Here is a 72,089-nt window from a genome sequence, read left to right as displayed (position 1 = left end):
AGGCAGGAGAAAGGATAGGTGGGACTGGCAGGCAGAAAGAATTAATAGGAGGAGAAATCTGAAGGGTGGAGAAGGAGCAAGAAAGGGATGAGAGGAGGATGCTGGGGGCCAGCCACCCAGCCACCCAGCCACCCAGCCAGCCACAAAGTAAGACTGAAATTAAGATACACAGAAGTAAGAAAAGGAAAAAGCCCAGAGACAAACCGTAGACAGATTAATTTAAGAAAAGCTGGCTAGAAATAAGCCAAGCTAAGGCCTAGCATTTATATTTAAGAGTAAGCCTCCCTGTGTGATTAATTTAGGAGGTAGGCCCCCCAAAAGGGTAAAAGAGTATAAAAGAACAATCAACAGAAAAAGTCTACTACTCTTGCAGAGGACCTGAGTATGACTCCCAGTGCCAACCTCAGAATGTCACAGATACGCTTATCTCCAGCTCCAGAGAGTCCGACAGTTAAGAAGGCTTCTTTATTCACATGCACATATCCATACAGTCACACACATATGCACATAATTTAAAATAACAATTATAAATCAGAAAGGTAGATAAAACTACAAGAAATTCATGTTTACTATAGTAAACACTACTAGAATACTAAAGTTTTACTGATAACACATTTATTGCATAACTATAATATATTATATATGATTCTATGAATTTTCTATGTATCAGTGAATCAAAGCCTCCTGATCTCATGAAGCTTGAATTTATGTAAAAAAAGTAACATGTTAAGAAAAACATTAAAAAATTTAATTCAGCGGGTAGCTCAGAAGGTTAAGGAGTTCACCCTTAGTCACACAGGAGGAGGACTGCAGACAGACAGCAGTCTTAACCATCTTCCTCTTGGATGAACAAGTGAACCAAGGGGAAAGACACAGACAGCAGACAGCAAGCTGTGGGAGCTTTAGTGTAGGATGGGGGGGGGTGCAATTTTAACTTGGTTTGCCAGGCTACATGGACTTTCTAATGCTTTCCCAGAGAAGGGAGGATGTCAGCAAAGCTGAAGAAGATGAGGCCAACCAGAGAGTGATGTCAAAGAACAAGAAAGGGAGGGCAAAGGTCCAGATGCAGGAGAGTGCCTGTGGTCGCGGGGGGGGGGGGGGGGGACAGTGCAGGGCAGCCTGGACAGTGAGGGACAACAATTCTGAAGAACAGGGGTTGGGGGAAAGGGGACAGAGCTCAGGAATCATTTAGTGAGGACTGTTCTTTGTACAAGGAAATACAGAGTCATTGCTGGGGTGTGGAGGTGCCAGGACCTGGTGCCCTTTGATGACTGTGTGACTGCTAGGATGACAGGCAAGGACACCACAGTGCAGGGGTTCTCAAATGCGGAGTCACAACTTTTTTGGGGTCCATAAACCTTTTCACAAGGGTTGCATATTAGATACCCTGCACATCAGATCTTTACATTATGATCCATAACAGTAGCAAAATTACAGATATGAAGTAGCAACCAAATAATTTGGTGATTGGGATCACCACAACAAGAGGGACTGTATTAAAGGGTCACAGCATTAAAAAGGTTGAGAACCACTGCATCAGTGTCTGCTGCAGGAATTCAGTGTGGAAGAGATAACAGAGGGCAACATGATCAATGAACTTAGCACAGTTTGCTCTGCCTTCTGAACCCACCAAGGAGAGCTTTGCTTTCATTGATCACACTGTCTTTTGTTGAAAGGCAGAAGCCTGAACTAGGTATTCTGGGGAATGTCTGTGCTGAAGAGAATGCCTTTTCTGAGACTTTTTGTGTGCTGAGGCAGAGCCCTGGGGCCTCCTGGGCATGGCTTTCCTTCAAAGGGGCAACAGAGGCCCACACACAGGCAGAATCAGCTCAAGCAGCAAGAGCATAAAGACAAGGAGAGCCTGAAAGTCAAGGTCAAACAGTGGCAAAGACACCATCAATGATCCCAGGTCAGAGCTGCAAAGGTCAGGGTAAGGTTGGTTCAGGGGACCTTGCACCTGCAGGGCCGGTGACCTTTCCGTGTTGGCCACAGGAGTGTGGGGTCTTTTATCACTGTCACATGGGTGCCACTTATTAAGATCAATCCAACAAGAGTCTATTAAATGGATAATAGGGATTTATTTTTAAGATATAAATTGAGGAAATACACTCACGAATGAAGAGCCGAGTAAACAGCTGAAGTCGTCCTCTGTTCAGACCCGGAGCTAATCCACCTGGCAGTCCGATCATACCAGGAAGCAGGCAGCAAGGAGAAGGGGCTTGTGACCCTTCTCCCTTCCCTTTTAAGAGGTCATGTTCAATGGCCAAAAGCACCGCCTCCTTTGGGCCCTATAGCCCAAAGTCATGGGCAGAAAAAATACCACTATAGCCAATGTCAAGTTAGAGATGAGTAATGATTTTTATACTGTTACAACCAGTAATCAATTTTTTATGCTGTCTGATACATCTTTAAAACAAGCATGTTTCTCTTTGATATAGCTGGTGTTTGTATTTTTGGGATACTATAGAAGTATGAAGTATGAAGGATTGATAGAAAGATCCAAGATGAATTTTGTTTATATCCTCACAGATTAATAAGTCTTGTTGATTTTATTCAATTTTCTTTTAATCTTGAATTTTCAAGATAATATTGATTCTGTTACCTATAACCTGTTGTGAAATAGCTCCTTACAATGCTTAACAACTACATTTTTTAGTTTTTATTTTTTTAGAATAGGGTCTCACTGTGTAGCCCCAGCTTGGCTGGAATCCCTATCTGTATATACCAGACTGGCCTCGCTCTCACAGAGATCCTTTTGCCTCCGCATCCCAGGAGCTGTGACTAAAAGTGTGTGGCATCTTCATACCCATCTTGACTATACATTTAAACTTCAGGAAACTTTGCATATCTTATAAAGCAACATAACCAGTCCTTCTCTGAATGCTGTGTACATAATTTTGAGGGCAATGAAGATGGGATATTGAGTAGTTGTCTGACTTCAGCTGTGTGCACTTTCACTAATAAAAACTGTTGTTTCTTCACTCCAAAAACTGGCTTGCCATTTTTTTGTTTCAAGATCATCAGTTAATTTTGCCCAGACATCTCCAACTTACTATGTGTAGGCTCACAGGACATGGGTATATTTAGTTAAATTTTAAACTATGATTTAATAAGGCAGTAGATATCCTTCTCAGGGCTGGGGCTAGGGTCCATTTCTGAAGTCTAGTTCCTGAGAAGCTGCAGGACAGGAGGGAATAGATGGAAAAGGACATCAGTTCTGGTCCATCAATCTGCTGTTTCATTCAGAGAAGATGATGTCCTGACAGCACTTGGCTTCCCAATCATGACATTTGGGACTAGGAAACTGGCATGAGGGATGAGCAGAGACCTTAGAATCTAGTCTCCCCACTGGGAACCAATCACACCCTGTAGTTGTGGCTGCTAGAACTGTCTGCTGAGTGACAGCGCTGCAGGGAATCTCTGTGTCAGAGGGAACAGCTTTAGCCCATTCTCAGGACCATCCCTAGGAAAGAGTGATATTAGAGATGAAACCAAAGGCATGTGTAGCCAAGGGAATGTCTCCTGAAAGAAATCTACCATGTACAGAGGCCCCTGCACTGGGGGAAGCTGGAGTATTCAGAGGGGAAGCTGTGTCCCCAGGACTAAAGATTCAGTCTGTCTGCCATCATGGGAAGGAGGAGGGTGGGGAGGAGTGAGACTGGAGAGGTGGGCAGAGAGTCTCATGGGGCTGGATGACAAGGGACCCAGGAGCACATCTGTTTGGGAGGAGTCCCACTCTCTGAAAACATAGCACTTTAATATATTAAAGGTTTATACCTGCTACCTCATACAGCTTGTATTACAATATGAGAATTGGCTTCAGCAGCATGGTTCTAGGGTAGCTAGCTTGGTTTGGGTTTGGGGCAGTAGGCGAAGAGTAGATTATTTACACAGCATCTTATATTGGAGATTATAATAGGTTTCCAGAAGGGAAGGGAAGGAAAATGATAATCTACAGGCTGTGTGGTCATCTAAGCCTAAGAAGGAGCCTGAAGAAGAGACATGGGATAGGAAACTTGGCCCTATCTACTTTGTGTTCAGTAGGAGCTGAGACCAAACTTCTGACTTTGGGGTGATGATGGTATAGGGGTTATTATGGTCTACAATTTGGTATTGTATTCTAATTTTTCCATGTGTTTATGATTCCCTTTTATACATTCATGTCACTTTGCTTTTGTGATTAGCTGGAGAAGAGTGTAGAAGTTTGGGGAAATGTCAAGGGCTCATCAAGACCTGTAGTTTGCAATGTTGGCTGCTCAGCTGAGTCACTGGAGAGCTGAAAACTGCCCACTGACCCGGTAACTGGATCTCAGATGCCAGCTGTTGGTGTCCTGAGTGCTTCAATTTGTATGATTTATGTGTGCGGCTTGGAGAAAAACCCATTGACTTAGGGAGCCGAGGAGGGGAGAGGACTGAAGACAGGATGCTTTCAGGATGTCTCAGTTAAGTCCTGCAGAAGAACATGAAACGCACAAAATGAAACAATTCAATATCAACAATGGTTGAGAACAGTGCACACCCAAGTAACGGAAGGGCCATGAAGCCTGTGACAGCAGATCTGTCCCGTGTCTGACTTCTAGTAGGTGGTATTGGAAAAGTCTGAGTGCTCCCATGTTTTTGTGAGGCTTACCAAAAAGCTGAGGCACAGCTGTGAGCTGACTCTGTTCCTGGTCCTTCAAGGTCTCAAAGTCTCCCCCACAACAACTATTTAAAAAAAAGTACAAGAAAGAAATTTCCCATTGTGCTATGGGGAAATGATCGAAGGTTACCCCATTCTCCAATGCAGAATGCTGATATGGACTCTGTCTTCACCAGTTCCTGCACCTGCAGGAGCCTAAAAATACTTTGATGATGACCCAGGAATATTTTTTAGCAGATTTTGTGTTTTAGGACATTTTTATGCTCACAGCAAAACTAAGTGGAAAGTACAAAGATTTCCCACAAAACCACCTTCCACAATCAAAACACACACACACACACACACACACACACACACACACACACACACACACATCCTTTACTCATTGACAGAAAGAACAAACGTGAAAGATAAAGAAGAGAGTTGGGACAGGAAGGAGAGGAAAGAGAAGGAAGAGAGGAAAGAGGGGCCTTCTCTTCTTCATCGTTCTTTTTGGGGGGTTGAAAAGTTTACATTTTTATTTATGTGTATGTGGGCTATGTCTGTCTACCCAAGGAGGCCAGAAAAGAGGGGGATCCCATGGAACTGTGAATCACCTCACCTGGGTGCTGAGAATACAATCAGTGTCACCTGTGAGAACAGCAAATGCCCTTGACCACTGAGCTCTCTGTCCAGCCCTAGGCTTTTACTGTTTTGACATGGGTTCTTCCTATATAGTAGGCTAGCCTCTACCTTGTGATCCTCCTGCCTCAGAGTCTTCAGTCCCGGGATAACAGGTATGTATGACCATGCCCAGCACTGCTGACTTCATAGGTGAATACATTCATTTCATTGTCTGAGTGTACTAAAGCTCATTGATTTGTCTGCTGTTGAGAGACAGTTTGGGAGCTTCCAAGTTCTGGAAACTCAGCTAAGCTGCACTAAAGATTCAGGTGCAGGGTTTTTGCTTGTTTGTTTGTTTCTTCCTTTCTTTGTTGGGTTTTCAACTGATTTAGGTAAGCATCAAGGAGTGGAGGGACCTGCAGATTAGAAGGTCAACCAGAGGCTGCATCCTTGTGATCCTATGAAGGAGTTAATTACAATATGAAAAAACAAAATTTATTTCAAAGAAGGATATACATGGCTTCAGAAGTCCACCAGGAAATGGAAAGGTTCTCTAAAAGGGGGGAGAAAAAGGGCATGTGATGTAGAGAAGTATGGAAACCGTGGGTCTCAGCTGTGCAGTTTCCTGGTAAGGAGAGGAAGTAGAAACTGCTTCCAAAGCAAAGCCAGAGGAGAGATGGGCTGTCCTTCCACAGGACAAGCCCCCAGAAGCCTCAAACACAGCTGTGGGTGTTGACTTGGACTGATTCCTCTGGCAGATGGCTCAGTGTAGAGAAAAATCCCATTTTTCCCACCTTGTGACTCAGAGTTCCTCAGCCAGGAGCCATCTTGAAACACAGGCCTCAGTTTAGCCTTCCAGTCTACAGTGAGGGGAGGCCCAGAGATACAGCTGTGGAAAGCATGAGGACCAGGCAGGCACTGACTGGTACAGACATCAGGAGGCTGGGTTCAGGCTGGAAAGGAAGGGATAAGAGAGAGCTTTGCCTCAGAGTCCTGACAGACCTCATCAACTATCAGTAAGACTGGAGTTTGGTACCACTGAGGCTGAGTCAGTGGGTGGAGCAGATTCTGGGGACATCTATTGTTCATTGTTGTAAAGACTGGGGTTTTGGAATTTATGGGATATACATGATACCCACTCTGAGTGTCTCTTCTGCCCTCTGAGACTCCTGCTTTTTAAAATAGAAACTTGACATTTATTTTGTGCTGCCCCTGTTCTCCCCAACATTTATTAAACCTTCACTTGATTTTTATTTTTATTTGCCATGCAAGAAAGGGTTTAGATTTTTAAGTAAGATCGAGCATAATCATAAATTTTAATATTTTTGGTTATGAAATGTTTCTTGGCTATAATACTGGAAGTATAAACAACTGAAATAATAGTTATATTGAACTTTATCAAAATGTAAAACTATAGGATGCTATCAAGTATGTGGAGAGGGTGTTACTGTTAACCTGGCCAGGAACCCATGGCTGGGGAGGTCCTAGGTCTTCAGGGAGAATCTACAACTATTCTCCCAAAGGAACTTAGTGTGAAGACATCATCTGAACATGTTTTCTTTAACCATAGATTAGTACAGCTCTCCCCTCATCACAGAAACTCTTTTTGTCGGTGCATGGTGGCTTATACAGAGACTCACACCTGGTTAAAGTGCGGAAAATAAGTGACTGTGCAGCTCAGCCCTCAACTGGACATCTTTATCACACCCATTCTCCCCAAGGCTCAGAACATCGTGGAAGATGGGGTGGGAAGATTGTAAGACCCAGAGGTTGGGGCAGACTGCTGCAAGACAGTGTCCTCTAAATGTGATGGAGCTGTTGCACTTGTGAGGCACAGCAACTGTAGTTTCCTGACAAGACTTGCATGAGATCAAGCCAGAATGGCCAGGGAGAGATGCCTGAAGCCCATACACAATAAAGGAGATTGGCATCATTTGAGGGATCCTTAAGGAGGAAAGGTCAATTTTCTTCAGTGGTGTAGCACCTGGTAGGTTGTCTATTCTCCAGTGGATGGTGCTGTAGGCATGTGCAAATTGACAACAGTAATTAATCTCTGAGTTAATAAAAACATACATGAAGCTGAGTGTGGTGACACACACCTTTAATCCCAGTATTAAGCAGGCAGGGGCAGGCAAGCAGATCTCTAAATTTGAGGCTAGCCTGGTCTTCAGAGCAAATTCCAGGACCACCAGGGCTACACAAAGAAACCCTGTTTGAAAAAACAAACCAAACCAAAAACAAACAAACAAACAAACCCCAACAAAGCTAGATGTTGAGATGAGTTTCAGAGGAGTTGGGGGAAGGGAAGCAAATGGGATCTCAATACATTGTATTCAAATATGAAATCACCAGAGAATAAATTAAAAATAAACAAAATATTTGAAATATAGGAAATAGTAAGTGGAAAAAGAAACAAAAATGAATGTTTGAATAAAGAAATAAGTAAGTAAAATAGAAAGAGCCCACACATATGAACACATATGAATAATAATGGTAGCCTCCCCCTGCAGAGAAACGCTAGTGGACACTTGAGATGCAGGGTCACACTTGGTGGTACATACAAGCCCTGTAATACTGTAGGAACCAGTTTTATATCCCATATGGCATATACAGCATGATGATGCTGAGCAATGGAGAGACTCACATCAATAGGAAAATACAAAACAGAATGACTTTTCATTGCCCTATTCAGTGCAGTATACAAGCAAAAACTTATGAATTATTGATTTACGGACTAGTTCATTTAACGTTTTCAAATTGTGTTTGACTTTATGGAACTGAAGCCATGGAAAGGAAGCCTGTGTATATATGCAATGACTACTATGTCGTTTAAGAGTGTATCTTTTATTTTAAAAAGTATAACATGATCCCATACCCATACCTTGAATTATTTCTCTTGTCTTATTCTTGTAGTTTCATGACTGACATTGAGCTCTTGGATCCATTTTCAGGCTATTCATTTGTTTGGCTGCTTGTTTTTTGAGTATAGTATGAGGAGCAGAGTGTTTAACCTTTGTTCTTCTGGCAGGTGTCTTAGTACTCAGCTGTAACCACAGCACTGGAGAGGTAGAGGCACCATCTTCAGCTGCATAGAGAGTTTGAGGCCAGACTGATCTGTATATGGATACCCCATTTCCCCTCTTCTATTTATTGAAGGTGCTGGCCTTCCTCAATATATGATTTTTGGTGCCTTTATCAACTATCAGTTGGCTGTAGATTTATGAAATAATTTCTGGAATCTCTATTACATTCAGTTTGTACTAGGTTTTTATGCTAATACTGCCTAGTCTTGGTAACTGTAATATGACTGAAATCAGGGATGGTGATGTGTCCAGCTTTGGTATGTTCAGGATATTTTGTGCTTGTATTTGTATTTTTTTTTTGGGGCGGGGGTTCGAGACAGGGTTTCTCTGTGTAGCTTTGCGCCTTTCCTGGGACTCACTTGGTAGTCCAGGCTGGCCTCGAACTCATAGAGATCCGCCTGCCTCTGCCTCCCGAGTGCTGGGATTAAAGGCATGTGCCACCACCACCCGGCTTGTATTTGTATTTTTAAAAATATTTTTATTTTATAATTAATTTAATTTTACATATCAGGCACAGATTCCCCTGTCCTCCCTCCTCCCACCCCCAGCCTTCCCTCCCAATCCACCCCCCATTCCTACCTCCTCCAGGGCAAGGTCTCTCCTGGGTGGTCAGCCCAGCCTGGCAGATTCAGTTGAGTCAGGTCCAGTCCCCTCCTCCCTACACCAAGACTGAGCAAAGTGTCTCAGCATAGGCCCTAGGTTCCAAAAAGTTTATGCACCAAGGACAGGTCCCAGTTCCACTGCCTGGGGGGCTTCTAAACAGTTCAAGCTAATCAACTGTCTCACTTATCCAGAGGGCCTGGTCCAGTTCCATGGGGGCTCCTCAGCTATTGGTTCACAGTTCATGTGTTTCCACTAGTTTGGCTATTTGTCCCTGTGCTTTTTCTAATTATGGTCTCAATATCTCTTGCTCATATAACCCCTCCTCTCTCTCTCCGATTGGATTCCTTGAGTTCCACCTGGATCTTGGCCGTGGATCTCTGCATCCGCTGCTTCCATCAGCCACTGGATGTGAGTTCTATCATGACAGTTAGGGTGTTCAGCCATTCTGATCACCAGAGTAGGTCAGCTCAGGCACTATCTTGACTGTTGCCAGTAGTCTATAGTGGAGGTATCTTTGTGGATTTCTGGGGACCTCTCTATCATGTATTTGTCTTTTAATTTTGTCTGTTTTGCTTTTGTAGAGGAGTACATTAGAATTCCATCAAATTTGTAAAGCACTTTGATAGTATGACCATTTTGATGACAAGAATTATGAGGGATACAGGCTGCAATACAGCTGTGAGGGGCTTCAAGATCCATTGATCAACTAACAGATATCATCCTGAGTCCTTTCTCCACACCCTCTCTCCCCCTCACCTTTCACAAATCAACAGAGGGACATCAGAGCTAAACTAGAGTGTCAATCAAATGGAGTTGACATCCAACAGCACTTTCTTCTATCACCTAATGGGACAGCATGAATTAAGTCACAAAACAAGTTTCCATGTGAACAGAAAATTGAATTTCCAGAATGTGTGTCCTTTGCCCATTGTACAACAAAATTAAACTTACAAATTGTACAAATACATAAAAAGCTAAGAAACAGGCTGTTGAATGGATGTTAACTCATTGAAAAACACTGAAAGGAAAATTTAAGGTATCAGCTCACACATTTTTATTCATTTCTTCCAAGAAGCTTTGCAATCATTTACTTCTTACTTTTTAAAATTATGATTAGTGTGAAACCTTTGTCAAAAGATTCCAGTATTTGATTTCTATCTATCAGTAGTTATTACATATTTTCCACAATTTGAATTGTGACTCTCCTGAGTTTTGTTAAGTGATTGGTTTTTGGTAAAATCCTGAAAAAGTGGATACAAGATTCTCAGATTCTGAATTAACTTATTTTTTCCCATCACTCAGCATGTCTAGAGTGGTGTAGAGGATGCAGAGTTGAAGTACAGGCTGGAATTGTTGCAAGGTTGTTATCACAGCATGTCATTCTGCCATTTTTCAGACAGCAAGATTAAGTTTAGTTTTCCCATCAGTACAAGGACCATTTTGAGTAGCATTACTACCTAATACTCCCTGTCTTTGTCCAAGGGTGACATCCTATATGCAAGGGTGGAGGATGAGCCCTCTGCCCCCTGCCTTCTTGCATGAGTGCAGAAGTAGCTCCTTGCTCCCTCCAACTTCATGCAAGGGTGTAGGAAGACCTCCCTGCCCTTCTGACTTCATGCATGGGGTGTAGAAAGAGCTCCCTACCCCTCAGCCTTTATTGATAGGTATAGTATCAGCTCTCTGCTCCTCTGCCATCAAGGATGGGTGTGGATCATCTCTCTATCCCTCTGCCTTTATGCATGGGTATGTGCTGTGGGATGTCCTGTATGCTGTAAATATATGTTGCTATGATTGACTGATGAATAAAATGCTGCTTGGCCAGTAGCCAGGCAGGAAGGATAGGGTAGGTGGGACAAGGAGGAGAAGAATACTGGGAGGTAGAAGGCTGATGCAGAGAGATGCTGCCAGCCGCTATGAGGAGAAGCATGATGTAAGATACTGGCAAGCCATGAGTCGCATGGCAGGGTATAGATTTACAGAAATGGGTTAATTTAAGATGTAAGAACCAATAGCAAGCAGCTTGCCATGGCCATACGGTTTATAAATAATATAAGCGTCTGTGTGTTTATTTGAGTCTGAGTGGATGCCGGCCTGGGTTAGACTGGAGATAGATCCAGCCACAAATAGTACCCAACAGGTTGGCAAGAGTTTCCACCTAAAACCTGAGAGAGACAATTCTGGAAAGAGCTAAAACAGCTTCCCAGTTGTCTCTCTCAAGTTAGCCATAGCCTGCATGCTTGAACTACTATATGGTGGGTTTGTGGCATGCGCGCTTGACTTGCAGTATGGCGGTAATGAGGTGTCTCCAAGCCATACATTATACTGCTGCTGTGTGGTGGATTTAGCCTTTGCTGATACATTAAAAAAAAAAAAAAGATTTCTGGGCTACATGCTGCTTGGATAGAAGCATAGATCCACTATGGCTCCCAGCACTGGCGGTAAATTATCTCCACCATGTTGAAAAGCTAAATTGGGCAGAGCTAACAGCCAAGACTTCTGCTTCAGTACTAACCACTGCAATTTAGAGCAATAGTTACACAATAAGACAGATTCAGATGAAATAAGACTTTAAATGGTTTACATTATATGTAAAAAATGTATGTAGGCTTGAAAGACCAAAGAATGAATATAAACAATAATATAAACAAATAGTTTTAAAAAATACAGTTTTTAAAGAGACAGTAAAGGTAATATAAAAAATAAGCCACATAAAGATGGATATTGCACATAAAATCTGGATTATGTTGTTTTTGGAAATTTTAACTACAGAAAGACATTTGACTGTAAAAACTATTGTGTTAAGCCAATATGTATATTTTAAAGATACCTTGACTTCAAAATTTGGATCTAAAGCTATGTTGCTTTGGAAAGGAGGCTTTGTTTTTGTTTCCACAGAAAGCAAGAGGCTATGGATTTGTTCCAGATTAAGATACATCAGGTTTGACCAGCCAAGACCACCTGAAAGGTCTCCGATGACACCATGGCCCATATGATCCCACATCCAGAACAGTTTCAAGGCAACTGGCCCAGAGAATATAGCCTCATGGACTACTCCATAATCCTAAAATTTTCTTTATGTCCCCATAAGAGTACAGCACTCTCCTCCAGCTGGAAGTAGTAAAAGAAGCTACGCCCAAATTCCCAAATACACCAAGCTGGCTTTGGAGATGGAATTGGCTCACTCCTTCTCTAAACCCAAACATATTCCTAAAAGAAAAGGTTGAGAGATTCTTGTGTCCCATATCAGAAGAGCCCTCTGGTGTGGGACAGAGAAAAAAAAACAATATTTTTATTTAAAAACAGATTGATTATAAATATGATATCTTTCTAAAGAAAAAAAGGACAGTATAGATAATAATAGGACAAAAGAATAGATTATTGAACCTACTTTTTAAAAGCAACTTATTTAAAATGTTTTACATTGGTATAGATTTTAGTTTATTGATACAAATTAGAATTGGTTTTGTTCTACTTTATATATATTTCTACTCTTGTTTAAGGTATTATGTTTATGTAACTCAATTAGATCATAATGGATAATTATAATTAGTCTTCTATGATAATCAAACTTATAGTCATGTTGTTTTCTAGGTATACATAGATATAATTCATTTAGGTAGGTACTCTTCAAACACTTCAAAGACCTACAGAATATGGCATTTAAAATGATTTAAAAATTTAGACTTTCTGGACAGTGAGACATATCTGCTCCTGGCAGCACCAATTTACTTCAGAGAGGAGGATGGACATTGAAGACACTCCATATGAAGTTTATCTTCACCTTGACAAAAATATCCATTTGGGCAAGAAACTGTTCTTGCCTGGACTGCTTGATTGACTGGACATGCAGGACCCATAGGAAGGTAACCACTGAACTTTGCTTGGTGAAATGGTCCTTCAGGTTCCTGATTTCCAGAGGAAACTGCCAGATATTCTACAGGACACAGAAAGAAGTGACTGAGAGACTCTAGGCCTGTGTGATGAAGACAGATGCCGCAAATTTACAGAAGAACTTTGGATGACTGTCCAAGATGCCAGCTGTCTCTGTCTACTCTCGCAAGACTCCCAAAAGTTTCTTGCGTCCTTCTCCCATTTCTCAGGTAATAGTATATCCTTCTGGGGTCTTTGATGTAGTTGAAGACTAGATAGTTATAATTCCCTTAGTTATGATAAAAGATAAGTTAGATATAAAACCTTAGAATCGTAAATATAGGATAGATAGGATATCTTCTTTAATTCTGCCAAATACAAATAGACTACATATTATAAATAGACTAGATATTGTAACTGTAATTCTTACTTGATAATTGTTTTGTTATATATAATTTTACTATGTTAAAGTTAAAATCTTCCTTTTTGAAAAAACAGAAAACGGGAAGTGCTGTGGGGTGTCCTGTATGCTGTAAATATATGTTGCTATGATTGATTGATAAATAGGATGCTGATTGGTCAGCAGCCAGGCAGGAAGGATAGGGTAGGTGGGACAAGCAGGAGAAGAATACTGGGAGGTGGAAGGCTGAGGCAGAGAGATGCTGCCAGCCGCTATGAGGAGAAGCATGATGTAAGATACTGGTAAGCCATGAGTCACATGGCAAGGTATATAGATTTATAGAAATGGGTTAATTTAAAATATAAGAACCAATAGCAAGCAGCCTGCCATGGCCATACAGTTTATAAATAATATAGGTGTCTGTGTGTTTATTTGAGTCTTAGTGGATGCCACCCAGGGTTGGACTGAAGACCACACCAGCCACAGGTGTAGGATCATCTCTGTATCCCTCTGCCTTCATGCAAGGGTATGGATCATCGCTCTACCCATCTGCCTTCATGCACGGGTGTGGATCAGCTCTCTGCCTGGACTTGAAGGCACCGGGGAATAAGGATAGAAGCAAAGCAAGTTCCATTGGCATCTTGTCCAACCACCTCTATCTTGTACGTATAAGTGAAGTCTCAGCAGCATTGGGAGCTGCTGACACGGGGAGGAACTGGGTACACGGATTGTCATGTCTTCAGTGCTGTTTTATGCCCACTTGGCCCTTTCAAATACCACTAGTCCTGCCCCCTCTTTCCTCCTTCTCTTTGAAGACAGAGGCTAAGGAACCCTCTAAAACCCACTGAAAGGGAGCTGGTGATGTAAATTAGGGCTGACTAGCCTCCCTGGCCAGTGTTTTGTTAACATTGTGAGACTGCTGGTTGCCATACTCGTACCAATGAATATTTGAACTGTGATGGTTTGAGGGAGAATGGCCCCCATAGACTCATACATTTGAATCCTTGGTCACCAGTTAGTGGAACTGTTTGAAAAGGATTAAGAGGTATGATGCTCTGGGAGGAGGTATGTCACTAGGGCAGGCTTGGAGGTTTTGAAAACTTATGCTGTTCTCAATTAGCTCTCTCTGCCTCCTGGTTGTAGCTCAGATGTGAGCTCTCAGCTACTGTTCTGTGTTCCATTGCCCTGCCCTCCTGACTGCTGCCATGCCCCCAACCATGACATTCTAACCCTCTGAAACTGTTAGCCCCAAATAAACTTTGTTCTGTGAGTTGCCTTGGTCATGATGTCTCTTCACGGTATTAGAAAACTAAGACAGACACTCGTTTGCTTGTACTTGGTAGAAAATGGATGGTCAGCCCCACCATGTCTTCATTAGAAGACTAATGTCCACCATGTGCTTCTGCTGGGCACTGTGTGAGTCTTTGGCTAACTGACACACAAGGTTTGCTTACCTGGAGAAGTGAGTTTATATTAAAGCAAGTTTATCTTAAAACATTCTTTGTCTTTCTTACCTCTTGCTTAGAAATCAGTTCTAGATGCATGCTGTGAGACTACCCCCTTTTCCAAGAGCTATAAAAAGAGATCCCCTCATTTCTGCCTTTTGGACTCTGCTCTGTTTTTCTATGATGTCAATAACTCTCCTAATATACTTTTTATCCCCAGCAGGCCATCTTAGCAGCCCCCTTAATTCCATATCCTAGAACATTCAGTCACTGATTGTCTAATAAGTGGATGTATTATGTGAAATTTTGACAGCCAGGGATGGTGTCAATAGATTGGAACTGGGATCTGTGAACTGTAGCCCCTTCTCCTCAGCGGAAATGAAGGAAGGAGAGAAGAACAACGGTTGTTCATTACTTTATGGTAATGCTGACAGAGTAATGGTGGAGGGTAGTTGAGAAAACCATCCATGAGACACTATCAGTGATGGTGGTACACACTCCCATGGCTCTTAGGTTCTTGCACACATTCAGATTATGCTTGTTACAGAGTGCTTGGTAGCTCATGTTTGTATTCCTAACACTTAGGATGCTGAGGCCGGAGGATGGCTGCAACTTTGAGGCCAGCTTGGCTTACAAGTGAGTTTCAGGCCAGCTATGCTATGTACAGAGTAAAATCAAAAGCTCCAAACATGAATACTAACAAAAAGAGTGCCCAGTCATGCAGTCAGAGATCGTCAAAGACAGTTCTCCCTCTTGTTAGAAAGACTAGAGGCTGGAGAGATGATTGAGCAGTTGAGACCAATGGCTGCTCCCACAGAGGTCCTGAGTTCAATTCCCAGCAACTACATGGTGGCTCACAACCATCTATACTGGGATCAGATTCCTTCTTCTGGTGTGCAGACATACATGCAGACAGAGTGCTCATATACATAAAATGCATAAATAAACAAATCTTTTGAATTAGGAATAGCACATGAAGCTAGGTGGGTAGTAGTAGCACACATCTTTAATTCTAGTACTTAGGATGCAGAGGCAGGTGAATCTCTGTGAGTTGAAGGCAGGCTTAGTCTTAGACAGAGTTCTAGGACAGCCAGAGCTACACAGAGAAACCCTATCTCACCCGCACCCCTGCCAAAATAAAATAAAATAAAATAAAACAAAACAAACCAGAAAAAAAAAATCCAACCAAACAAACAAACAAACAAAGAAAAGAAAAGTAGCACAGGAATGTCTCAGGGTGACAAGCAGGGAGGCTTGCTGCTCCACCCCACACAGACATTCAGGAAGCCCCCAGCATGCTGATTTTCCACCCATGACAGACACACTCAGCAGTCACCCTAGACACAGTCCAGACTATGTCATGTGACCACCCCTCCCCCAGCTGTGGTAAGGAATATCAGAAGCCAGCTGTGCAACAGATGGGAAAGGAGGCCCTCACTTCTGGCACCTTGCCACTTCTCAGGGTTCCTTCTTATGTGGCCACCACACCTTTACCACTTCTCATTTCTAAAGTACTTCCTCCTCCAGCCTTGTTCATTATCCCACAGCAGAGTCAAACTATAACCTTCTGTGTAGATGCTGTCTGAGTTAGGGGAGGGCCACCCTGATGTATCCTAGCACACATCATCAGGCACATTATTCACAACTCCAACATTCAGTTAATCCAAAATGTCCTTGTCATGTGAAGGGTAAATCTGAAAGATTCCTGACTATTTCATATCTGATGGTTGTGTTGCCAGGCTTTTCTGGCAGGATTTCAGGCTAAAAACTGGAGGAAAATTTTTTTTTCCTTTCTCTGCTTTTCAACTACATATTTAGCAGAAGGGAGTATAAAAGTAATTTAGAAGATATATAATACCTTCTGCATTGCAAATATACTGCAAGCCTGGAATGTGATGTCATATTTACCATAGCTAAAAAAAATTAAAGGGAATAATTATGCCGATGCTTCGCAATGACAAGAGGTATTGTTAAATATAACAGGTATTTTCATAGGAAATTTCCCCTTATAAGTATTAAGAAATGAGTAGTGTGTGCACATGCTCAAAACTTTAATTTCATTTATGTATTTGCTTATTTAATATTTTTGACACAGAATCCCGTATAGTCCAGACTGGCTTTAAATTTATCACTGAGGATGACCTTGAACTTTTGGTCTCCTTGCCTCCACCTCCAGAATCCTGGGATTACAGATGTGTGCCACTATGCCTAGTTTATGCAGTGCTGGGGGTTAAATTCATGGTTGAGGGAGGTGGCTCAGAGGTGAAGAGCAATAACTGTTCTTGGAGAGAACCTGGGTTTGATCTTTAGAAACCACAGGGTGATTCACAGCCCTCTCTAACTCCATTCCCAGAGGATCTGATGCCCTCTTCTGGACTCCTCTGGTACTGCAAGTACATAGTTCAGTTACATGCCTGTGGGTAAAACACTCATACACATAAAATAAGTAATTCTTTTATAAAAAAAAAAAAAAAAAAAATCCAGGGCTTGATGCATGGTAGATAACTACTCTGTCACTAAGCTAGATCTCAAGTCCCAGAATTTTGTGTGAATTTAATAGTACAGAATGCAGTTTTTCCTGTCTGAGTTTTCCATCTGACATGGTGTTTTTGAAAATATAATTATTTTGATTGATATATAGTATGCACATGTATTGACATATGTGTACATGTATGAGGAATTGTGTGTACCAGCATCTTGTTCTCTTTTATTGGTACATTATGTATTATTGAGTAGACATTTGAGTCATTTTCATTTTGGAACTAGTTAGAATAATGTTGCTATGGTCATTAAAAGCTAAGTCCTGAGTGGCATGTTTTCATTTCTCTCAACGAAATACCAAACAGTGAAACTGCTTAGCATTGTGCTCAACTATGGGATGGTATTTTGTCAAAAACTCTGTGCCAGATGAAGACAGCTATTTCTATTTTATGGGTAAACTGAAGCACAAGAAAAATGTGATGACTTACTCAGACTTTTCTACTAATAAACTTTGACATGCTGAGACTGGGATGTAGATCTCCAATGCTCACTTCCCTTTTGGTTTATTGTGTTTTTCTCCTTAAAAACTTTTGTTTCATTCAAGAATATAAGTTAGGGGGGCTCAGTGGTCAAAAGCACTGACTGCTCTTCCAGAGGACCCAGGTTCAATTCCCAGCACTCATATAGTGGGTCACAATTGTTTGTAACTCCAGTTCCAGGGGACCTGACTTCCTAACACAGATATACATACAGGCAAAACACCAATGCATATGAAATAAAAATAAATGAATAATCTTTAAAAAGAATGTATGTAAGTTATTGTGTAGGGTTAGTTAAGCTAAGGTCTTGGTATGTTTCCCAGCATGGTCAACAATGTTCAAGTTATCTTCCTGTGTCAGCTTCTTGACAGGTGGTATTGCAGGTACATGCTGTCAAACTTGGAAAACCTTACTTGGAATATCTACTTAGACCTGTGTCTGTGCATACATGGTCTTTTTACATACATTGATTAAGATTATATGTAATGATATTTGTTCCACCCATGACCTTGGGCTATAGGGCCCAAAGGAGGCGGTGCTTCTGGTCGTTATACATGACCTCTTAAAAGGGAAGGGAGAGGGGTCATGAACCCCTTCTCCCTGCTTCTTCTTCCTGGTGTAATGGAACAGCCAGGTGGATTTGATCCTTGTCAGATGACAGTGTGACTTAAGCTGTCTGCTCAATTCTGTATTTGTAAGTGTATTTCCTCAATTTACCCTAATAAATTCCCCTAACACTCCTTAAGCAGACTCCCATGGATTTATCACATTATCTGGCGCCCAACCCTGTGGATCTGAGGCCCATGTGCCCCTATTGGGGCTACTCTTGGGGCCAAACCCTAATGCCCTCCGGCAGCTGCTGGTGAGCTTCTCCACCCTGCAGAGCCCTCATGTAGCCCAAACCTCCCAGGAACTACTTGACCCCTGCTCAGGTGACCACCTGCATACAGTGGCTGTGAGGGGCGTCTGTAAGCCAGGCGGCTCACGTGGCTGCAGTTCTTGTCACCACTAACAGAAGCACACGGATTCTGCGGTAGATAGAACACCATGTCAGAGAAAAAGGTGCCTGCTCTGGGCATCTTTCTAGTTCTGTGGTTGTAGCAGTCACATTCCTGCCTGGTTAGAGACTACAAGAGGACTGTTCCTTTACTTTTAAAATGGTTCGGTGTAGCTGCTTCCAATTCCAGGACACCCTGGGATGCTGCCCTTGAGCATGTGCCCTCCCTGGAGCCCAGCTCCCATGCCACCACTGCTGCTGCCATCCCATCCCCTGCACAGTCACCTCCATTGTTCAGTGTATTACCTCATTTGTTGTGATCCTGGCAACTCCTCCGCCCGGTATTCACGCATAGGGTGCTGAGGCCCACTTAGGTTTCCTAGTGAGATCTGAGCTTGTTCTACCCAGCAGAGCTGCATTAGAGGATTGCTTGACCATGTAAGTGGTTACCAAGTATTTGCAAAGTTATACACTTGGCTGTGCTAGGGGAGGTCTTTGGCTCCACCCCTTGGCATTCCTATAAAAAGCCCTTTAAAAGAGATAGAAGAGGCCAATGGAGAAGGATCCAGGCCCTTCCAAGATATCCATCATTTCTATCTGTCTCTATCCCTTCTATATTTCTATCTAAATATTTTCTACTTCTCCCTCCTCAAGAGCACCCTGGAGGAAGAGTGGGAGGAGTCTCCACCGATGGTACCATGAACAGGGACCAGGGACTTGGTGAAAGGGGGGTAGAGGACCCTGTAGGAAGCAGCTGGACATGTCCAGTTTTGTAATATAATGAAGACAAGGGTGTTCTATTTTCAAGTAAGGTAATGTGGCTGAAAGATCAGATGTCACTTTGGTTGCCAATTGTCACTGTTTATCACGACACAGGTGTGTGGGTTCACGTGGATCCATGGGAGAAGAATCAGAGGCACCTTAAGAATAAATTTAGCCTTTAATGGCTACAAGGGGGTCCAGCCTGAAGGACTGAAGCACTTTCCCTTGGCCTAGGGCATTTTTATTTTCTCCCTATTTATAGTTTAGTCAGTTAATTTCCATATGCTCAAAACAACCTGAAAGAAGTTCCAAAGATACAATGCCAACTACAAATTCCTTGATTTCTCAGGTACCATGGTTCTCTGGTTTTCCTGAACCAAGTTTTGCATGGGTTTCGTATCCTTAGCAGACTCTCAGATAAGAGTCACATAGGGCAGCTAGAGAAACAAAAGGTATTGGTTAAACAAAGGATGGACTAGGGCTAGGTGCTATTCTCTGGAGCCAGGCCAGGTGCAGCTCAACAGAAATGCAGCCATAGCTGGACATGTCTGGTTTTGTAGTATAATGAAGACGGGGGTATTCTATTTTCAGGTAAGGTACAGTGGCTGAAAGATGACCAAGTGAAAAAAGAAGCTGCAGCAAATATATTTCTCTCTGTCTAGGTTTATTTCTTTCTTTCTCTCTCTCTTCTCTGCCTCTCTCTCTCTCTCTCTCTCTCTCTCTCTCTCTCTCTCTCTTTCTCTCTATCTCTATCTCTATCTCTTAATGTCCATCTATAAAAATTAGAAAAAAAATTAGGTCAAAAAGAAAAAATTACAAAGTAGAATATAGGAATATAGTTTAGGAAGAAATTTAGAATAAGAGTAGAATGTAGGGAGGGGGTGGGAGGGGAGAGAATAGGGGAACCTGTGGCTGATATGTAGAACTGAATGGTATTGTAAAATAAAATTTAAAAAAAAGAGTAGAATGTAGAAATATAATTTAAGAAAAAACTTAGGATAAGATAAGCAACAAGACAGAGAAACTATGTCCTTGATTTTCCAAATATGGTGCTATGGATGCACAATCCTGGGGAAACATCAGACAAAAATCTATCAAAGATGAGAAAAAATGGGCAGAAAAAAGATTCTTGTGGAAGATTTTGGCTATGGGCAGCCTAAATCTAAGTCCTGAGTAGCAGAGGAAAGAATTTTCTCTGAGGTGAATACAAGTGAAATAAAACTTTTCACTCCACTGATGCTGTCACTGTATAAAAACATCAAGCCCACAGAATTAGTCTCTGTTTGGCCATGAAGTCTAAAAGTTTAGAGAACAGAAGTTTTGGGGAAAAAATGAATAATCTTTCCCTCAAAAACTGAAAGTTTTCTTGAAAAATCTTAGTAATATCTCTCTCTCTAAAAAAAACTAAAAGCTTTTCAGTCCTTTTCTTTCTCACATTTTTTTTTCTCTTTCTGTAGGGGCAAAAAATTAAATTCACCTGGAAGAAACATCTATCAAAATGGGAGAATTGCTTGTAACTGCCCTAGGATAGAGAAAACCCCATGCAGCATTGCTAATTCTTATTGTTAGTGTTGTATCTCCATTTCTATCCAGCAATTGGAAAGCAATTAACATAGAGCCAGGGAGCAAACATATCTGAGTTTGAATGCATTCCAGGGGTAGCAGGGTTCCTGCAGGTGTCAAGCAGCTTCCTGGAGCATGAAACTGAGGTAGAGACATGCAGGACCCAGAGGAAACTGCTAGCAGAAAAAGCAGGGTAAATTTGGCTATAAAAACAAAGCTGGCAGTAGCAGCAACAGTTGCCTGCTCAACTGTAAGCCCTGAGTCAGCAGGTGGGGCTACAGCACCCATGGCTGTGGAAAAACCTCTCTGAAAAGCCCTCTTTTCTATCAGGAAAAGACCTTTCTGAAAAAGCTTTTAGTTCAAGTGCTTTCATTTTCTTTCACTGACCCACAAAGGCAGGGGTTTTTGCTGCTGGGACCAAAGCACCTGTCTGAATGCACGCAGGCAGACAGACTTGGCTGCTCTGGGAATAGTGTCAGGTGAAGGAAATATACCTATCAATGCCACCTCAAGGAGACAGAAATCTCCTGTGGTAAAATAACAAAATCTTGACTCAAAAACCTCCTGTGGTAAAAGCAAAAGCATGAATACAAACTGTGTAAACAAAAACAGGAGGACAGTGTACCAGGAGAGCAGTATAGGAAGTGTAGTATGTCCTAACCACAGAATGATATAGCGAAAGGCAGTATGGGAAATGTAGTTTTTCAGCTCAAAATGGCAATACTACCCAAAAACTCTCTTACAGAACTTAAGTCTTACCTCCTGAGTACTAGAAACAGGTGAACAGCTTCCCTCTCAGTAGATAATTAAAGTCCTAATACAGTTTGTCAACAAGCTACTTTAAAATGTTTTAGAAAACAGGGGAAAGTGATCCTTACAGTGGAAAATTGCTTCAGGTGTTAAAAAAAAAAAAAAAAAAAAAAAAAAAAAAAAAAAAAAAAAAAAAAAAAAAAAAACAAACAAAAAAACTTACGGGATTGAGTTGTGCTTAAGATAGAAGAGGGAAACATTGACAGCATTAAAAAAACTCTCACAGTAATCTTAAAAAGCAGCTTTAAAGAATTAAAGGGGGGGATTGTACCCTTAGGAAAATTATCCCCTTAGTCACCAAATGAAGCTTGCTAGCTACGCACAGGAGTCTCATATCAAAGTTGACCATGAACTCCGAACTTAAAAATAAAGCAATGTTGAGTTCACTTACAATTTTTACTATGGTAACTTATAATTTGTGTACTTTCTATCTTGTTGATAGGAAATAAGTTAGTTCTGTTATCAGTCTTTCTAGTGTAAGTTAGTTCTGTTAAGAGATTCTTTTTTTTTTTTTTTTTTTTTTTTTTTGTTGTTGTTGTTGTTGTTTTTCGAGACAGGGTTTCTCTTGTGTAGCTTTGCGCCTTTCCTGGAACTCACTTGGTAGCCCAGGCTGGCCTCGAACTCACAGAGATCCGCCTCCCGAGTGCTGGAATTAAAGGCGTGCGCCACCACCGCCCGGCTAAGAGATTCTTTTTAGATATCCCTAAAATAGCTCTATAGTTTCTTCTTGAATATAAATTTGGTAAATAGTTCTTCTAAGGAATCTCTTCTGGATATGTGCTAAAGTCTGTAAAATAGACCTATAGCGTTTCCCTTTGAATATAAAGTCTGTAAAATAGTTCTACAGAGTTTCAATTTGAATATAAGTTTGTAAAAAATATAAATAAATATATGTTGAATGTGGGTTTGTGAAGGATGTAAATGTTGAATGTAGGTCTGTGTAAAGTGTCAATGTTGAATATAAGTCTATAAAACATATAAATGTTAATGTAAGTTCATACTAGAACTTCTTAAATTTCTCCATCAATTTGTCTATCTGTTTAGACAAATTAGGTAACATTAATTGTTAAAGGAATGTGTTTCATCTTCAGATATATTTGAACACTTTTCATGATAGCCCAAAATACAATTAACAAAGGTTTCATAATTAGGAGAGTTTTTCTGTCTTCTTCCTACAAGTTTCAACTCCTTCTGTCTCTGTTTTGAAAGGGGTAGGCCTCCCATAAAGGGATAAGCTTCCTACAATCCAGTTAGTTTGTGTCTTATAATTAGGGTGGGTTTTGTTTACTTGAGTATTTAAATATTTAATTTAAAAATTTATTTAATTTAAGTAGTTAAATATTTCTCACCCCTCCCTCCTCAAGAGTACCCTGGGGGAAAAGTGGGATGGGTCCACCTTAGTAGCAGTTGCCTGGGTTAGTGTTTGATTCACAGAGCTTATTCAGGGAGCTGAGTCAGCTTACACCAGAGTTGCCTTGAACGCTATAACTGCGACACCTGCTGGATGAATATCACTACTACACTAAAAACCATCACGAGAACTGGGACTTCTGGAACACCTAAGACTGTTAGGACCAGCTAGCTCTCAAGGAGTTCATCTGAGTTAAAATTACTCAATAATTTTACACCTTAAACTGATTAATAAATAAACAAATTAATAAACTTTTTCTTTACAAATTTTGAATATTTCTCAAAAATGGCAGACAATATCACCACCCAGGAATTTTAAAACTTTTTTGTTTGTACTATAAATGAAATTTTACATGACATGTAAGAATTTCCTGGGATGTATACAATGTTTGTCATAATAACAATTAGCATAGTGATCCATCTCATATCATTGAAAAATTGGCTTGATAATGGCAGCAAAAATGAGACACTAATGGAACTAATAAAGGCTTTACAAAGTGGTAATGAGGACTTAAATAGAAGGCTTCTTTCTATGGAATCTGCTATTTACCACAAGAACTTTAGTCTGTTATTAATTACTTAATAAACATACTGCTACATGTCTATCAGGCATCTATAGGAAGACTGAAGTGTGGCAGTATTGTGTTCCCCAAAATATTGTGCACCCTAATAAACTTATCTGGGGTCAGGGCACAGAATAGCCACTAGATACAGAGGCTAGAAAATGGTGGCACTCACACCTTTAATCCTAGCATTCCAGAGATAGAAATCCCTCTGGATCTCTGTGAGTTCAAGGCCACATTGGAAACAACCAGGCAAGGTGACACACGCCTTTAATCCCAGGGAGTGAAGGCTGAAAGCAGAAAGATATATAAGACGTGAGGACCAGAAACTAGAAGCATTTGGCTGGTTAAGTTTTTAGGCTTTGAGCAGCACAATACAGCTGAGACTCATTCTGGATGAGGACTGAGAGGCTTCCAGTCTGAGAAAACAGGATCAGCTGAGGAACTGGCAAGGTGAGATAGCTGTGGCTTGTTCTGCTTCTCTGATCTTCCAGCATTCACCCCAATAACTGGCCTCAGGTTTGATTTTATTAATAGGACTCTTTAAGATTCATGCTACACTGAAGAACAGAGCAAGCATCACAATCTCACAGCCCTGCAGCCACCAGATAAGAATCAGGAAGGAGTCAGGAGAGTGTAGGGGTGCATGGCCCCATCTAGTGGCCTCATCCCTCTAGAACCCAGGCTGATCTTGACAAATCTTTTAGAAAAGCTACAAATCCAGGCTATCATTGAAAAAGGCCTGGTTTGATGTGTAGTTCCCTCAAATTTAAGAAAAAAAAATAATAAATTACAAAACAACATTGTATACCAAAGAAACTCTGTCTCAAAAAAACCAAAAGGAAAAGAAAAAGAAAAATCATTATAATGTAAAAAACAATCATTTTTAAAGGAGACAAGGAAACCCCTTTTGGCAAACCCAGAATGCAACTTCCTACTATCTGACCTCCCCAAGAAATCCTCAGACACATATTCATTTCCTAGAGCAGCAGTGAAATGTGGACTGAGATCCAACATCCTATTCTCCTATGGACTGGGTGTCTCTAACTGGAGTCAGGGCTTACTCAAACTGAAGTAGAAATTAATACCTCTAGAAACTCTGCTTTCTCAACAACCAAACTGGCAATGAATATACCAATATACCAACACAACAGCCTTTATTAACACTAGCAAAGCCAAATAATTCTTGTGACAAACTGATGCACTATGAAAAATTGCTTTGTGGTAGTCAGAAGTTTTCTCCAGTCCCACCCAGCCCTGAGATCCCACAGATGCTTATAAAATAATCTCTCACAGACTTAATATTATTTACAAACTGTCTGGTCTATGGCAGGCCTCTTGCTAGATAGCTCTTATATTTTAAACTAACCCATTTCTATTAATCTATGTTTTGCCACATATTCCATGAATTACTGATCTGTTGGCTTATTGTTCCTAGGGCAGCAGGCTGGTGTCTCTCTGCCTCTGCCTTTCTTCTTCCTGTCCTTCTCTCAGATTTTCTTGCCATAGGTGACAGTAGCTTCTTTATTAACTAATTAGAGCAACACATATTCACAGCATATAGAAAGACATCCCCCAGAATTTCCCCTTTCTATCTAATCAAAATGGAAGGTTTTAGCTTTAACATAGTAAAATTACATATAATAAAACAGTTATCAAGCAAGAATTACAGTTACAATATCTAGTCTATTTGTATTTGGCAAAGTTAATGAAAATATTCTGTCATTTATACTATACTTGTGAATCTAAAGTTTCATATCTAGTTTATCTTTTATCATAACCAAGGACAATTATAACTATCTAATCTTCAACTACATCAAAGATCCCAGAAGGATATAATATTACCTAAGTAAACAGGAAAAGCATTGTACGCAAATTCCAAAAATCTAAAATGACAGAGGCAGCTGTCTGTCTGGATAGCCACGCAAAGTTCCTCTGCAACGTTGGGGCATCCATCATCAGACTATAGGCCTAGAGTCTCTCAGTTGCTTCTTCCTGTGTCCTGTAGAATATCTGGCAGTCTCCTCTGCGAAGCAGGAACCTGAAGGACCATCTTATCTTGTTTTGGCAGGATTTAGTGGTCATTTTTCCATGGATCCTGCATGTCCAGTCAATACAACATTTTGTCAAACAGTCCAGGTAAGAGTAGTTTCTTGCCCAAATAGCCAGTTCTACCAAGGAGAAAATAAACTCTATATGGAGTGTCTTCAATGCCCATCTTCCTCTTTGAAGTAAATTGGTACTGCTAGGAGAAGACGTGTCTAATTATCCAGGAAAGTCTAACTTTTTAAAACATTTTAAATGCCATATTCTATAGGTCTTGGAAGTGTTTGAAGATTACCCATCTATCTGAAATGTATCTCTGCATATCTAGAAAACCTAATTAACATTACTGTAAGGTTGATTATCATAAATGATTCATTATTAATCTGTATTTCTTAATTGTACATTATAATTTCAATGAGCTGTACACATATAATACCTGGAACAAGAGTAGAAATATACATAGATTATAACAAAATTAACATTAAATTTGTATCAATAAACTAATATCCATAGCAATGTAAAACATTTTGAACAAGTTGTTGCTTTTTAAAAGTAGATTCAACAATCTATCCTTTTTTCCTATCAAAACTATATCACTTTGTCTCTCTGAAATAAATTTATATGTAAATATGATCTGGAGACAATTATATGTTTAGAACTCTGAATGAAACCAGTGATAGTCCTAAACCCGGTCACTCCTGGAACAGGACTTCTCTCAGGCAGAGAGCCTGGGTCCTGCTCCCCCTTTCCTCTTCATGTCTGCATTGTCTCCTTCCAGCACCTAATTCAGAGTCCAGTGGGTGAGGACAGGACACTGAGCACCAAGTCATACTGCAGTGAAAATGATTTCAATCACTTGGTCCACTAATTTCTTCCCCTGATGTCTGCCTGGTCCATTCCCATCATGGCAACCTCTCCTGACATAAAACACCCATCCTTATCCTAAGATCAACCACATAATAATGAATCATATTTCCAGAGCTATAAGAAAGCATAACCAACTCTAATAGTGACATTAGAGTGCCTTCTATTTATCTATTAGAGAAATTAAAACCTGTATGTGCCCTTGGGGATGGGAGGGAAAGTGACATTAAATTACAATAAAATAGATAAAAGATAATCATAAAATACTTCTAAATTCAGTATGCCCCTCCCACCTGTGCTCACTCACTTTTTTTTTAATATTTTCAATCCTGTTCCTTTCTTAATGATTTTAATAACCAAGGCCAGAGTCTATTTCCTACACTACTGATGATTATGTTGACTAAAGGAAACACAGAATTAAAAAATGTTCATGTTTGAGAGAATGCACTGCAGTATGTGGAGAGATTGAGGCAGTGTGAACATTAGAATTAAGATGATGTTAACAGTGAGTTTGAGTATAAACAGCTGAGGGTCACCCTCTCCACCACTGCTGGATGAACCGAAAATAGCCCTGGAGCTGTAAAGGGTGTTTGCACTGTCCAATCTGGTCGCTGTCTTTCCAGTCTCAGGAAGAAGCCCCTCAGAGGGCCACTGGGATTCAATCTGTATGGTAAAGACTGTCTTCAATAATGTAGACATTGTCTTCAGCTCTGGACTTCACATTCGCTGTGTTTTGAAAAGCTCCCATCTTAGAGACACGGAATGCTACCAAGCTGCAGAGGGAGAGATGTTGAAGAAAGAACAAGAGGTCACCTTTCAGGTCTCAGCAGAATTTTCATTTATGATGTGAGCTCAGGACTCCAGGAGCCCCATTCACAAAAAATGTAACAGTGATCAGCACCACAGAGGGCCCTCCTATGAAGTCATAGAAAAGTTTGTTTAATAGGCATCAGAGAAACTAAACATTCTTTTTTTAAAAAATAGCAACTCACATTGGAGTCCTTCAACATGCTAATGTAATAAAACACAAAAGTGGAAGACCTAGGGAGCCAGATATCTAGGTACATAATCAGGATGTACATTTGAGAACGGGGCTAGGAACCTGATAACTCATGTGTTTACTTGCACTGTGACACCTTAGAAAGGGTTAGGAGAGCCTGTGACCTGAGTGAGATCCCTGGAGCCCTTGGAAAGGCAGAAGGAAAGAGCCAGCTCCACAGTGCTGTTCTCTGACCTCCACAGGTGCCATGGAACCTGCAACACACACACACACACACACACACACACACACACAAATACACATCATGCACACAATAACACAAAATTTTCTTTATTGAAAAAGAAAGGGTCTTGAAACCTGCACAGCATCTTCATCCTCTAACGTTAAACATGGAGCAGAAAAACATTCAAACAACACAGCAGTGTCTTTGCACTGAAGCCGGTGGTCTGTGGCACAGTTTCAAAGATTACTGTATGACACACATTTACAGATGTCACATTAACACAAACATCAGGTACTGGACTAAAAGGAATTTAAGGAGAGCACTGCAGGTGTTCACAGCTGGCCCACCCCAACAGCTGTGGGAGGGGCAGAAATTGCAGAGCTCATCATGTGTCCCTGTCAGTCAGGGTAGGCACAGTGGACTGACATTTGAGCTTCTAGAACTCACGAAGGGGCAAACCAGAGAAGAAAACATGAACTCATGGGTGATGTTTTGATATAGTGGAGTTTTATCATTTGTACATAGCAGCCATTTCTACTACTGAAATGCAGAACCAAAAGGAGCATCTCCAGTCAACCACATAAGGAACATGCCTGTGCTGAGAATTACACAGAACAAGAGAGATCCAGCTCCACTGTGCCTGGGACAGTCACACATGTAGGGAAACAGTGGAGGGTCAGAACACTCCTGAGTCAGTGTGATATAACTGACAGAGAAAGTCATGAGAGAATGTCCAGAGTATGTCATGTAGTGGTTAGTTTGGTTTTGTGGCTTTCTTTATTGCATTTATTTATTTATTTACTATTTATACTTTATTCATTCATTCATTCATTCATTTGTTCGTTCATTATTCATTTGGTTTTTGTCAGGGTCTCACTATGTTTCCCTGGCTATCCTGTAAAATACTACATAAACCAGACTGACTTGGCCTCATAGAGACCCACCTGCCTCTACCTACTGAGTTGGAAATAAAGGCCTTATTCACTTATTTTTAGACCCACTGTTGCTAGAAGTCTGGGGTGGACATTAACTTACAGTACTCTTGCCTTAGCTTACTGAGTGTTGAGATAACAGGGGTGTGCCACCTCACCCAACTTCTCCCCCTCTTCTTTATGTGTTGTGTCCTCCAATATTTTCTTTTCTATTAAGTGATTAAAAAGTAACATTGGGGGCTGAAGAGATGACTCAGCAGTTAAGCATGGTCCTTGCACAAACAGGAGAACCAGAGTTCAGATGCAGGCCCCCAGGTGACAGGAAGAACATCGCCTGCATCCCTGTAACCCAGCACTGAGGGAGACAGACGCAGGAGGATGATCTCTGGTACTTCCTGGCCTTTGCAAAGCAAACAATGTGAACTGTAGGTCCAAGGGAGACTCTGCCTGAGAGGATAAAGTGGGGACAGAGAAGGACACTCCCTGTCCTCCTCTGGCCTCCAGGCAGGTGTACTTGAACACATTCATGCCTGTCCTCTCCATGTTCCTGTCCCTGTTTCTGCCTCCACCTCTGCCTATTCCTACCCTTATCTTTCTCCCTCACATACAAAGATAAAAAGGTTAAATTTAACATTTTTTTAAATGCCTTTCCAATGCAGGAACAAAAATTATGGACTAAAATGATGCTGTGTTCTTCCAACTCTTGGGAATAGTTCTTTTCCATTTCCAGAAACAGTCTGTTTGCTTTACATTATTTCACTTACCAGTTAGATCTCCAAGCAAGGACTCCCGGAGTCAAGGCCAAGGTATGACCTCATATTTATGGACTTGTCTGTTTTTCACTTGTAGGATGAGAGTAATAGTAGTTCCTACCTTATAGACTTATTACTGTGAAGGGAAGGTGTGAGGGACACTTAATAAGAACTAACTGTGTCAGGCATTTCTAATGACCTGACACTGGTCAAGACCCAGTATATGGCTGGGCTCTTGTGCTTAACACAGACACAGGTAAGTCTATGGAGGCAGCCTGAAGGACATGGAAGTAGACTGAAGACATAGTTCTGTGGACAGCCAATATTTAGTCAATTGAGGAAAATTAGATGGCTGTAGAGGAGGGCAGATAACACTGGAGAGAATAAAAGAGCTTCCAAGTGCAGTAACAGGACAAGGGCAGTAAAGAGCCTGCGAGGCAGACACCAGTGCAGTGAGTGGAGGGGACTGGTGTGGAGTGTGGAGACACTGGCCACACCACAGTCCAGTTACTCTCCCGGCTGCCTCAGAAATGATCTTCCTCTAAATCCTCTGCTCCCTTGGGACTTCCTCAAACAGCCACCTAACCCTGTCATCCCCAACATGTTTGCCTAAAAGCACCTAAAAGGACTTTTCTACTAGCTTATGTGCCTTGTGATACACTTCATCAGTTTTTAATAGAATAGGAACTCAGTGAAAGAAAACACTGAGGAAACAAGAGTGGATCAAATCAACTCCTTCATTACCAGATCCAGAGAGCAAAACTAGTAATTCAGTATCTACCTATAAGAGGTAAGGATCAAGGGCCTTCTGTTCCTGTCCTACCGTAAATGCAGGAAGTACGGAATGCAGAATATTTCTCTGAGAAATGAGGGCAACAAGAAAGGGACTTGTTTTTATTTGGGATCCAACATACAGCATGGATGCCAAGCAAATTGTGGAACACACTGTAATCCCATAACGAAAAGAGTCTGAGGCAGGAGAAATGTGAGTTCCAGTCTGGTCTTGGCTACATAGCAAGTTCAAGGCCAGTCTGGACCACGTAATAAGATTTGCCTCAAATCAACCAACCAATCTATGAATCAAATAGTAAAGAATGATTTAGTAGTAAAAGAGAACATAGAGAGACATTCTCAAGACTGTTAGTACAAAAAGAATCAACACAATCCATGTCAACTTACCTTAGAGACCCCGACTTCTTTTTCATAAGGATGTACCCTAAATTGGAATGGGTAGAGGTGGGATAAATTGAAAGGATAATTGAACATTTCATCAGAAACACTCTTGATATTTTACCCTAATTAAGGATATTACTTCTGTTTTTGATTGAACCATGCCCTGGTAACTTTGGGTAATTCCTTCCTGTACACCACAGGAAGGAGATTCTTTCCATTCGTTGTCTGGGATATTCATCCACATGGCCTAATTTGATAGAATGAGATTGGTAAATTATTGTTCACGGAAACAAACAAAAAGTCTCGATTCTTTCTAATGAGCTGCTAGAGAACAAGCCTGTAAGGGAAGGATAAACAACTTTGGACTAAGGAAGGGAACACATTTGTGGATTTTTACTCAATTTCTATGCAATTCTCCCTTTCAGACATGATCTAATATGTAGCTCAGGCTAGCCACAGACTTGTAAATGCTGGTATTATAAACACATGACACTAGATCCACCTTAAATAATGCTTTAGGATGAGCAGCTTTAAATAATGAAGGGAAACATCTGAAATCTGACCGGCATATTCTTATTCCCCACTTCCTGTGAAACGGGTCAGTGATGGGATCATGCATGGTGTTTTGAAAAGTCCATGGCTGAAGTTCTTACACAGGGAATGGACTACACAGAGAGAAACACTGTGTACACATGAACAACTCATGGAAAGGGCCATGTAGGCCTGGGTGCCACCTTCAAATAGTCTGTTCAGTATTAGTCAGGGGGCTTCCTACCAATGTCTCATTTGCCTCTTCTACTATGTTCCAGAACATTCAACAGTATCATCATGGGAAACAAGCGAGATCCCATGGGTGGGAAAGGAGAGAACACATCATAGTCTTACAGTGGTCTAAAAATTCTCAAACCTATCCAAAATCTCTTGTGTCATATTATGTAATTTATTTTATGGAAAATATAATGTTTCCCTTTCCATGGCAACAACTGAAAGACAGAGGACAGAGTTGGGAACAGGAGTGCAGGCAAGCACTGCAGCCTATCCCCATGAGCCCAGCCCTTGGATGCTGGGGCCAGGAGGATCTGGAGTGGAAGATCATCCTCAGCTACCTCGTAAGGTCAGTACCAGTGTGAACCACATGAGGCCAAGTTTTACAGAATAGGAATCTTTGGAGACATAGCGACAATGGTTCAAGATCACTGAACAGAGCACTCACCAGGTACCAGAAATCACCTGCAGAGTTTTGTGGGTCCTAACACATTTCTTGGGGAGTAGATGTTTACCAAGTGTGTCTTGGATCTAGGGATATGGAAGCCATGTGAACTCAAAACTCCTATGACATGTGTATTTGCTAAAGACAGTCAGAGAACCCTGGCTCTCCTTCCCTGGGGACAGTTGTGAAATTACTTACTGGTGACAGCCAGGGTGCTCACAAGCAGCAGCAGAAGCAGGGCAGCCACGGAGATGCCTACATAGAAGCCAGTATTCGTGTTCTTCTGCCGCTCCTGTGAAAGGATCGATTCCTAAGGAACCAACAAATAAAACAATAGTAGCTATAAATAAACATCAGTAAACACAGGGGCAGCAAGGAAGAAGAACAGAAAACATGTGCTTGACCTTAACCTAGACTCTAATTCCTAGAGCTTCATCTCTCCTGGCCTGTGGCTAGTCTGGAATATGCAGGAAGTCCCAAGGATCTGAGGTGGTAATGGGCAGTGTAACTCCAAGACAGTGTGAATTCAGTGTCTTTGATGGTGATGGAAACATATTCTATGGTGCTTGAGGTGATTACGTAGGTGGATACCTCAGTCAAAATTTTAACCTCATAATTAATGTAGGTTCATACATCATGTATGTGATTACATCTGCTTTAATAGTCAGTAGGGTATCCCCTAAATTCCAGAAATCATCTTATGATATTAAAAGAGAAAAACAGAGTAGCCCATCTCTAAGTTCACTTGCCCTCAGTGTGCTCAGCTCCTGGTCTGGTCTTCCATCACAGACCCTACTTGTCATGTAAATGGAAATCAAGACTCCATGTCTTTGTAAACATGTAATACCAAATGGTCAGCGTGGAAACACATACATACAAATAACGTACAGACTGCACAGGTTATATTAACAATTTTAGGATATATATGTATTAAATATAAATATATGCAATATATAATACATATCATACACAGTTGATATGTATATATTAACAATTATACATCACAAATTAATATATTGCATATTATAATTATAATATTCATATGATATGTATTGATATATTTATATATATTAACAAATGAACAGAGAACATAAATTAGAAAGAAAACAAGGAGGGAGTATGTAGAAGGGCTTGAAAGGAGTTGAGAAAAAAGGAAACAATACAATTATATCTAATAACTTTCTAAAAATAGTAGGAGGACTCTTTTCCTGGATGCAACCTGATAAACACCATGTGATCAGACAGAAATGCAGAATCTCCCCTAGATCCCTGGTGCAGGTGATCAGGGATCACCACATACTGAATAAGCAGGAGACAGGCTGGGCAGCAGGTGAGGCTAATAGTTTAGTACTCATCTAACAACCCTAAACAGAGCCTATGTGATGGGTTTAACTGCAGGGAAAGGGAGGATCAGAGACCGGGTCTTTGTCCCTGTATGAGCCTCGTCTCTGGAGTCACAATCCTGGCTCCTCTGCCCTGTCAGGGAGACCATGGACAAGTTAGTTAAGCTCTGTCCTCAAACAGTGTGTTCGGTAGGTTCTTGGGAAAGTCTAGGAAAAAAGTCATGCAAAAGTGAGAATGTTTAGGACATTGATACCTTATGTGGAGTTATGTGTGGAAAAAAAATATCACCAGTGGCCACTACATCGAATTGTCAGTGGATAGAAAAACAGTATTAGGGAACCCTAAATGAACATCTTGAATTCAAACATCCTTTGTAAGTAACAAACTCTTAATTTTTTTGTTTTTATATATTTACTAATTTATTTATCTACAGCTTTTGAGACAAAGTTTCACTATGTAGCCCAAGTTGCCTAATGGTCCAGGCTGGCCTCAAACTTCTGATATTTGTATTAACTTCCTGAGTCCTAAGAATAAGGAATATTCCACTATATCTGACTACTTTTCTTTTCTTTTTCTTTTTTAATGTAAATATCTGTGAACTAATTTTACAGACAAAAATCTTTAAATACAGATTATTTCCCAGAAGATATACAAGTGAACATGGCTAATAAATTGGGGAGGAATATACTTACAGTGTAATTGTCACAAAAGTCGTCTGAGGATGTCACAGTGTAATTCCAATCTACTCAACAAGAGGAAAAATAAATTAAAATTAGGAATTTATATATTTTTCTACATCTGTAAATATTACCCCCAAGGCCAAGGTGTCTTATAATATGTGAGGGTTAGGATTGAATATGGCAGAGACACCCTGAACAGCATGTTTTGAACATCATATATTTGAAGTACATTTGAAATGTCTATTTTATAACAAGGAATCTATTGTTTTCATTGTTTCTCTGTGTCTATGTATGAAACACAGAACCCTATATCAGACATACACAAGGTTTGTAACATCCTGACAAGGAGCCCCTTCACTGCATTTTACAGATGGAGCAACAGACATCACATGCCTCCATATTTCTACTTTTATCAAATGACAGACATCTTTGCTGGCAATGTACACACAGTGCCACACAATGATTGGGAACATTACAGGTCTATGGGAGTCCCCAACTACTGCTAAAACTGGCCTGCCCAGTAGAATAATGTTAGATGACTCACAGCCTTCTTCATTTTCACATTACTTTGCTTACATTTCACTCAATATGAAAACTCTTCCAAGGAGCCAAAGACAATGACTAGGTTTAAGCAACATCTACAGTCTAGGCTCTGTTTGTGACTTAGACCCTTAAGTAAGATTTCCAGAAATAATGATGTGGAACCTGGCACTTAGAGCCCTTCTCTCCCTTTCCTGAATGCAAAAAAATATTGTTCAGAAATCTAGATCACAATATTGTTTGTGGAAGGAAATTATCCAAATATGTTTGCTGTAAACTACATCTTGGAGCATTGTTTCAAAACTTACAGCAGCAGGGGATGGGGTACTTCTTAGCAATCTCCAGAGATCCAACTTGAGAGCCACCATACCATGTGTATACTCAAGGTAAAGAAACCTAAGTGCTCCGCATAGAGAAGTCCATACACATGCCTCATTGTGCCCTATTCCTTTGCTAGGCATCCCTCTTTATAATGACCTGGTGCTTAGGACCTAAATTAAATATCTTCAACACTCCATGCCATTGAGTGTCCCTGATACTCTTTTCTTCTGAGAAGTCAGCTTAGTTTGGCCTGAATGAAGGTGTTTGTGGGGAAAGGACCAATTGAGGATGCTGTGTGTGTAGAATGGAGCTGTGTCTCTGTCCCTGACACCACTTACAATGTCAGATCTGTATTGTTGCAGAGGGTGCCTGTTCTTCACCAGCTTCAAGATCTGCACCTTCCAAGGGGATAAGGGAGGAAGAACTTAGTTACCTGCAAGAGTGTAGGATGGAGTTTCTGTCACCTCAGCTGTTGTCTGATGTGGATAAACCGTAGTGGGTTCTGGAATGAGAACAATGCAAGAACTGTTTCAGCTTTGGAGTTTGGCCCCCACCAAGGAAATAGAATCAAAACTTACTGTCACCTCCCCCAGTGCCTCCCTCAGCCTCCTAAGCAGGAATGGCTCCTTCCTACTCATTTCTGTATCAGCTGACTACTCTGGAAAATATATCCAAAGATTGGCACCGCCTGAGCAAGTGACCTGTGTCCTAATATTCTGGACAGCTTTATCAGGATTCAGAATTGTCTCACACTTGCCATTCTAGACACCTGAACTCCTCTAATACATAGATGACAACACAGGAAAATAGGACACTAAGTTAAGATTCCGGTTTATTAAGACAAGGATCATTTCACCTTCTAGGAAAGGGACCTGGAAGTTTCTCACTACCCTCTTCACTGTAGGTCTTATTCAAGCCCCAGATTATCCACACTTCTTTCCATGGAGATGAGCTCACTGAACAACATGGAATAGACAGACCATTTATCACTGAGTTCGTCTCAAGGTAGCAGGATCACCCTGGGGATGACTCCTATTCTGCAGCCTGCCTTGTGCTGTGGAACTTCTCTCTCTCTCTCTCTCTCTCTCTCTCTCTCTCTCTCTCTCTCTCTCTCTCTCTCTCTCTCATATATTTGGTTGATTGATTGGTTGGTTGAGTGACAGACAGACTGAGACAGGGTCTCCTGTCCTCCATCCATTCCTGTACAGGAGTGACTTCCTGTGTTTTCTGACTCATCTTCCATTGCTCACCAAAGGCTTCCACATGGAACACTCTAGTGCAGCCTGTGTTTCCCTTTTCTTCTGGAGTCCCTACGTTGTTCTCACTCACAGTTCACTTCACCTGCAGAGATGAGCACTTGCCTCTCTGGGATCCTCTAAATGCTTCCCTGTTCAGAACAAGGGAGGATCTTGGAGTAAGTTGGTTGTGGCCAGACTGGAATACCTGAACTTGGGCTTCTCATGGCTCCTCAGAGTCTTTCTGGATCCCCTACCTCACTACAACCTGACCCTTACATTTGAATAACACCCTCCTGTTCTGCACTACTGTCCTGTTTTATCCTAACACTGAAACATGTAAGAGGATGTGACTGTCCTTCTGAACTAATGATAGGACAACCCAAATGTCATATGGTCACACATTACCCAATTCAGTTCTTCATAAAAGGCATCATGAGCTTAACTTGATTCCTGGGTCACTTTCTCCCTTTTATTACAACCTCACATCCTATATTCCATGAATAGTATCTGGGACAACCAGGATGAGCACCCGAGGTGGATGTGAGGATATGTGTTCTTTTTACAGTAGCCACTGTGTTTGCCTTCTCCCTGGACAGGACAGTCAACCCTCAACTGCAATTCTTTAGGAACTAACAATAGAAATATAAGATTATATATATAATATTAAATATTAAATATAATATTAATTTATATATATAAATATTAAATATATATATATATTAAACACCTCCCAAGAGGTCATCTGGGCTCATGATCCAATGCTTTTCTTCTAAATCTCAGTTTCTAGTGAAGTGAAAAAACCTATCTATGTTCTTCAAACTCAGCCCATGAGCCCATCCCCTGACACAGACAAAAACTAAGTATTGAAAAGTTCTGTCAATCCTGAGAGATCTCACAGTTCACTAGTGTGTGCAGCTGCCTGGAACAAAGTGGTTGTTCTCACAAATCCTGTGCTCCACATGTCTAGATATAACCCAGAGCTCTCTGCACACTTGGCATGTAGCCCAGTCCTTCAGGGTCCCCCTGCTTGAAAGCACTGGGTGGCCAGTCATAGGACAGGGATATAAATATCACCCATCATATTATCCTAAGAACAACAACAGAAAGCTGTGTGGCTTCTTCTGCTTGTCAGCATCCAGCCCTCCCTCAGGGGATGGACAGTTGATAGGATGCTTAAAGAGCCCCTCTGACAGCTATCTTTTCACTCCAAGATGTAGAAAGTTTGAACCCAAACTTGCCTTCAGAATGACATGCTTCTCCCCATCTGTAAGTTCAGTTCCTATGTATTAATATTAACTTTACTTGTAGGCAATTAGAAGTATGAACATGGCCTCATTCAAAAGCATTTCCTAAAGCCTTTGAATTCGATGTGTGTTTTTTTCATGCCTACAAAGGACTTACATTGACTTTTCATCTACACTAATAAATTGAAAGATCTTTAAAGTAAAATTTACAAGTCATCCATTGACTCTTTAAAGAGGTGGTATTAGGATGCCTTTCCAGTGAGGATGTGGAAACTGTACAAACCCTCCAAACATCCATGCTCATGGCAGAGGTCTGACCCTGGAGTCAGAAGAACCAGCTTCCAACCCAAGTGAACAGGGACAGAGTCTGAGCCACTTTCTGTCTCTGTAACTTCCACCGTGAGCTTTCTGACTCTGTAAGTTCCTGTCACTATAAAATAGGGACAGGTCACAGCTATATAGAACAGAAGTGTCTGAGAATTAAACTCTGCATCAGGAAGCATGTATCATGCTACCTGGTGCTCAGGAAATGCTAAATGTTACCCTTCCTGAACTGTGGTCTCAGCTGCATGGCCCAATTTCAAAATGGATGTAAGTGGTCAAGAGTCGTCCCACCCTGACCCTAGTTCTCAGTCATTTTTTAGTTTTTCATCAGATAGTCAGGTCCAGCTGGACCAGATTTCTACCATCCTCATCATCTGTCCTAGATCAGTGATCCACCTAAGTCTCGCTAGTAGTGAATCCCCTGGGAATCTGATATAGAGAGGTGAGTATCTTCCATGTTCAAGCTCTTGCACAGCAGAAGGTGAATGTAACTTATGAATGGGAAGTTACAGACTTTGTGAAGCTGTTGTTGGCCCAGCTAACAACTCTTCACCTATATTATGCTTCTGACTTGACTCAGTGTCTATGTCCTACTGACTCTCATGAGAAGGACTCTGGGTCCTGAACCACATTGGGTTGTACCTGGTGTGTGAGTTTGTGTGTGTGCTGGTGTTGTAGAAGTAGAGGTGGAGATTCTGGGTAATGTTGGTACATGGGTGGGTCTTGCTGAAATAGTCGTGGGACTTCCTGTAGTTGTGGGTCTTGCTGTAGTTGTGGGTCTTGTTGTAGTTGTGGGTCTTGTTGTAGTTGTGGGTCTTGCTGTAGTTGTGGGTCTTGCTGTAGTTGTGGGTCTTCTTGTAGTTGTGGGTCTCCGTGTAGTTGTAGGTCTTGTTGGAGGACTTGTGGGAATTTCTGGATTTGAAAATCAAGATGAAACAAGGATCAGTCAACAAGAAGAGACAATAACTTTTGCTATGACACCAGTGAGAAGCTGAACCCTGAGAGGCTCCTCTCCTGAACTTCTGTTCTTTGTCACTGACTAGCTGCACTGACAACATGGAGCTGAGCATAAAGTCCTTGTTCCTAAGGACACACTGTATAAATGACAGGTGTCAGATGTGGTGATATTGTATTCTCCAATATATTATGCACCCTAATAAATTTATTTGGTGTCAGAGAACAGAACCGCCATAATATTAAACATAGAGGTTAGGCAGTGGTAACACATACCTTTAATCCTAGCATTCCAGAGGCAGAGATCCATCTGGATCTCTGTGAGTTCAAAGCCACACTGGAAACAGTGAGGCGTGGTAACAAGAGCCTTTAATCCCAAGAAGTGATAGCAGGAAGCAGAAAGGTATTTAAGGCGTGGGGACAGGAACTAGAGCTGGTTAAGCTTTCAGGCTTTGAGAAGCAGTTCAGCTGTGATTCATTTTGGATGAGGACACAGAAGCTTCAAATCTGAGGAAACTGGATCAGCTGAGGAATTGGTGAGGTCAGGAAGCTGTGGCTTGTTCTGCTTCTCTGATCTTCCAGCATTCACCCCAATAACTGGCCTTGGGTTTGTTTTTATTAATAAGACTCTTTAAGGTTCATGCTACAGTAAGATCCTCAGATCTCTAAGCATCTCTGTGAGACTGAGAGGAAGCTGGGACTGCTCTCAGTGGTGACTGACTTCCCCACAGCTTCCATGCCCAGCATGGTCATTTCAGTCAGTCCTGAGAGGACACAACATACAACTCTGCATCTTAGCATACAGACCCCTCACAAGCTGCAACATAAATGGGATTTGCACATTGGAATAGAGAGTGGACATTGTCTATAGTTCCTTCCAACTGAAGAGAGACAAGGTCAATAGCCCTTATCCAAAAATGTTTGGTTTCAGAATTTAAATCTTTCTTAACGATTTGGAATATTTGCATATAGAAAATAACTTATGGGTCGGGCTCAGGTATAAACATAGATTGATGTAGCACTCATTTGCCTGCCCTTTACATATACAGCTTTAAAGAAAGTTTATAAACTTTTGATAATTATGCACATGATAATTTCATGGAGTTGGATTTTCCAAGTGTATTATCAAGTCTGTGCTCAAAGGGCCCAGATTTTTAATCACTGAAGACTAGGTATTTTTGGATTAGTCAGGTTCAACCTGCAATTCACAAATTAACAACATCCAAAGTGCTGTAAGCATCCAAGCAGCTGCTGATGGTCTCAGTGTAAGGATTATGTCTTTATTACGTCACCAGCCTGCAACAGCGTCCCAGCCTAAAGAGCAGAGGTGCCCTTCCACAGGTCTCTCTCTTTCCCCGTTTTCCCTCTGTCCTCTGCATGCCCCCGCCCCCCAATAAAGCTCTAAAAGGTTACCATGGCTCGTGATTCTTCCCCCACCACAACATCCAGCGCTCTCTTCTGTTGGCATGGCCGCCATAGGCGGCAGCCAGCCATGAGCGCTGCTTAACCAACATCTGGTGCTGTCCAGACTCCGGATAGACCACCAAGGAACTGCTTTAACCGCTGCAGCTTGCCGCCTCCTCCCCCCCTCCAGCAAGACCGTGAGACCATGAGACCATGAGCACACGCCCCTCGCCTTTGCTGGACCCCCACACCACTACCGCTGTCGCTACCACTGTCTGTTTCTAACCTGGTCTGGTTAGTTTGCTGATCCAGTCTAATGTGCAGCCAAAGGCCTAAGCACAGTACACCCCCTCCCTGGAGAGCATAAATCTCTGAGGTGGAGAAAAGCAAGCATGTGAACAATCTAGTCAGGTCATTGTGAGAACAAAGCCAGGAAAGAATCACCAGCTCAGGAGCTTTGCTTCTCTTGCCCTTGGGCATTTTTTTCTCCCAGGTAGATGGGAAAGTCAAAGGAGCTGATGAGGGTCCCAGAGCAGCTGAAGTGGAAGCTCCATGTGTTTAAACCATGAGAAGATGTGGACTTGGTTGTTAAAGGAGGAAACAGAGTTGCTGGCTCACTTACACACTCATTGAGTACTCAAACAGTGACTTTGTAAGCACTGACCTGCTAATGAATTTCTAAGCTTTATAAAACCTTCAATTAATAAACTGAAATTAGTAATTTTATGCTATGATGCCATACATAGGCCCCTCCTGGTGCTGAGAATCTTACCCCAGGCTTTTAGGCTGGAATGTGTGCTAGACAAGTGCATTTCCCAAGATGTGACCACGGTCCTCACTTGGTTATTGTGTGTTTTCATTCAAGGGACATAACCAAAGGCCTTAGGCATGCTAGACAAATTTCTAGACATCCCCTCAGGCCTTTTTTAAAGAGAGATCTCTCTCTTGCGATCTCTCTCCTCCACTTCCCCACCCCCTCTCTCTGTGTAAAGTTTATTCTCATGTAAGTGGGTACCTTTGGAGGTGAATATCATTCAACTTCATCCAGGTAAAGAATACAATTTCACAACTGTGATAGTCACTAGGAACCTTATCATCTCTTCCCCAAAGCTGTCCCTATACATCTTTCTTTGCACACTGTATGACCAACCAGCTTCTTCTGGCTTCCCTAAGTTGCCTCCAAGGCATAGATTTGCAAGGCCACTCCTTGCCCCCATTACCTCATTCTAACAAGGTGTGGTTGCACATGTCCATACTCTCAACACTGGGGAAGCCAAGGCATGGGCAAGAAGTTTCAGGTCAGCCTGATTTACAAAGCAAGGCCCAGTCTCAAAATCAAGAAATCAGTCAATCAATAAACAGAGATCCAGAAAAAATGGTTCAGTGGGTAGAGGTCCTTGACTTGCAAGCCTGGTCAGCAGACTTACACCCCTAGAACTCACACAAGGTTATAACAACACTACCAACCATATGAGTTTGTCTTTTGGCAAATTCATAAATACCCACCACATACACATCATTCATACACAGCCACACAATAATAAATGCAGTTTTAAAAATCAAATTAAACATAAAAATAAATGAAAGGATGAATGAATAACAAAGTCTATAAGTTGGGAGCCTAAAGAATAATGTTCTTAATTGAAAAATATAGAGACAGGTTGTTTCTATTATAGCTATTATTGATTTCTATTTACCCTTAAGTAAAAAGAGATTAGGAACAGCATCAGAAGCCACGAAGTCCTGATGAACCTACTCTTCTAGTCAATGCAAGAAAATCAGGATATCTACCTCAAGAAGGAAAGTGTAAAACCTAGTGCTGGTGGAACACTTCTTTAATCCCAGCACTCTGGAGGCGGAGACTGGTGGATCTCTGTGAGTTCAAGGTCTAAGAGCAAGTTCCAAGATAGCCAGAACTACATAGAGAAACCCTGTCTTGAAAAAACAAAAACGAAGAGAAAAGTAAGAAAGGAAGGGAGGGACGGAGGGAGGGAGGGATGGAGGGGGAGAGAGACAGAGACTGGGGGGAGGGGGAAGAGAGAGAAAGGAGAGAGAGAGAGAGAGAGAAAAAAAAACAGAAAGAATGGATGGATGGAAGGGAGGGAGGGAGGGAGGAGAGAGAGAGAGAGAGAGAGAGAGAGAGAAGGAAAGAAAGAAAATGTAATGAGTCCAGATTTGGGGATTTCATGAACTTGTTACTGTTAGAACATGGGCTTGCACCTTTAGACCAGATACCATAGTCTGAATAGGTCAAGCCCCACCTCGCTGCTGCTCCCTGACACAGTAAAGAAGCTGTCTGCTTTGTGCCCTAACAGCAGCCCTGATTTGGACCTAACCAATATCTGGCTGTTCAATACTCTCTGTTACTTAACCTATGGTGAACTAAAACACATGATAGGGAACTTTCGAATGAAAAAAAAAGAAATAAAAGGAAGACATGACTACTCCTACCCATGGTGCAGATTTACTGTAGATATGAGGGAGAAAACAGACAGAGAGCATCCAGAAGGATCCAGAGTGAACATGACCAGCAAACTGAACTCCTCATGTGAGGAGAGAGGAAAGCCAGGAGCCAAGAATAGGGACCAAGAGGTCAAGAACCCAAAGGGGCCTGTCTAACAAAATGACTGGGTTACATAGGGATGAGCAGCTGGAGGAGAGGCAGCCCAGCCCAGTCCCTGGGCTGGAGAATTTAGGGAGGGGCGGGGTGTGCCATGTACTGGCCTTGCTGAGAGCAAGGCAGCCAGTGTCTGCTTTGATATGATAATAAACACCTTAGTTAGCCTTCATCTTGAGACCTAGCAGCTAACACCTCCACCACTAAAAGATGTAACAAGTCAGACTTTCTCCTTGCTCTGGGGACCAGCCTGAGACTCCTCAGGGGGAATGCTGAGAGGATTATTCTGCAGGCTGCTCTCTGAAGAGGATCCTCTGTAGACCTGCCATTGCAGTCATGGCAGCTCTCTCTGTCTCTCTAGTCCTTCCTATCTGTGTCTCTCTAGTCCTTCTTATCTCTGTCTCTCACACACAATCCTGCTCTTAATGAAACTCCCTGGAAGCCTCTTCACACCCCATCAAGGGATGAACCTCATAGATGGTATTGTTTCTGTCTAATGCTCTCCCTCCCAGCTGGAGGTCTGATCTCGGCCTTGGGGTCTCCTCATTCTAACAAAGCTCATTGGAGGGAATTGTGTGTCAGCTTCATCTATGGACTAGCCGCTGCTGCTCATCTGTTAGTACACTGCTGAGTGGCAGTGAACAGGTGCTGGAAGGAACCCTCTTCCATCAGGACAGTTCCAATGTTCAGGCAACAAATTGTATAACAAGATGTGAGACCTATTTCAAAGGCCCAAGGCAGGGCAGACAGGCAGCAGAACTCTCCACCTATGATGGGGCCTGTGCTCAGCAAGGTCAGCTGACCATTGGTGAAATCAGCTCACAGAGCAGCAGACCCCTGCCTGTCTGCTTTTCAGGTTAGAGCTGTAGTGGCTTTACAGTGTTGAGGATGGGGATTCAACATTCTCAGATAGACCCACAGAAAGGAGACAAGTCTTAAAGTCACATGCTTCCAGCTTAGATAAAGCTCTCCACTGTGTTTCAGGATGGAGAGTGGAGGCAGTTTCATGGACCAACAAGGCTGTCCCAAGTACACTTAGGACCTGGATCCTGACTTAGCTCACGGCCTTGAATTAAGAATGATCTTAGGACTTCATCTAAGCAAATAAAGTCATCCTGTGCCTCAAAAGAATATTTAAGGCTGTGTTTGGTGGAACCTCCCTGTATTCTCAACACTGGAGTTAGAGACAGGAGGATCAGGAGAGCATGGTCATCAGAGAACAGCCTGAGGTACGGGAAATTCTGTCTTTAAACAACTCAAAAGCAGGTGTTCAACCAAACATATTTCTGTTTCCTCTTTCTCGGAAAACAACAAATTGCTAGCAAACTCAGGTTGCTTGCAAGAAATAAAGGAAAGAAAGAAAGCTTACCTGGTTTAACTTCCAATGAAAAGGTCACTGTCTGATCATTGAACCATCCAGGGATCTCCACTCGACAGCAATACAGACCACTGTCACTCTGAACAGCATTCTCTATTGTCAAGGACACATTTCCTCCCGAAATATGCCCCTTTAACTGGTATCGGCTGCTTCTCTGATAGGTGACACGGTATCCATTGGTCCAGATAAGTGTGTTTCCACAATTAAAAGATGGACATGCCCCTCGGCCCCAACAAGTGGTAGTGACTCCTCGGGATGTTGAGTAAGTACATGGCAGTGTGACAGGGTGACCCACCACCCCCTTCACTGATACAGAAGAATCCACAGCACCTGTAAAAATAAGGGGCAGAGAGTGAATGGAGAATTAATATCTAACATTTTCCTAAAGTTTTGTTGTTCTTTTTCAGAAAAATATGAAGAGCAGGGAGGTAAGTGGAATCCCAGCTACAGACCTTTTTTTTTTTATTGTTGTTTTGTTTGTTTGTTTTATTGTTTTCATTTTGAGGTTTTTGTAGGGAAGGCTTGAAAGGGAACAGACAACTTAATGTTCGTTGTTATCACTTGGTCTCACTTTGTAGCCTTGGCTGACCTGGAACTTGCTGCATAAACCAGGCTGACTTCAAACTCCCAGAGCTCATTTGCCTCTACCTCCCAAAACCTAAGATTAAATGTCCAGTTTTACAGCTTGAATTTGAAGACTGTAAACAGTTTTCTCTTAGCATATTCTTTCTCAATGTGATTATTTAATAGATACATTTGTGAACAAGAGAACTTATTTTATGGTAGGATATTCACACAGATACTTTTCATTTCTTTTTTCTTCTTCAGTGTGGTATTTCTTTTGGACACAGGGTCTTGCTATATGCCTCATACTGGCTTTAAATCACAATCCTTCCATTTCTGCCTCCTGAGTGCTGGGTAATTAGCAAGTGCCACTGAGACCAACTCGAATGTTTCATTATTAAACATTTAAAACTTTGTTTGAGAAGCTGGGTGCAAAAGTAACGCTTGTAAACCCAGAACTCACTTGTAAATCCAGAACTCAGTTGTATACTCAGAACTTGGGAGGTAAAGGGAGGAAGATGAGGAATTTAAGGCCAGCTTCATCTAACTATTGAGTTGAAGACAGGCCTAGGATTTGGAGAACCTGTATCAAACCACCCTCCTCCTCCTCCCCACAGTGCTATGACAACAAAATCACTAACTCTTCCCACCTCTCCTAATCAAAGAGCAGAGCCATGGCTTTGGAAAAGTATTGTTGACTTCAAGGCAGAACCTTAGTAACTTCAAAGCCAGTCTTCAGAAAGGGTTTTAGAAAACAACCAGGAGGGGCTGAGCTTTATTTTGAACTTTACAATTAGCACTTTACGAACAAAGAGCAAAACCAAAAACCAAACAAACAAAAACACTAAGCAGAGGTCCCTTCTTATAAGTTGTTGACATTCCAGAACTTGAGCAAGACCCACTAGCAAAGTAAGACCACATAGTCAGAAAATATGTAACCAATAACTTAATGATGCAATTTAAAAACTGAAATGATTAAATATTATTTTGGGAATGATGGAACAAAATTTCTAATACCAACAGCTTCCAACAGCCTTTAAAGGAACTCTCAGGGCTGAGAATGGAGCTCCATGATATAGTGCTTGGCTAGCCCATGCTAGCCCCTGTGTTGGATCCCAGCACAGGAAACAAATAAACAAAAGCACAAAACAATGAACTGTGAGATTCCCTAACCAATCACCTATATGCAGCCTAGGCTGTGAGGTTGGGACATGATCGAGAAAGCACATTTGTAATTGTATAAAATGAGTATTATATTTCTTTCTGGGATACTCATTTCTTGATTTTGCCAAATACATTTTTTTGGATCACAAATAAAACACATGCTATTTTAATTAAGTCACAAAAATATATTTCTCACCAGTGATCTCAGCTTTTAGGAGAATCTCAGACCTAGAGGCAGGAGGATCAAAAGTTTGAGGTGATCCTCAACTAGCTATGAAGTCAGGGCCCAGCCTGGACTAACTTAGACCATGTCTCAAAGACAATTATGTTATTCCTTCTTTTCCCTCTTCATGAAACACTTTGAATTAGAATGTTCTTAAGATAAATAATTGAAGATGGTTTAAACAAGCAAAAATGCACAATGAAGTGGAATTAAGGCTAACTTTGACTAGCCATCCTGCATGGAAAGCTCTGTTTCTGATTTTTTTGTTAACAGTTGACTAACATATACATGCACATGCACTCACCCTTACTTGTCCATCACATATATGCACATGTCCTCACCCTTACTTGTCCATCACATATATGCACATGTCCTCACCCTTACTTGTCCATCACATATATGCACATGTCCTCACCCTTAACTTGACCATCACATGCATGCATGTGCACTCACCCTTACTTGTTCTTCACATGCATGTGTTCTCACCTCATGCCTGACATGTTCTTGGCGATCATGATTATTTAGCCATAAGTTTTGAAATTCATACAGGTTAAGAAAGTTCTTTGGAGCTACAATTTATCCTGGTTCTCTGCTCATGACATGAGCCATAATCAAAAAGGCCTGAGGATTGTCATCTCTTCTGCCAGCTCTAGCCTCCTCAGCATCCTCCAGCTCACCTACTCACTGACCTGGGAGAAGCAGTATGAGTCCTGAAATGAAGACTTGAGGATGCATCATGGTGTTGACCTGAAGGAAAATCACAAGACACTATGGTTAGCTGTGACACTCAAAACACCCTATCTGAGCAGGTCTTCATTCTGACTATGAATCACACAGGCATCTCTGATAGGAACCCCTTCCTCCCAAATCTCCTCTTCTTTCCCAGTCCTTCCTCACATACAGCCAGTCATCTCACTTCTGGTCATGAGATAGATAAGGTAGTAAACAGAAAACTGAAGGCAGAGACAAGAGTGTGTTCTCTGGTAGAAGTCTAAGCAGAGACCAGTCTTCTAATGGCAAAGAATCACTTGCCTCCCAGTGGACACACAATTGTTTCTGGCCAGTAGTTACAGTGGCTAATCCCTGAATCCCAACCACCTTAATCACTAGCAAGATATCCTGAGCCAGAATACTTCTACACATGGTTTCTGAGACCACTTCTTCCTGGGAGATGTCTAGAGACACCTAGAAAAGCACTTGGTACAGAACAAAACCTTCCATTCACAGAGCCCCTTCATGCCTAGATTACCTCCTACATAAAATAGCAAGGAAGTTTGCGCTTTGAAGAATCTGCTATGAAGGGGACAATAGACTGTTGACTCACAGGCAGCAAATCCCCATGGAATCTCTAAGGCAGCTACTTTTAAGCCCTTTCATGGTGGGTGTTACTTGTCTTCAGATTCCAACATCTGGATTTCAACGTTTGTTTCTTAATTGGTAAACCATAAAACCATGTGTAAGCCTTCCTAGTACTTCATTAACTCCACTTCTGGTCAGAATATTCCATGACTTCCTCTCAGAGAGGAAAGTGTGCCCTGTTACCAGTCTTAAAGATAGCAATGGCTTTCATGAAGCCTCCATGGCTCAGCATCTTCAGGCTGGGCCCTGCACTATTCACACGAACAGCCCCTGTACTGAGAAGAGATCAGAAATCTAATGCTGCAAAGTGGTGGCCAAACAATGATTTTCATGAACGTTTTAAACATCTTATTTCTTTATTACAAGACAACTTCAGAACATATAAAACCAACATGAGCCAGGCAGTGGTGTGCACGCCTTTAATCCCAGCACTCGGGAGGCAGAGGCCAGCATATCTCTGTGAGTTCAAGGCCAGCCTGGTCTACAAATAGAGTTCCAGGAAAGACACAAAGCTACACATATAGAAACCCTGTCTCAAAAAACAAATCAAGACAAGACAAAACGAGCAGGAGACACAACTCTCCTACTTTTTAACATGGTACCAACCATTCTGTCCCTTTAGAGTGCTATTGAGGAAGGATCCTGTACTTGGGCATTCACTGTCTCACACTGTTGGCTCCCTTCTTGACACATGCTCACTGTCACTCAGCCATCTCACAGGGTGTCCTATGGCCTACTCACTCATAAAACGAAGAGAACAGACAGTGATGGTTAATAGCTTTCTAGGTTCACAAAGGAAACCTTCTCCACATCCTGGAATCCAACTGAGTAACTAGGTGAGGCCTACCTTAGAGTAAGCACCTTACTGGTGGCCTCAAATCCTTTTTCTGTCTCTACATGTTTGAGAACACTTTAGTCTATCTAACTACTGAAGCTTGAGCTGTAGTTCCCTGTAGAATCCACACTGTGAAGATCCTGCAGGGAGACTGTGGAGGGATGTAAAGTTGAAGTTCAAGAGCCACAAATAGTATAAATTCTCTCTTGTCCCCTCAGTAGCCATTTGCTACCAACCTCTGCATCTCAGTTAACATCCTTGTGACAATCAGTAAAAACTTGTGGAATGCATTGTTACATTTTCACACAGCTAGCTAATTATATAGCTAAGAATTATAGAACTTCAGAAACCTATACAAGAAATTTCTGTGTTCTACTGTGTCCCAGCTGCCTGATGTTTTCACCAGGATCCTAGGTAAATGCAATAATTTTTGAGGTTCTTTTGTGTTCAGACTATAAAAATTCACATAGCCTCTTCCACTGTGGGTCATGAGAGTCATGATAAACTAAGCTACATTGTGTTCTTGAGCCTTGGCCATTCACAATTGGTTCACAATATTCCCTTATTTTCCTTGGAATAAGACCAGCATTTTTATCATTTTTAAAAAATTATCCTTAAATAATCTTGTGTCAGGCAGTGTATGAATATGCCAGGGCACACATGTGGTCAGAGGACAACTATGTGGAGCAGGTTCTCTCCTTCTATAATACAGGTCCTGAGGGTTGAACTTGGGATGGGTGGCAAGCACCTCTACCTGCTGAGAGATCTCATGGACCCAAGAGCTGCCATTTGTGCTGTCAAAACCTAGGAGAATAAATCTTACAGTGGCTTACACAGAATTAAAACATGCCTCTTTGATTTGAAAGGCAAAATGTTTCAATACTAGTTTTACTATGACCTAACACTAGGCCAAATCCCAATGACATTAAGAAGAATTTCTGAAAAGATTTTTATTTCAATGCAGTTATCACTAATCAACTAAGGATGGGGGATTATGATTCAGCACAACAGGGATGTAAAATATCCAGAATTGTGCAAGCAACTTACACGGGTATGTGAGCAACTAACAAATAAATTCACAAACAATGAGACAAATGGTAAATGTGTAATCAAACCATGTCACGTCCCTCTGACAACCCCACCTCAGCTCTCTCAAGGAGCAGGGAGCCAATTCCTTACCCAGTGTTTTTGTTGTTGTTGTTTGGTTTTTGTTTTTGTTTTTTCCTGATTGCTGTTCTATAGGCATGTGGACTTTCTTTCCCATTCATCTCGAAAGTCTGTCCAGGCAGTGTTCTGTCTTGGCTCTTCTTCCTTAACCCCACAGACAGTTTTCACTTTTTCTCCTTTCTTACTGATCGCTGCTTAAATGTCTGGGACATTTCCCATGGATCACTTGCAGTCTAAAGCAGCCATCCTGCCCCCCTCCCAGATCTCAGTTGCTTTTGGCTATTTTGTTCTTGTGTCCCTGAACATCCATCCCTGTGACTGTGATGGCCTGGTCTCTGCATCTCTCTCTTCCTGGCCAGTGCCACCAAGTAGAAGCTTTGTTGTTGTGTTTCTTTGTTTCAACAGAGCTAACATGAATTTATTAAGGAAAAGTGAAAAGGAGATCCCAAGAGGAATACCTGAATACTATTTAGAAAAAAAAAAAAAAAAACCACCTTTTGTGACAGGGTTTCCCCTCTCTCACTCTCTGTGTGTCTGTCTGTCTTTCTCTCTCTCTCACTGTCTGTCTGTCTGTCTTTCTCTCTCTCTCACTGTCTGTCTGTCTGTCTTTCCCTCTCCCTCTGTGTGTGTGTGTGTGTGTGTACATGGACACACACACATTATACATATTTATATATAGCATATATGTGTGTGTGTGTGTGTGTGTGTGTGTGTGTGTGCCTTGCCTGAAATTCATTAAAGTTCCATTTAAAACTCACAACTATCGTCCTGATTCCACCTCCAGAATGCTGAGATTACAGATGTGTGCCACCATGTCCAGTCATCAATAGAACCTTCTCTGATGAGGGTGTCATTATGTATGAGTTCTATGAAATATTGTAGCTACCAGGGACTGATTTAGCACTGATAATATGGCTAGTACAAGTGAGTAAAAAATTGTTTTTGAGACAGGGTCTATAAATGTAGCCCTTGCTGTCCTGGAACTCACTCTGTAGATCAGGTTGCCTTCAGACACACAGAGATCTGTTATCTCTCACTCCCAAGTGTTGGGATTAAAGGTATGTGTCACCATATCCAGCAAATTGAGAAAACTTTTAGAAGATTTGTTTTTTATATCTTAAATTATGCATGTGTCTGTGTAGCTCTGTGCACTACTTCTCAGGTCCCTGCTGAGTCCAGAGACATCATATGCCCTAGAACTGGCATTACAGGTACTTCTGAGACACCTGGTGTGGATGCTTGGAATTGACAACACATCCTCTAAAAGAGCAGTACAGGATCTTAACTGCTGAGCTGTCTCTCCAGCCTCCAGTTGAGTAAACAGTATTTCATTTTTCCATCTAATTTGATTTTAATTGTTAAGATATTGCACATGACTACAGTGCTGGATGGTACTCAACCATAGGTTCTATATTTCTTCGAGACAATTTAAGTGTGGATAGAGAGATAAACAAATGGAAATTTAAGGATATGTGGAGAGATGACTCCATCACTCAGGGTTAGCAGGGTAAGAGGATAGGAGGCAATATCTTAAAAATTGACATGTGAGAGTCAGGGGTGATGGATCCTATCTGTGATCCTGGCACTCATAAGACTGAGGCAGGAGGGTTGACATGAGTTTAAGGGCAGCCTGGTCTGCATAGTAAGTATCAAACTAGACAAGGCTATAGAGTAAGACCCTAACAATACAGGAAAAAGCAACATGTGGTACAGTTCTATAATCCCAGCATTGGAGAGACTGAGGGTAGCAGGACTGGCAATTCTGAGCTAGCCTGGGCTATAAAAGACGAATAAAATATAAAGATGCAAAACCAAAGCAAGTGACAGGAGAGGCTAAGAGCTTAAGGGAGACAGGCGAAGGGCAGAAGGCATCAGAAGTGAGGAAAGAATGACAATGGGAGCTGAGGAGCTGAGGAGCTGAGCCATTAAATACCACAAATCTTTAGGGGTGGATTTCCCCAACACTAGCCCATGGGCTCCCACAAGACCAGACACTGTGCCCTAATGCTCACAGAGGACATAACCCAGGGGAATTCTTACTATTTATTTCTTACTCTTGTCATAAACTCTCTACTACTGTCCATGAACGTGTGCAGGCCATGGCGCTCATGTGAAGGAGAAAACAACTCTCAGAGGTTGTTTCTCCCCTTCCACCATTATTAGGATCCAGGATCAAACTGGGGCGTCAGGTCGGCCAAGCCCCTGATCCCTGAGCCTTGTCAGGATGATGGAATTTTTCTTTGTTAACTAGAGCTTTGCAGTCTTCCTGAGTCACTACATTTTAGGGTCAGCTTTGGCATCCTCTGAAGGTTACTCATCACTTGCAGGGGAGTACTGTGTGATGACAGGACTCAGGTATGAGACCAGAATTCCCAGTTCCTTACTAAAGAGCTTCATTTGTGGGAACATGGGGATAGCACATTGCCAAAGCCCACCCCAACTTAGCCTCTGCTGCCCTCTCTGAAACAGTTCAACTGCTTGAATTCACATTGTTTTCCCCCCATTGGCCCTGTGCACTACTAGGTACTCACTAAATCACTCCATAGCACCTCAACCCTACCACTTTATCATAGGCCACTATCCATAAAGAGACTCCTGAAATCCCCTCCAAATGGTCTCCTAATGTCCCAGAGTCCTCTGACAACTCTGCTTACCATATAAGCCAGCCATTTCCCTTCACTTCCTACTCACGTTAGAATGCTGATATTGAGACTGGAGAGATGGCTCACAGTAAAGAGGGTCTACACTCTTGCAGAGGAATGGAGTATGGCTCCCAGCACCAACCTCAGGTGAGTCACAATCACCCTTAATTCCAGCTCCAGAGAATCTGAGAGTTGAGAAGCCTTCTGCATTCACATGCAAATATCCATACAGTCACATGCATATACACATAATTTAAAATAATAATTATAAATCAGAAAGGTAGATAGATAAAACTACAAGAAATTCATGTTTACTATAGCAAACACTGCTAGAATACTAAAGTTTTACTGATATCACATTTATTGCATAGCTACAACATATTATATATGATTCCATGAATTTTGTATATATTAATGAATTAAAGACCCCTGACCTCATGAAGCTTGTATTTATGTAGAAAAGTAATATGTTAAGAAAAATGTTTTACAGGGATGGAGTGGGAAAGCAATGAGAGAGATACCATGATGGAGGGAGATATCATGGGGACAGAGAGAAACCGGTTCTAGGGAAGTTGCCCGGAATCCCCAAGGATGACTCCAGCTTGGTCTACTAGAAAGGGTAGAGAGGGTGCCTGAACTGAACTGCAGCAGTGATCAGATCAATGAATATCCTAACTGTCAAGACAGAGCATTTCTCCAGTGACTGATGGAGGCAGTTGCAGAGATCCACAGCCCAACACCAGTCAAGCTCTAAGAGTCCAGTTGAAGAGAGATACTGTGAGCAAGGGGCATCAAGATCATGATGGGGAAATCTGCAGAGATGGCCAAACTAATCTAGAGGGAACTCATGAAAGTTGGATCAATGGCTGTGGAGCCTGCATGGGACTGGACTAGGCCCTCTGCATGGTGAGAAAATTGTGTACCTTTATTTGCTTAGGGGGCCCCCTGGAGGTAGAATCAGAATCCATCCTTGGAGCATGAGGGTCTTTTTGGAGCCTACTACCTATGATGGGACACCTCCTGCAGCCTTGAGGCAGGGGGAAGGCCTTGGACATGCCGCTACTAGATGTGCCTCCTCCTGGGAGGCCTTGTCTTCTTGTTGGGGGTCGGGGGAGGGGGTGAGTTCAGGGGGAGATTGAGAAGGCAGGAAGAGGAAAGAGGAGGATTTATTTATTTATTTATTTATTTATTTATTTATTTATTTATTTTGGTTTTTTAGACAGGGTTTCTCTGTGTAGTTTTGGTGCCTGTCCTGTCCTGGATCTCACTCTGTAGACCAGGTTGGTATCAAACTCACAGAGACTCATCTGGCTCTGCCCTGCCCCTGAGTGTTGGGATTAATGATATGAACCACCACTGGCCAGCCTGGTTCTAAACCTTTTTAATGCTGTGACACTTTAATACAGTTCCTCTTGTGATGATCCCAACCATAAGATTATTTCATTGCTACTTCAGAACTATAATTTTGCTACTGTTATGTATCATAATGTATATCTCATATGCAGGCTGTTACAAGACCCTTGTAAAAAGATCTTTTGACCCCCAAAGAGTTGTGACCCCGCATTTGAGAACCCCTGCACTGTGGTGTCCTTGCCTGTCATCCTAGCAGTCACACAGTCATCAAAGGGCACCAGGTCCTGGCACCTCCACACCCCAGCAATGACTCTGTATTTCCTTGTGCAAAGAACAGTCCTCACTAAGTGATTCCTGAGCTCTGTCTCAGTTCCCCCATGCCCTCTTTTTCTTCACTGGTGTCTCTCCCTGTCCCCTCCCCTACCACTGACACTCTCCCACATCTGGACCTTTATCCTCCCTCTTTCTTCTCCTGTGACATCTCTCTGTCTCTGGTTGGCCTCATCTTCTGCAGCTTTGCTCACATCCCATCTTCTCTGGGAAAGCATTAGAAAGTCCATGTAGCCTGGCAAACCAAGTTCAAATTGTACCCACCCCCCTCCATCCTACACTAAAGCTCCCACAGCTTGCTGTCTGCTGTCTGTGACTTTCCCCTTTGTCCACTTGTTCATCCAAGAGGAAGATGGTTAAGACTGCTGTCTGTCTGTAGCCCTCCTCCTGTGTGACTGAGGGTGAACTCCTTAACCTCTCTGAACTATCTGAAATTTTAAAAATGTTTTGCTTTTTTTTAATTAAGAAAAAAATTTTTTAATTCATTTTACACACCAATCAAAGATCCCTGCTGGATGGTGATGGCACATGCCTTTAATCCCAGCATTTGGGAGGCACAGCCATGTAGATCTCTATGAGTTCAAGGCCAGTCCGGTATACAGAGTGAGATCCAGGACAGGCACAAAAATTACAGAGAAACCGGTCTTGAAAAAACAAAAAAAGGTTGAGAACCACTGCCTTAGTGTCTGCTGCAGGAATTCAGTGTGGAAGAGATAACAGAGGGCAACATGATTAATGAACTTAGCAGAGTTTGCTCTGCCTTCTGAACCCACCAAGGAGAGCTTTGCTTTCATTGATCACATTGTCTTTTGTTGAATGGCAGAAGCCTGAACTAGGTATTCTGGGGAATGTCTGTGCTGAGGAGAATGCCTTTTATGAGATGTTTTGTGTGCTGAGGCAGAGCCCTGGGGCCTCCTGGGAATGGCTTTCCTTCAAAGGGGCAACAGAGAAGAGGTGTCCACACACAGGCAGAATCAGCTCAAGCAGCAAGAGCATAAAGACAAGGGGGGGCCTGAAAGTCAAGGTCAAACAGTGGCAAAGGCACCATCAATGATGCCAGGTCAGAGCTGCAAAGGTCAGGGTAAGGTTGGTCCAGAGGACCTTGCACCTGCAGGGAGGGCTGGTGACCTTCCCGTGTTGGAGACATCAGTGAAAATGGATGCAAGGAAACAGAAAACAAAGCAATAGCAGGAAACCCAGAACTGAGGGTCTGTGGACTGAAGCTCTCTCCTCTCTACATAGCAGATGTCTAAGCAGCTGGACATGAGCTCAAGATCCCTAAGACTGTGGCCTTGACTGAGTAGAAGAGCATCCAGATGGGGGAGGGATAGAAAGCTGAAGGTCAGAGCCAATGTTATCTCAAGGTATCTTAGATCTTTGAATAGCCATTAGCTACTAAGCTCAGCTTCTAACAATCTAACTTTAGATAAAACTTGAATTGCAGGTTGGGTTGACTTCAGCTGGCTCCACCCACTCTGATGCTGGGAAGGCACTAAATGCAACATCTTATGACCAGAAATCTCTGTGCCTTGCTATAGCTCCCACCTCACCCCGTGACCCACCAGCGTAGTCGGTTTGTTTTTTGATTCATTTAGTTATTTTTGTAGCATCTCACTGTAGCCCAGACTGACTTGGAGCTTGTATTCTATCTCAAGTTGGTCTCTCACTTATAGAGACCTTCTTCCTCAGACTGCGGGAAGTACAGGCATGATCCAACACACCCAGTACTCCCTCTGTGCTTTTTACAGACACAAAACCCTGGCTTTCATTCCTGGACTATCAAAGTCTACACTTGGCCTGGAAATACAGGCCTAGTCCCAGTTTCTAGGAGGCTGGGGCCAGAGGATCATGAGCTTAAGGCCTATCTAGTTCCCCTGAGTAACTTACTAAGACCCTGTCTCAAAGTAAAAAGGAGGAAAATAAGTCTGGGAGATGGAGTTAGAGGTCAGTGGCAGAGACTCTGGTTTCCATCTCTGGCACACAGAAAAGAGTCATAACAATAACAACAACAAAGATCCAGGTATGGTAGCACAGGCCCTTATTCCACAACCAGGAGGCAGAGGCTAACAGATCTCAATGAGTTCCAGGTCAGCCTGGTCTGCATAGTGAGTTCCAGGAAAGCCAGAGCTATATGGGAAGACCATGTCAAAAATAAATGAATAAATAAATAGTAAATGAAAAGGAAGTTCATATAATTTTTTACATTGTAAAATGTCACTCAGGATTAATTGATGTCCTAAGGCCATAGTCACTCAAATTGAGATTATAACAAATATTTCATTACCATTTTACAAGAAAGATCATATTTTTATAAAGTTAGAATTTCATAACACACACACACAAATGGAAATTGACAAGAAGAATAGCATGATAAAAAGGTTGAGTTTTTGATTTTTTAATTCAAAATCTCAATCAGCCAGGCTAGCCTAACTCACCCTGTGGCAAAGATGGACTTGAACCTCTTCTAGTGCCTCCATCTCCCAAGGGTTGGAATTGCCAGTGCTAGGATTACAAGTCTTTGCCAGTATGCAGGGCTTCTTGGTATTTTCATGATAGAATGAACAGTATAGAAGCTGGAGGGACAGTCCAGCTGGTAGACAGCTTGTCTAGGGAGCAGGAAGCCCTGAGTTTGATCTTCCTCATCAGATGAGCTGGGCCTGTAATCACAGCAGCTGGGAGAGAAGCTCAGAAGCTCAAGGTCATCCTCAGCAGTGCTTCAGTTGTGAGGAAAGCCTGGAATACAATAGGCCTATCTCAATAAACTAACTTTTCTGGCTTTCCTGGAACTCGCTATGCAGACCTGGCCATTTATGGATGTAATCCCAGAATTCAGTGGAGGCCTGCCATGAGGGCTAGGCCAGTGAGATGACAAAATTTGTTATAAAAATCAAATGAGTGCTCATCATGATGTATTTCTGACATTTTCAGACTCGTGGCTTATTTTTAAGAGTTCACAATTTAAATGGGGGGAGACTTGTGGGATGGGGCATTGGAGAATGAATACACAACCACCCCCACAGCATCTGGAAGTGGAGGAAGTACCAGGTCCGACAGATAGACAGCTGAGAGGATAAAACTGCAGTCTGAGTGTAGGATTGCACAAATTCTCCTCAACATAAATGTATACAGACAGTCGGGCAGTGGTGGCACACACCTTTAACCCCAGCACCCGGGAGGCAGAGGCAGGCAGATCTCTGTGAGTTCCACGCCAGCCTAGTCTACAAAGAGAATTCCAGGAAAGGTGCAAAGCTACACAGAGAAACCCTGTCTCGAAAAACAACAAAAAAAAAGTATACAGTCATAAAAATCATATGAAGATTTTTCTCTAAATATCTATTCCAATATTTAAGAAATTCAGTATCTCCCTAGTCATTGAAAAATGAATGCCAAGCTCTGAAAGCTGCTCACCAATCCACAATGGATACTCCCTTGACCTTTCCAACACTCCAACTAAAGCCAAACTTTTCTTCCTCTGATCGGGCCTTGCTCCCAAGCCTAACACAGAACCTCAACTGCCAGTAGATCTTGTAAGGTTCTCCATTTCCACCAAACAAATTATTTCTTCAAATATTTTTGCTTTGCAAACCACAGAAATCAAGGAACAAGACTGCAAATATATCTATGCCCTAAATTCCCCTGTCCCTTTCCCGTGTTATATATATTACACATCTCTTACAGACACTAGCCTAAATATATAGGGCTTAATCTAAAAGTACCGGATTATTTTCTACAGGTTTCTTCTATTTTCTCATGTCAACATTGCTTACGATCATTTTAATATCTCATCTAAGATAGTCCATTATTCCAGTCTACATTCCAAGAATCCAAAGCGCTCCTTCAATGCTATTGTCCTAATGTCTAGAGAATCGCACCCCTCGCCCCATTGTCCTAATGTCCCGCATACAATCACACATCACCCCATATATATTTCCATATGGTACAGAAACTCCAAGGAGGACTCTCCTGATTGTTTCTCTCCAGCATGAGTCTGCAGAAGACTCTACTTACCACTTAGCTAAGAGAGCCACAGCTTCTTACAGTCTCTCCTTCTAACCCTCTGCTGCTGCTGAACTCTTCCAGAGCTGCTGATGGATAAAGACAAGTCTCATTTGTAACTCCATCCTTATCTCCAGGCCACACCTTCAAGTGTTTTGTTTGAAAATTGAGTCTCTCTAGATTTACAATCTGTTACCAGATAGAATCTATGCACTCACTTAAGGAGATCTTAAGAAAATAATTACAATAGAACTCAGGAAGCAGAGACAGGTTGATCTTGTGAGCTCCCATTCTCAAAAAAAAAAAAAAAAAAAAAAAAAAAAAAAAAAAAAAAAAAAAAAAAAAAACCAAGAACTAAAGTGCTGGTGGGATATCTCTACAGTCTCAGCAGAGGTCTTCATTGGAGTTCAGATTTTAGGCCTGGAGATAGTCCTGACTTTAATATGGCTCCAGAATAAAGGGAATTTAAATGCCTGAACCAATTTCTCTACTTGCAGATGAAATAAAATGAAAGACAGAAAGAAGAACAGAATATAAATAGAGCCCAGGTCCTGGTGCAGAGGCAGAAGTGAAAGCTGACTAATTATACCCACTGGTCTGCTGTTCAACTAACACCATCCTGATAAACGTTTATTTACAGCCCATGCTAAGAGTGGAACAGTGTAAGCAAAAGAAGCTATAGAGTCTCTATTTGCAGAAGTGTAGGAGGAGAGGCTGCCAGCTTCCAAACCTGAGGTTCTCCATGCCCTAACCCCCCTTCAAGTGTACTAAGTGGCCTATGCAGGCTTCTAGACTTGGGTAGTTGTGCAGGACAGGAAGCTAGATGTGATCTTTTTCTCTTCTGCCAACTAGAAGGTGCTACATTGTTCAAAACAAAATGTTTCCAGAAGGCTTTGTCACTTGGCAGGGCTTCCTCATCTCCCCAAACCAAATAAATAATTAAATAAACCATGCATGGACTTCTTAAAGATACTGGGGACAATGTCACACATCTGCTTGGGCTAAAACTTCTCCTGGACCATCAGCATCTGAGTGGCTGTAAGATGCTGCCCCCACACCCATTCAGAGAAAGATAGAGGAGTCAGGGAGATTTAAATATTAGGTTTTCCCAAAAGGACTTAGGATAATCATTCCAGTTTGGACTGGGAGTGTTGTTGTTTTGTTTTGTTTTTTCCTTTCTTGTCTTGAGACAGCATCTCACTACGTAATGCAGGCTAGCCTGAAACTCCTATGTAGCCAAGGATGACTATAAACTTGCCATCCTCTTGCCACCCCATGTGCTGGGGTCACAGGTGTGTGCCACCACACATGGGTTTCTGCTGTGCTGAGGATCCAACCCAGAGCTCCATGCATGCTTGGCAACTACGATAAACCTGGCCTACACCCACAGCCAGGATGGCCATCTTACAAAGAACTGTCTACACTCAAAACAAGATGTCTCACAGTCCCTGTGCACCAAGTGAACTGCCCATGCCAGGAGAGCTATATAAATGTGTGCTAAGTCTTGCCAACCTACTCTGAATTTGTCCCTTTTAACAGTGTTGAGTCTGGTTATTAACAGTGCATATTTATTCAGGATGGCAACTTTTTATTGGAACTCTGTGACCTGAAAATATTCCAAGAACTACATTTTTTTTTTTTAAAAAAAAAAAAAAGCAAAACATCCTTTTCCATAGGAACCCATTTTGGCAAAAACATGAGACAATGACAACTTATTCATTCGCATTTGTCTAGAGGTGGAAATGTCATGAAAAAAAGCCAACAGACCCTTCTTAGTATTCTCCCAGATAGAGAAGCAGGCTGAAATACTATGACCTTAGTTTGAAGCTATGTGCATTATTATCTTTTTTATCATTTGAATATTGTAAAAGACTCATTAATATATGTTAAAGGGATTCTTTTGTTTGCTTTTAAATTGTTTAATATTTTATTTGTCTTTCTCTGTGTGTGTGTGTGTGTGTGTTTACACATGATTGTATGCACATGCATGCACTTGAAGGCTAGAACAGTGTAATGGATCCCTTAAAGCTTGAGTTACAGGCCATTATAGCCCCTCTACATGGGCACTGGAAAATTATTTCAGGTCCAATGGAAGAACCACAAGCACTCCAAACTGCTGACACATCTCTCCAGCCCCAAGGTAAATGTGGTACATAAACATTAGATGAAGGGGCAACAGGAGCCCACAGCCTGGAGTCTGGAACTGAATAAGGAGAGGAGGCAGCTGAACGACCACATTTATCACTCACCTTCCTGACTGTGCATGCAATGGCTTCAGGTGTTTTCCAGTGCTGCCACCATGGTCCCCACCATGATGGACTGGACCCTCGAACTGTGAGCCAAAACATTCCCTTCCTTCCTCAGAAGAATTAACAGAAAATGAGCTCTTTAAAGGAAAACAAAACAAAACAACTTTCCTAATTATGTGCTATTACAAGATGGAAGTACTTTTATTAACAGGATTTATTTTCTCAGCAAATTTACAACATTCTTTCTTTCTTTTTTCCTTTCTTTCTGTCCTTCCTTCTCTTAGACAGATAGTCCCAGAGGATGCCACCAAGCATGCAGAAGGATAGGAGGTTACAAGCATACAAATGTTACACTAAGAGACACTTTCCCTCTACCAAGTAACACATTAGGTCACAATTTCTGGGGATAGACATTAGAATCTGTGACATGAGCTAGTTCATGAAATCACCAATTCCTTCTCATGGAACACATACTCCATTTTGCCAGTCCTATTCAATAGGAGTCACTTGAATTCATAGAACTACATTAAGCAGATGTAATGCCAAAAATTTGTATTTCCAGAGCAGGAGAAAAACAAAAGACAAGGTAAAAAACTCCTTCCCAGTGTGCCTCAGAATGTAGTTACAGCAAGTCTGCTCCTTGCTCACTGGCTTGCTGCAATACTTTGCTTGGCTATTGACCTATCCTACTGCATTGTGACTTCCATGAAGCAAAAGCTCATGAATCTTTTTCATTCTTTTAAAAACTTTGTAATATTTTATTTCTTTTAATGTGTATGGATATTTTGCATACCTATGTATGTCTGTGTGCCACATGCATGCCTGGTACCTGAAGAGGCCAGAAAAGAGAGTCAGTCAGATGCTTGGGGGACTGGAACCAAAGGCACTTTTCATCCACTGTGTGGGCACTGGGACTCAAACCCAGGTCCTCTGGAAGAGTAGCCAGCACTCCTAACCACTGAGCCTTCTCTCCAGCTCCCCTTCATGGGATTGCAGTCCAGCAGGCATGTGCTCATCCTTCCAATCACAGCACAGATACTGATTTTGCCACAACTATGAGTCAAGCTTTGTGCAGCTTCCTGGGGTATGGCAGACATATTAGAGTTACTCTCTAGATGAGAGTTTGATTGGGATACTCTACCCAAGAAATAAACTGACTAGAGATGAGAAGAATGTTTCCTGGACAACAAATGTATTTGCAAATCTGAAAGATACAATGCAGTACTGCAAACCACCAGAGAGAAGTGTCCCAGAAAGAGAACAGCCATGGCATAGGTGCAGGGACCAGGAGAGCTCAGGCTATCCTAGAAGCAGACAGGAAGCCAATGTGGTTGAAGCAGAGAGAACCAGAAGACTTGGCAGTGGCAGGAGAGAGGCGGTCCCTCCAGGCAATGCTTGAAAGGCCCTCAACAACAGTCATGTGAATCTGATTGATAATCTTAGAAAGCTAGAATACGTAGGCTGCCATGTGATGACTACGGACTATATTATAGGAGCAAGGGTGGAGTAGAGGATAACTGGAAGTTAGGACACTGATTCCTAGAAGAGAAGGGGAGGAAAGGCAAGAGGTGAATGAGCATAAAAATCACTGGGATTCCAACAGAAACCTCATGAGAATTGTTTGGCCTCTGTGCTTTGCTTAATCTGGTTCTGACCTGCTCTGTTTGGTCTGCAGCTCTGCTCCTCATGCACCAGCCTCCTGACTGCTTGATTGCAGGTGTGCACCCTCACACCCTGTTGGACTGGATTCTTCAGCCAAATTTAAAAAGCAAAACCCAAACTAAAGGGCCCATGCTTGAATGAAAATATAGTATTCTCAGTGCTGAGGATGTAACTCAGTAGAGTGTTTGGCTATCCTAGACCAAGGCCTGGATCCCAGCATGATAGCACATACCTGCAAGACCAGCACCTGGAAGTGGGAGGGGGTATCACAAGTTCAAAAGTCAGCACTGCTTATGTAGAGAGTTTGAGGCCAGCCTCAGCTACATGAGACCCTGTCCCAAAAATAAATAAATAAATAGTTTTGTTTTTTTAAATAATTGTCTTGAAATAGAGCGTGTACATTTAGCTACTGTCTTAATTTGACTTCTATTGCTGTGATGAACACCATGGCCAAAAGACATTTGGGGATGAATTGGGTTTTTGTTGTTGTTGTTTATAACGGATATTTCTTGCAGCCATATTTGAAAAAAAAAAGTGAAAAAGAAATATATCTACAGAAAAATGGCTTAATAGAAGGCATGCATTCATTTCACCTAACACTACACTACTTAAATAGATTATCCAAGTTGTGTGTTATCCAAGACAAAAAGGAAAAATAAAAAAAAAAGGAAGTACTATGAGCAATCATTTAGGAATGGGTAGAGGAACTATACCTGATGGGAACTGTTCTGTGAGTTACAGGAACTGAGCCCTACCCCCACGGTTGTTGACCATCTGAGATGTTGGCAGTCAGGGTTGTAATATGTAACAAATGTTCAAATGCACACCAAATTCACAAGACTTTTAATGAATTCTACTTGGTGATTTTTCTATCTATTCCATGTTGAGATGACAGGACTTAAATGCATTGAGTTAAGGAAAATGAATTCTTAAAATTAGTGTACTTATTTCTATTTTTAAAAGTTTATCTCTCTCTGTCTCTGTGTCTGTCTGTCTGTCTCTCTGTCTGTCTGTCTCTCTCTCTCTCTCTCTCTCTCTTCTCTCTCTCTCTCTCTCTCTCTCTCTCTTGTTTGTATGCACATGTGTGCCTCTATGTATGGGAACCTGTACATGCACATGTAGTCCAGAAGAGGGAGTCTGGTGTCCTCTCCTATTACTCTGCCTATTCATTCCCTTGAGACATGGTATGGTCTCCTCCGTCTGATACAGAAATCCATTATTAGAGCAAACATGTAGGAAACAGTCTCATTGTACTTAGACCCTTTTAATGAAGAGCTGCATAAATAAGTTCAGTGCAGGATAGCTGATCTGCCCTGACTGAGCTGTGGAGGTGCTTGGCTATGTCAGAGCTAATTCAAAGGAAGTAAACAAACATCTGAGTGTAAACGGACAGGTGGAGCATTTGTGAGCCAGCAGCAGGTAGATCTTTATGAGTTCATGGTCAGCCAGGGCTACATAGTGAGAATGTGTCTCAAAAAAAAAAAAAAAAAAAAAGGTAAAATTTTTAAACCGTTCATGTTTTCTCAGCTGTGTTGCAAGCATCGGTCTCCCATGATCCTCCTGTCTCTGGTTCTCTCTGAGCTGGGGTTACAGGTGTGTGTGTGTGTGTGTGTGTGTGTGTGTGTGTGTGTGTGTGTGTGTGTGAGAGAGAGAGAGAGAGAGAGAGAGAAGAGAGAGAGAGAGAGAGAGAGAGAGATGCTTAGCTTGTTTGGTGGGTGCTGTGCTGGGATCCACAAGCTGGGTCTCAGGATTGTACAGTGATGCTGTGAACTGCTGAGTCATCATCGCGCAGGCTCTGTCTTCTGTTTCTTTTAAATATAGGTAGGAGGCCAATGAAAAATGACTTCTATAGTTCTCACTGTAGTAGCACTGGACTGTACCGGTCTAGAAGTAGAAAGCTATTACATGGCTTACCCCTGGGCAGCAGGGGTGCTAAATGGAAAGACAGAGAATGGGGGATACCAGTGTAAACTTCAACTCTAGGGCATTTCTTTGGTTGTCTGCAGTTTGTTGTTGTGTGTCTTAATTAGGGTTCTACTACTGTGACACAACACCATGACCAAAAAGCCAGTTGGGGAAGAAAGGGTGTATTTGGCTTACATTTCCATATTGCTGTTCCTCACTGAAGGAATGACAGGGAACTCAAACAGGACAGAAACCTGGAGGCAGGAGCCAATGCAGAAGATATGGAGGGGTGCTGCTTACTAGCTTGCCCCTCATGGCTTGCTCAGCCTGCTTTCTTATAGAAACCAGGATCTCCAGCCCAGGGAATGGTACCACTTACCATGGGATGGGCATTCCCTCACTGATCACTAATTGAGAAAATACCTTAAAGCTGGATCTCATGGAGGCATTTCCTCACCTGAGGCTCCTTCCTCTCTGATGACTCTAGTTTGTGTCAAGTTGACACACAAAAACAGCCAGTATATTGTTAATTGTTTTGAACAAAGTCTCATGTAGCCTAGGCTAGCCTAGAACTATCAATGTAGCTAAGGCTAACCATTCAGCTCCAAATGTCTTTTGGACATGGTGTTCATCATAGCAATAGAAGTCAATTAGGAGAATAGCTAAATGTACATGCACTATTTCAAGACAATTATTTAAAATAACACAACTTCTATTTATTTTTTTTGTTTGTTTGTTTGTTTTTGGGACAGGGTCTCATGTAGCTGAGGCTGGCCTCAAACTCTCTACATAAGCAGTGCTGACTTTTGAACTTGTGATACCCCCTCCCACTTCCAGGTGCTGGCCTTGCAGGTATGTGCTATCATGCTGGGATCCAGGCCTTGGTCTAGGATAGCCAAACACTCTACTGAGTAACATCCTCAGCACTGAGAATACTATATTTTCATTCAAGCATGGGCCCTTTAGTTTGGGTTTTGCTTTTTAAATTTGGCTGAAGAATCCAGTCCGACAGGGTGTGAGGGTGCACACCTGCAATCAAGCAGTCAGGAGGCTGGTGCATGAGGAACAGAGCTGCAGACCAAACAGAGCAGGTCAGAACCAGATTAAGCAAAGCACAGAGGCCAAGCAATTCTCATGAGGTTTCTGTTGGAATCCCAGTGATTTTTATGCTCATTCACCTCTTGCCTTTCCTCACCCTCCCTTCTAGGAATCAGTGTCCTAACTGGGGTCCTCTTCTCCACCCTTGCCCTCATAATACTCCATAGTCATCACATGGCAGCCTACTTATTCCAGATTTCTAAGATTATCAATCAGATTCACATGACTGTTGTTGAGGGCCTTTCAGGCATTGCCTGGAGGAACTGCCTCTCTCCTGCCACTGCCAAGTCTTCTGGTTCTCTCTGCTTCAACCACATTGGCTTCCTGTCTGCTTCTAGGATAGCCTGAGCTCTCCTGGTCCCTGCACCTATGCCATGGCTGTTCTCTTTCTGGGACACTTCTCTCTGGTGGTTTGCAGTACTGCATGGTATCTTTCAGATTTGCAAATACATTTGTTGTCCAGGAAACATCCTTCTCATCCCTAGTCAGTTTATTTCTTGGTAGAGTATCCCAATCAAATTCTCATCTAGAGAGTAAGCTCTAATATGTCTGCCATACCCCAGGAAGCTGCACAAAGCTTGACTCATAGTTGTGGCAAAATCAGTATCTGTGCTGTGATTGGAAGGATGAGCACATGCCTGCTGGACTGCAATCCCATGAAGGGGAGCTGGAGAGAAGGCTCAGTGGTTAGGAGTGCTGGCTACTCTTCCAGAGGACCTGGGTTTGAGTCCCAGTGCCCACACAGTGGATGAAAAGTGCCTTTGGTTCCAGTCCCCCAAGCATCTGACTGACTCTCTTTTCTGGCCTCTTCAGGTACCAGGCATGCATGTGGCACACAGACATACATAGGTATGCAAAATATCCATACACATAAAAAGAAATAAAATATTACAAAGTTTTTAAAAGAATGAAAAAGATTCATGAGCTTTTGCTTCATGGAAGTCACAATGCAGTAGGATAGGTCAATAGCCAAGCAAAGTATTGCAGCAAGCCAGTGAGCAAGGAGCAGACCTGCTGTAACTACATTCTGAGGGACACTGGGAAGGAGTTTTTTACCTTGTCTTTTGTTTTTCTCCTGCTCTGGAAATACAAATTTTTAGCACTACATCTGCTTAATGTAGTTCTATGAATTCAAGTGACTCCTATTGAATAGGACTGGCAAAATGGAGTATGTGTTCCATGAGTAGGAATTGGTGATTTCACGAACTGGCTCATGTCACAGAGTCTAATGTCCATCACCAGACCCATGGTGACCTAATGTGTTACTTGGTAGAGGGAAAGTGTCTCTTAGTGTAACATTTGTATGCTTGTAGCCTCCTATCCTTCTGCATGCTTGGTGGCATCCTCTGGGACTATCTGTCTAAGAGAAGGAAGGACAGAAAGAAAGGAAAAAAGAAAGAAAGAATGTTGTAAATTTGCTGAGAAAATAAATCCTGTTAATAAAAGTACTTCCATCTTGTAACAGCACATAATTAGGAAAGTTGTTTTGTTTTGTTTTCCTTTAAAGAGCTCATTTTCTGTTAATTCTTCTGAGGAAGGAAGGGAATGTTTTGGCTCACAGTTCGAGGGTCCAGTCCATCATGGTGGGGGCCATGGTGGCAGCACTGGGAGACAGCTGGAGCCATTGCATGCACAGTCAGGAAGGTGAGTGATAAATGTGGTCGTTCAGCTGCCTCCTCTCCTTATTCAGTTCCAGTCTCCAGGCTGTGGGCTCCTGTTGCCCCTTCATCTAATGTTTATGTACCACATTTACCTTGGGGCTGGAGAGATGTGTCAGCAGTTTGGAGTGCTTGTGGTTCTTCCATTGAACCTGAAGTAATTTCCCATTTCTCATGTAAAGGGCTATAACGACCTATAACTCTAGCTTCAAGAGATCCATTGTCCTCTTCTAGTCTCCAAGGGAGTGGATAAGGCACACATTCACATACACAAACACACACACAGAGAGAGAGAGAGAGAGAGAGAGAGAGAGAGAGAGAGAGAGAGAGAGAGAGATTAAACAAACTTAAAAGCAAACAAAAGTATCCTTTTAACATATATTAATGAGTCTTTTACAGCACTTAAATGATAAAAGAAAAAAGATAAAAACCTATACCTTCAAATGAAAAGTCCTCCTATTTCAGCCTGGTTCTCCATCTGAGAAAACACTAAGAAAGTCTGGTGGCGTTTTTTCATGACATATCCACCTCTAGACAAATGCGAATGAATAAGTTGTCATTGTCTCATGTTTTTGCCAAAATGGGTTCCTATGGAAAAGGATGTTTTGCTTTTTTTTTTTTAAAAAAAAAAATGTAGTTCTTGGAATATTTTCAGGTCACAGAGTTCCAATAAAAAGTTGCCATCCTGAATAAATATGCACTGTTAATAACCAGACTCAACACTGTTAAAAGGGACAAATTCAGAGTAGGTTGGCAAGACTTAGCACACATTTATATAGCTCTCCTGGCATGGGCAGTTCACTTGGTGCACAGGGACTGTGAGACATCTTGTTTTGAGTGTAGACAGTTCTTTGTAAGATGGCCATCCTGGCTGTGGGTGTAGGCCAGGTTTATCGTAGTTGCCAAGCATGCATGGAGCTCTGGGTTGGATCCTCAGCACAGCAGAAACCCATGTGTGGTGGCACACACCTGTGACCCAGCACATGGGGTGGCAAGAGGATGGCAAGTTTATAGTCATCCTTGGCTACATAGGAGTTTCAGGCTAGCCTGCATTACGTAGTGAGATGCTGTCTCAAGACAAGAAAGGAAAAAACAAAACAAAACAACAACACTCCCAGTCCAAACTGGAATGATTATCCTAAGTCCTTTTGGGAAAACCTAATATTTAAATCTCCCTGACTCCTCTATCTTTCTCTGAATGGGTGTGGGGGCAGCATCTTACAGCCACTCAGATGCTGATGGTCCAGGAGAAGTTTTAGCCCAAGCAGATGTGTGACATTGTCCCCAGTATCTTTAAGAAGTCCATGCATGGTTTATTTAATTATTTATTTGGTTTGGGGAGATGAGGAAGCCCTGCCAAGTGACAAACCTTCTGGAAACATTTTGTTTTGAACAATGTAGCACCTTCTAGTTGGCAGAAGAGAAAAAGATCACATCTAGCTTCCTGTCCTGCACAACTACCCAAGTCTAGAAGCCTGCATAGGCCACTTAGTACACTTGAAGGGGGGTTAGGGCATGGAGAAGCTCAGGTTTGGAAGCTGGCAGCCTCTCCTCCTACACTTCTGCAAATAGAGACTCTATAGCTTCTTTTGCTTACACTGTTCCACTCTTAGCATGGGTTGTAAATAAACTTTTATCAGGATGGTGTTAGTTGAACAGCAGACCAGTGGGTATAATTAGTCAGCTTTCACTTCTGCCTCTCCACCAGGACCCTCAACTGGGCTCTATCTATATTCTGTTCTTCTTTCTGCCTTTCAGTTTATTTCATCTGCAAGTAGAGAAATTGGTTCAGGCATTTAAATTCCCTTTATTCTGGAGCCATATTAAAGTCAGAATGATCTCCAGGCCTAAAATCTGAACTCCAATGAAGACCTCTGCTGAGACTGTAGAGATATCCCACCAGCACTTTAGTTCTTGGTTGTTTTGTCTTGTTTTGTTTTGGAGACAGGGTTTCACTATTTAGACCAGGCTGGCTTGCAGCTCACAAGATCAACCTGCCTCTGCTTCCTGAGTGCTATTTTAATTATCTTCTTAAGATCTCCTTAAGTGAGTGAATAGATTCTATCTGACAATAGGTTGTAAATCTAGAGAGACTCAATTTTCAAACAAAACACTTGAAGGTGTGGCCTGGAGATAAGGATGGAGTTACAAATGAGACTTGTCTTTATCCATCAGCAGCACTGGAAGAGTTCAGCAGCAGCAGAGGGTTAGAAGGAGAGACTATAAGAAGAAGCTGTGGCTCTCCTAGCTAACTGGTAAGGAGAGTCTTCTGCAGACTCATGCTGGAGAGAAACAATCAGGATAGTCCTCCTTGGAGTTTCTGTACCATATGGAAATATATATGGGGTGATTTGTGATTGTATGTGGGACATTAGGACATTGAGGGGAGGGGAGTGAGTCTCTAGACATTAGGGCAACAGCATCCAAGAGAGCTCTTTGGATTCTTGGAATATAGACTGGAATAATGGACTATCTTAGATGAGATATTAAAGCAGTGTTGACATGAGAAAAAAGAAGAAACCTGTAGAAAATAATCCAATAATCCAGTACTTTTAGATTAAGTCCTATTTGTATATTTAGGCTCATGTCTGTAAGTAACATGTAATATTATATAACATGGAAATGGGACCAGTGAGGTGAGGCCACAGATATATTTTCAGTCTTCTTCCTTGACTTTGTCGTTTGCAAAGTAAAAATATTTGAAGAAATAATTTGTTTGGTGGAAAAAGAGAGCCTCACAAGAGCTGCTGTGAGTTGACCTTCTGTGTTAGGTTTGGGAGCAAGGCCTGGTGAGAAGCAGAAAAGTTTTGCTTTAGTTGTTGAGTGTTGGAGAGGGTAAGGGAGTATCCATTGTGGGTTGGTGATCAGCTTTTAGAGTTTGGCAATAATTTTTCAATGACCAGGGAGACACTGAATTCTTTAAATATTGGGAGAGATATTTAGAGAGAACCTTCATAGGATTTTTATGACTATATGCATATATGTTGAGGAGAATTTGTGCAATCCTACACTCAGACTGCAGTTTCATTCTCTTAGCTGTCTGTCTGTCGGACCTGGTACTTCCCCCACTTCCAGATGCTGTGGGGGTGGTTGTGTATTCACTCTCCAATGCCCCATCCCACAAGTCTCTCCCCCATTTAACTTGTGAACTCTTAAAAATAAGCCACGAGTCTGAAAATGTCAGAAATACATCATGATGAGCACTCATTTGAATTTACAACAAATTTTGTCATCTCACTGGCCTAGCCCTTATGGCAGGCCTCCACTGAATTCTGGGATTACATCCATAAACTGCCAGGTCTGCATAGCGAGTTCCAGGAAAGCCAGAAAAGTTAGTTTGTGTGAGATAGGCCTATTGTATTCCAGGCTTTCCTCACAACTGAAGCACTGCTGAGGATGACCTTGAACTTCTGAGCTTCCCTCTCCCAGCTGCTGTGATTACAGGCCCAGCTCATCTGATGAGGAAGATCAAACTCAGGGCTTCCTGCTCCCTAGACAGGCTGTCTACCAGCTGGACTGTCCCTCCAGCTTCTATACTGTTCATTCTATCATAAAAATACCAAGAAGCCCTGCACACTGGCAAAGACTTGTAATCCTAACACTGGCAATTCCAGCCCTTGGGAGGCAGAGGCACTAGAAGGGGTTCAAGTCCATCTTTGCCACAGGGTGAGTTAGGCTAGCCTGGCTGATTGAGATTTTAAATTAAATATCAAATACCCAAATTTATTTATCATGCTGTTCTTCTTGTCTCTTTCCATTTGTGTGTGTTGTGTGTGTGTGTGTGTGTGTGTATGTGTGTTATTAAACTCTAGCTTCATAAAAATATGAACTTTCTAAGATGGTAATAAAATAGTTGTTATAATCCCAATTTGAGTGACTGTGGCTTTAGGACATCAATTAATCCTGTGTGACATTCCACAATGGAAACAAATCATATGAACTTCCTTTTCATTTACTATTTATTTATTCATTAATTTTTGAGACATGGTCTTCATCTATAGCCCTGGCTTTCCTGGAACTCACTATGCAGACCAGGCTGGCCTGGAACTCATTGAGATCTGTTAGCCTCTGCTTCCTGGTTGTGGAGTAAGGGCCTGTGCCACCATACCTGGATCTTTGTTGTTGTTAGTGTTATGACTCTTTTCTGTGTGCCAGAGATGGAAACCAGAGTCTCCGCCATGGACCTCTAACTCCATTTCCAAGACTCATATTCCCACTTTTTATTTTGAGACAGGGTCTTACTAAGTTACTCAGGGAGCCTATGATCCTCTATCCTCAGCCTCCTAGAAACTGGGGTTACAGGACTGTACTCCAGGCCAAGTGTGGACTTTGACAGGCCCAGAAGTGAAAGCCAAGAGTCAGCATTTATACAAAGCACAGAGGGAAGCCTGGGTGTGTTGGGTCATGCCTGTAATCCAAGCATTCTGAGGAGGAGGGTCTCTGTAAGTGAGAGACCAACCTGAGATAGCACAAGCTCCAGGTCAGCCTGGGCTATAGTAAGATGCTACAAAAATAACTAAATAAATCATAAAACCAACTAGCCACCCTGGTAGGTCACAAGATCAGGGTTACAGCAAGGCAAAGAGATTTCTGGTCATAAGATGTTGCATTTAGTGCCTTCCCAGCCTCAGAGTGGGTGGAGCCAGCTGAAGTCAACCCAGCCTGCATTTCAAGTTTTACCTAAAGTTAGATTGCTAGAAGCTCAGCTTAGTAGCTAATGGCTATTCAAAGATCTAAGATACCTTGAGATAATGTTGGCTCTGACCTTCAGCATTCTATCCCTCCCCCATCTGGATGCTCTTCTACTCAGTCAAGGCCACAGTCTTAGGGATCTTGAGCTCATGTCCAGCTGTTTAGACATCTGCTGTGTGGAGAGGAGAGAGCTTCAGTCCACAGACCCTCAGTTCTGGGTTTCCTGCTATTGCCTTGTTTTCTGTTTTCTTGCATCCATTTTCACTGATGTCTCCAACACGGGAAGGTCACCGGCCCTGCAGGTGCAAGGTCCTCTGGACCAACCTTACCCTGACCTTTGCAGTGCTGACCTGGGATCATTGATGGTGCCTTTGCCACTGTTTGACCTTGACTTTCAGGCTCTCCTTGTCTTTATGCTCTTCCTGCTTGAGCTGATTCTGCCTGTGTGTGGGCACCTCTTCTCAGTTGCCCCTTTGAAGAAAAGCCATGCCCAGGAGGCCCCAAGGCCTTGCCTCAGCACACAAAAGGCTCAGAAAAGGCATTCTCCTCAGCACAGACATTCCCCAGAATACCAAGTTCAGGCTTCTGCCTTTCAACAAATTGCAATGTGATCAATGAAAGCAAAACTCGCTCTCCTTGGTGGGTTCAGAAGGCAGAGCAAACTGTGCTATGTTCACTGATCATGCTGCCCTCTGTTATCTCTTCCACACTGAATTCCTGAAGCAGACACTAAGGCAGTGGTTCTCAACCTTTTTAATGCTGTGATCCTTTAATACAGTTCCTCTTGTTGTGATACCAACCACAAAATTATTTCCTTGTGTTCGGCGGTGGTGGTGCACGCCTTTAATCCCAGCACTTGGGAGGCAGAGGCAGGCAGGTCTCTGTGAGTTCGAGGCCAACCTGGGATAGCAAATGAGTTCCAGGAAAGGGGCAAAGCTTCACAGAGAAACCCTGCCTCCAAAAACAAAACAAAACAAAAAAGAAAAATTATTTTCTTGCTACTTCATAACTGTATTTTTGCTACTGTTATGTATCATAATGTAAATCTCTGATATGTGACCCTTGTGAAAACATGCTTTGACCCCCAAAGAGTTGTGACCCAGCGTTTGAGAACCCCTGCACTGTGGTGTCTTTGCCTGTCATCCTAGCAGTCACACAGTCATCAAAGTGCACCAGGTCC

General features: G+C 42.0%; 1 protein-coding gene across 2 annotated transcripts; it reads right to left on the bottom strand.

The window, feature by feature from the left end:
- Positions 1-26,140: 26,140 nt before the first annotated feature.
- Positions 26,141-57,878, bottom strand: LOC114706385 (hepatitis A virus cellular receptor 1 homolog). 2 transcript variants are annotated; one of them, XM_037201301.1, is made up of 9 exons: positions 57,658-57,878; positions 46,653-46,710; positions 44,004-44,342; positions 38,302-38,571; positions 35,287-35,355; positions 34,005-34,054; positions 32,167-32,278; positions 30,765-30,801; positions 26,141-27,451 (listed from the first exon to the last, which is right to left on the bottom strand). In XM_037201301.1, exons 2-9 carry the CDS (start codon positions 46,699-46,701, stop codon positions 27,337-27,339), a joined length of 1,041 nt encoding a protein of 346 aa, XP_037057196.1. In that variant the 5' UTR covers positions 46,702-46,710; positions 57,658-57,878; the 3' UTR covers positions 26,141-27,336. The 2 variants fall into 2 exon arrangements, with proteins under 2 accessions (XP_037057196.1, XP_037057195.1); XM_037201300.1 differs by lacking the exon at positions 57,658-57,878 and adding an exon at positions 47,213-47,294.
- Positions 57,879-72,089: the final 14,211 nt, after the last annotated feature.

Source organism: Peromyscus leucopus, chromosome 8b (assembly GCF_004664715.2).
Source record: "Peromyscus leucopus breed LL Stock chromosome 8b, UCI_PerLeu_2.1, whole genome shotgun sequence".
In the NCBI taxonomy this organism is placed as follows: Eukaryota; Metazoa; Chordata; class Mammalia; order Rodentia; family Cricetidae; genus Peromyscus; species Peromyscus leucopus.
This window is presented reverse-complemented; position numbering and strand designations above follow the sequence as displayed.

Bases quoted from the DNA above. Each gene is read 5' to 3' on its own strand.
- LOC114706385 (XM_037201301.1), bottom strand. From the start codon at position 46,701: ATGATGCATCCTCAAGTCTTCATTTCAGGACTCATACTGCTTCTCCCA. The intron at 30,802-32,166 runs GTAAGTAATTTC...ATTCCAATTTAG, and splicing joins GAGCACCCTGGCTGTCACCA to GGTACATCCTTATGAAAAAG. The intron at 27,452-30,764 runs GTAAGTTGACAT...CTCCCTCTGCAG, and splicing joins AAGAAGTCGGGGTCTCTAAG to CTTGGTAGCATTCCGTGTCT.